General features: G+C 36.6%; 1 protein-coding gene across 1 annotated transcript; it reads left to right on the top strand.

The window, feature by feature from the left end:
* The first annotated feature begins 30712 nt into the window (after positions 1-30712).
* Positions 30713-65663, top strand: CRISPLD1 (cysteine rich secretory protein LCCL domain containing 1). Its single transcript, XM_072328972.1, has 15 exons — positions 30713-30929; positions 31819-32141; positions 48227-48345; positions 48491-48623; positions 50008-50123; positions 50731-50831; positions 51854-52033; positions 52124-52184; positions 52337-52403; positions 53025-53155; positions 56416-56459; positions 56551-56623; positions 58640-58715; positions 62116-62246; positions 64082-65663. The coding sequence occupies exons 2-15, from the start codon at positions 31884-31886 to the stop codon at positions 64131-64133; spliced, it is 1542 nt and encodes a 513-aa protein (XP_072185073.1). The 5' UTR covers positions 30713-30929; positions 31819-31883; the 3' UTR covers positions 64134-65663.
* Positions 65664-72089: the final 6426 nt, after the last annotated feature.

Here is a 72089-nt window from a genome sequence, read left to right as displayed (position 1 = left end):
TATTAAAGAATGAAACAAAACTGTCTCAGTGCTTTTCCAGAGTCGATTTTTTTATCACTGATACTACTGCTGTCAGGAAGAAGATGCTTTAGAAGTGTCACAATACTAATATTTTTTAATATCTGTTTCAGATAAAACATATGCTCAAACATGCTCAAATGTGTGCTAAAACTTGTTAAATATATTTCCCTTTTTACAGCGTGAGAACCTTTTACGTCTATGTCAGTTTTTATCTTCAGACCCGTTTAACTATGTCACAAAAAATGAGAATGGCACAGGACAGGTTCATCTAACATACTCTCCTTTCTCTAACTACTTCTTTCTAGTTCTTTGTCAACTCCCAATCATTTTTAGCTGAAAGGAGATGGTTTTTTAGTACTTCTGTGTTTCCAGCGACATTCGAATTTATTTTTTTTCATGAACTTTTCCTCTTCAGTCTATGCAACTTCTAGTATCTAGATCTGCCTCTAAGGAGGAGTCTGTAGGGAAACTAGTAGCTGAGCTGATGAGCCAGAAATCTGGTATTTCTTTTGTTGTTTTACTCTTGAACTCCCTTAATATATCTACAGCAGTGTCTGCACTCTCATTGCTGCTGTCAAAAAGTTACACTTATTTTGCAGAAAACAATTCTCCCTTCACAATAACAGTAACCCAAGACAGAAACAAAAGTGAGGAAAGAATTCATGCCACAAAGTCAATAATAAAATGAGCAGTAAAATATTGGTGGCTATGCAGCAAACTGTTAGACAACCTCATTGACATTGTGATCACCTGTTCAGGGAATGGCATTCAAAAAATAACACAGAAATAAACATTAACACTGTATATCAACTCCAGGACCCTGTTAATGGCTGCACATGCTAAGGAAATAGTAAGTGGATGGAATGAACAAGAAGGGAGAGAAGGAGAGTATATGGAAGTATCTTCAGAATGTCTTCCAAAGGTCTAGAATCTCTGCCTTGATGACATTTTCTGTATTATTTTTAATGTATCTGTCAGTTTTTTGTATTTAATTCTTCCACATAAGAAGTACCCTGAAGCTTTCTCATCTCAGGTTGAGGACTTATTTAGGGCAAATTTTAGTGTTTGTTTACAGTGACTGCATGTGACTTAAACAGTCGTATAAGAGAATATAACTGAGAAGAAAGTCTTTGTTTCTTTTATTTATCTGACCATGCCTGTTTTGGGTATTGGACGAGAAGGAGAAGAGCTGTTTGGTTTTGGAAGCAAGTATAAATGGCCCAAGGTAGTGTACTAGGGGAAAAAAAAAAAAAAAAAAAAAAAAAAAAAAAAAAAAAAAAAAAAAAAAAAAATTGTGGAAAAACTTTACACTGGAACAAGGGCAGCTACCATAAAGATTTCCTACAACACTGACCACTTATTGGTGAATGGTGCATATGTACTGAGGAATAGGAGCATGAGTGATCAAGACCAACACCACAACACCTGGATCATTGATAGCAGCATGGGACTGACTGGGCTCATGCATAGTTGAAAAGCACGTGTCCTGCTGAGGATCTGACATCAATGATATTTAAGATATGTTCAGAAACAACAACATCAATAAAAGTGATCTGAGATGAAAAGAGGAGGATCTATTACAGATCATGTGAGGAAAACTTGAAGAACAATCCAGAAATCAAGGAAGTCTGGGAAAATTTGATATGGTACAGGAACACAAATAAACTACATAAAAAGTCAAATTGCTATTTATGTAATCTGTGATGGCAACTAATCATTAAGCAAATACAGCTGACAAGTATTTTGATTATTTTTCATGTGGGACATTCAGTGATTTCAGTTACATTTCATTATTTGCTATGAAGAAGCAGTTGAGAAAACTTTGGTTAATTTTCTGCTGTATTTCATGCACATGCTGAAATAGTTTTCTAAAATTGCTATGCATATAAAACAAATTAGGTCCTTGAAGAGGAACCTGTCTATTTTTATTATTTTTATACAGCACTACTTACAGTTTTGATAATAATTGTAGCTTTTTTTTTTTTTTTTTTTTTTTTTTTTTCCCATTTTTCAGAGGAAGTGCCTCTTGAATAGAGCTTGTTTAAACTAGGCAAAGGGAGAATCAGTGCTCTACTGGCAGGAGACATCCACAGTGTTTCTCTTTTAAAGGAAACAGCCTATTATGCCCTTGTCTTTTTCCTGTTCTTTCTTAATAGATAATGACTGTATTTTGTAAATCTGAAAATGGACCATTCCACTTGTATTAGCAAGCAAATGCAACTGTGTTGGTATGTCTTGTACTGTGGTGGCTCTGGACAGTTTCAAAGAAGTTCCAGACTTAAAGCCAACAGGAACTGTGGTTGTGGAGACCGTGCCAGCAAACATTAAAAAACTTGCAAAATCAGGACTGTACCTCTACATGGTGCTTGTTCACAGGTAATGAAAACCCAGGCTGTCCTGGTATTTCTCCATGCTTTCAATGGTGAAAGTGGGGTGGGAGGAAAGGAGCAAGAAAGGAAGGGAGAGAAAGAAGAGGAAAATCAAAAGAAACAGGGAGGGATGTAGGGAATGAGGGAGTGAAGGAAGGGATGGGGGAAGGGAGGAGAGGAAAGGGGGAGGAGAGGAAAGAGGGAGGAGGGAAGGAGAAGAGAAGGGGAGGAGAGGGGAGGGGAAGGGAGAAGAGGGGAGGGAAAGGAAGGGAAAGGAAGGGAAAGGAAGGGAAAGGAAGGGAAGGGAGGAGAGGAAAAGGTGAAGGGGAAGGAGAAGAAGGAAAAAAAAGGAAATGAAAAGGAAAAGGAAAAGGAAAGGAGGAAAATCACCAGGTTTCTTTTACAAACACTTTTACAAATACTGAATGTGTTAATACATCAAAAACATTGTTGGTAGAGATTTCACTGTGTCTGCCAGGTGCTAAATTTTCACTTGAATGTTTTTTGATCATCTTACTTTATAGTGTTCCTTGTCTTAATAGTATTAAGCTATTGCCAGTCTTCTCAGACAACCAGTAGTATCAGTGCTGGTGTGAAATTTCATCACTTCATCTTAAGTGGTATGAACTTCAAAGTCTACCTCTGATCATTTCACTGATAATTGTTTTAAACAACTTCCCCAAAATTAATAACAATCTTGAGATACTGAAATCTAATTATAAAAGACAGCAAGATCTGGTTTTGGTTTTGATTCAGAGGATGCCTGAGAATCAAAGAAAAAAAAAAAAACAACAACAACAACAACTTAAAACTACAGCAACAAAATAAATCTAGGCCCAATTCTTTCACACCAAGCAGATTTAGCTACAAAAAATAAATAAATAAATAAATAAAATAAAAAATAAAAAAATAAAAAAAAAAATCTGAAGTACTCTTGCTTTTAACTTTTAATCTAGTTTTAAAATTCATAAACTTTGATTCATTCTTCAAGCTTTAGGTATCTAATGGAAATCTTTCTCTTTAGCAAAGCTTTTCCCCTCAGTGCTGAAAGGGACTTGAGACACAAGATGCTCAATATGTTGTTTTTTAAGATAACACATAAAATTTCTGCAGAAGCCCGTGGGACCTGAGTACTCTTAGTTTCTGTCAAAAAGCACTACTATCTTACAGATGTAAATTCCAGATCTGCAATATTGCTCACTTGATTGTTTTCAATAAAGAGGAACTACCAGCTTTCTCCAGGATGCATTGAAAGCAGTATTTGTAGTACAAAAATGGTGTTTTCCTCTCAATAAGAATCTGTCTAATTTTTACTCTTCCATCTTTTGATGTTTACTTTTCATAAGAAGGAGATTTTCACAAAATCATACATTAGGTCTTGATCACAGAATAGTTCTACTGAGCATATTTTTAAAGCGGAGTTCCATTCCTTGTAGTCTACTTCCCAGTATTTGTTTAAACAGAAAACTGCAATATTGTTTGCTTACAGAAATCAGTGTAACAACATAACTACAAGACAAGATTCAATAAGGCATTCAAAAGCCCCATGTTCTGAGAAGCACTTCATTGTTGCTGTGTTTGTTCGCTACTGTTATTTCACTCACATTCATGATTTGCAATATCTTTCTCCTTCAGTGCTCATCTGAGTTCTCCACTGTATCCTCTCCCTCTCAGTTTTCTTTCCTGCTACAGTTTTTGTTGTGTCTGTCTCATGTTTTCTTTCACAGAATCATATAATGGCCTGGGTTGAAAAGGACCAGGTTGAAATCCAAATTCTTATCTGAATCTGAATTGAATAAACACTATCAAAATGGATATTAACCCTCTAAGAATTTGAGGGTTCTTCATTTCTCTTGTTCTTCTTCTTTGCACTAATTGTATTCTCTAAATTCTATTCTTCTTCTAAAGCTAACTTGTGGTACCAGAGGATATTTACTGCTTAACTTCAGCTATATAATGTGAGGGTGGATTAAGGCCGGAGACCATGTGCTTTCCTGGCTCAATCTATTCCTGTCTCAAACCTGTCAAGATTGATCTTGACTTCCAGGCTTTGAAGAAAATGAGACTTTCTGTTTTATTTTGTGCTTTTACTAAGAGTTGTTAACTTTTTTCCCCCATTATTTCATTATTCAAAGGAGATGGTTATTGACTGGAGTGTGCTTGAACTATGGAGGTCTTCTGGGGAACGTTCAACTTGGTGATAGTGAGTCATGCAATTATTGGAGGAAACAATGTCATATTTTCTAACAAACCACAAGATTCCTCCGTGAAATCAAAACTAACAACATAAACTTAGATACTGCCTGGTTCCTCTAAAAAGGTGTAAAAGTGTTGGAGTTTGCATTTGTCAAATTTATTCCAGAAGAACTGAACTTGCATATAACTTACAATTAGCAGATTTGAATTAGGGCCAGAAAATGTTCACACAGGATGTACTCACCTCTTAAGAGCAATAATTTAATACTCCTTCTCTACAAGGAAGACAATTCACAGAAATTTCCTTCTGAACACGGGGGTAAGAAATGTGGTCATCCAGTTCACCTTCAAGTTCTGAATCTTCTGAATCTTCAGTAGAAGATGATTTGAGACAGATATTTATCTTCCGTCCCTTCTTACCTGTGATGCTCAGATCTTCTCACAAGGGCCTGTATGACTCGAGTCTGGCACAACAGACAAACTTGTCACATATACATTCCTTTTCAATGTATATTCTGTCTAAAGCACCCTCTTCCAACTAATCTAAAGGAGAAGGGTGAATGTTTTCTTTTCCTTTTCCCTGTTTGCTAGTGCCTATACCTTTGAGAGGCGCAGGCTTCTTCTGTGTGGTATGTTCAGCTAATAATAAAAAAAGGTTTTATTGACTCTCATAATATTTACTATTTTTATGAAACTTGGAAGGTAGTAAGTTGTTGTAAGATCTCAGCTTTTTATCCACAAAGAAAAAAGGAATCTCTATGCTATGTAGTTCTAAAAGGGCAAAAATGAAATCATGAGTTCGTCTCATAAATTTTTATCATTTTCTGTTTGGATTAATTTCACAGACAAAAAATAGCTAACCTCACTCTCTCAGTATGAAAAGTCTTACGGTAATAATGTCAGTTGCAAGCTTTGGAAAACAAGAAAAGCCCCCTTCAATCAAACCCTCAGGTGTGGTATTAACTTCAAAATTGGCTATAGATTTGGGGGTTTGTCCTCCCAGATTTTGAGCTTTCAAGGCTTTTATTTTTGACATTTTATTCCAGCAGCTTCTAAAGTCTCAAAATGAAGATTTTGTTTCTTGATGGATGCTTGGCTCCATAAACTGTGGCTATATGGGGAAAAAAAAATCAAATATTTTGAGCTTCATAACAAAAATCATGGAGCATTGGCAATACTGAAAATAGTATTTGTGTTCGTTTTGCAACTGATACATTAAGGCATTATTGACTGGGAGATCTGCAGACATAGATACAGGCTTCTGACTAGTTTTCACTCAGAGGTAAAGCTAAGGGAAGCCTCACCGCTGATCAGGAAAAGGGCATAGCAGTCTCTGAGAGCCAAATATGACCTCAGGGTGATTGAGGCAATAGGATGGAGTATACAAGATAGAGGCATCCTGTTAAAGTAATACTTCAGTTTTTTGTAGAGATGGGATTAGCTTCCTGTCTTCTTTCCTGTGGAGGTATGTTTAAAGATCTCGTGTACTTATATCCTTAACAAAACCAACCAAACAAACAACAACAAAAAGCCAGGTTCCATTAGAGCTGGAGAAACAGTTATTTCAACGTATCTGTTTCTATTATGTGTTTAAAGGTGCTGTTTTATGTATTGTAGTTGTTACAATGCCATACCACAGTATAACACAGTACTACAGAATAGATTTTTATGACTCATTTTTGATGTATTAAGTACTCCTGCAATACGCAGATTTTCCAGGAGAGGGAGCAATTTACCTATGGACTCGCATTGTTTCAGCAGCTTGGCTTAATATTTTTAAAAACTTCTTATTTGTACAACCAGAAAAGAAATAGGACTTTTACTTTTAAAAATCGGGCGTTTGATGGTTTCCTTTGTGTCAAAGATCATCAACACAGAAGGAAGAGAAAGAGGAAGTATTTAAGCAGGTAATGAAAACTGTGTGAAGTAATCTTTAGTTACATCCTGAAAAGGAACAGCTTGCTGCAGCTGAAGTCCTGCAGGGCGAGAGGCCTCACGGTGGAAGCTAAAATTACTGGGAGCAGAGTCATCCTGGTGCTTTGCAGGCCATTCTGTAAACATTTTACCATCAAGTTTGAGAAACATACAAACAGGCATCTTGTTTGGGCAAGTACTTGTTACACATCATAGCAGTAGTTTTTACTTGTTTGAGTAGAAACAGTAGAAAAATTGTCATCATACACCAGCATTTTAGTGCTTAAAGACACAAAGAAACAAATGGGCCTTTTAATCTTGTGTTGGTTGTGGGCTTTAAATACAAAAACATTGTGGTTTTTGTTGTTGTCTATCTAATATAGACTCTGCTCTACTTAAGTGAAGATCACTTTTCACTGAAAACAAACAAACAAACAAATAAATAAATAAAATCTTAGTATTATACTGATCTGTTTAAACATATTTGGTCTCCTTTTTAATTTTCTTCATGATATTTAATTTTACTGTTATTTCTTCTTTATATAAAGAGTCTATGACATGTATATGCAAGCACATTGCCTTGAGTGACCCCCTCATCAACTTAATATGCACAACTTTTCCACTTGTATCAAGCAAAATTCTTCCAGCACCAGTCTGAAGGGTTTCATTAAGCTCATTTCTTGGCAGGCTAAATTATTAGTACACTTTAAAAATGTTTGCTTTGCAGCTTTAGGAATATGTATTGATATTTTAACATTTATTTATTGATGGCTTTCCTAATGATGGATGAACTGCAATTCTTACTCATGTGAGTAGCACTCTGGAACTTTTGCTGTTAAATGGCATAATTCATATCAGTAAATGCTGCCTTTTGAAGCCCTAAATGCTTAAGGTCTCAGCCTTGGCAATGTTTACTCAGGAAAACAGTCATTACACAGCATACAGAGTTCTTTGAAAAGTAAGAGCGTTCAGAATTTGATTCTCTTAATTAATCTTAATCAGTGCAGATGAGATAGCAGATACTTTCACAAAATAAGACCTCTTGAGGTGCTGAACTATCTTTTGTAACCAAGGAGCTGGAGGTACTCACTGCCATTCAGAATTAGCTCCTCTTTTGGAAACATTAACTTCTCTGATGAATTAATACTGTTAACCAGTATAGATGTAGTGAAACATGGTTACATGGAAGACCAAGTTAGAAACCAGAAATAAAGATAGAAACCTGAGCCCCTAACAGAAAGACGGTGCAGAGGCAAATAGAGTCAATGAATTTGGAAATGTGCTCTATATGCTCTAGTAGAGAATGATTGAAACTTGAGAAGGCACTACAGAAGGATAAGTAACTTGTCACAGAATTATGTCATATCATAGAATAGCTTGCGTCAGAAGGGACCTTTAAGATCATAGAATCATAGAATTACTCAGGTTGCAAAAGATCTCAAAGATCATCAAGTCCATCTGCAGCCTAACCATAGTACCCTAACTCTAACAACCATCTGCTAAATCATATCTCTGAGCACCACATCCAAATGGCTCTTAAACATATCCAGGGACAGTGACTCAACCACCTCCCTGGGGACCCTATTCCAGTGTTTAACCACCCTTTCTGTAAAGAAGTGCTTCCTAGCATCCAATCTAAACTTACCTTGGTGCAACTTGAGGCCATTTCCCCTTGTTCTGTTACCTGTCACCAGTAAGAATTGATCTGCCCCACTCTCCCTGTAAGCACCTTTCAGATACTGGAAGAGAGCAATAAGGTCTCCCCTCAGCCTCCTTTTCCCCAGATTAAACAGTCCCAGCTCCCCCAGTCTCTCCTCATAGGGCTGATTTTCCAAGCCCTTCATAAGCCTCATTGCCCTTCTTTGGACCTTCTCCAGTATCTCCATGTTCTTTCTGTACTGAGGTGCCCAAAACTGAACACAGTACTTGAGGCCTCACCAATGCCGAGTACAGGAGCAGGATGCCTTCCCTAGTCCTGCTAAGATCATGCAGTTTCAACCCCCTGCTATAGGCGGGGACACCTCCCTTTAGACCAGGTTGCTCAAAGCCCTGTCCAGCCTGACCTTGAATGCTTCCTGGGAGGAGTTATCCACAACCTCACTGGGCAACCTGTTCCAGCTTGTCATCACCCTCACAGTAAATAATTTCTTCCTCCTTCTTCCCTGACAGTGTAATTTAAAGTGATAAATGTTAAAAAGATGAGGTGTCCCTTGTTTCCTGCTCCTCCTTCTCTCCAAACATCTCTTATAATCCAGGAAACACTATCTACATCATTCAAGCTTTTTGTCTAAAAATCTAATCATGATAATGCAGAGAGATGATTACTCCTGCGGCTCTTCCACATCTCTTGGGTGTCAGGTGGTCCCATATATTAATCATCATTGTAGAAAGGCATGTCCCGACTAGGTCAGGAACATGTTGTCAGAAATTATTTACCTTAAAGATCAGAAAGAACTTAAAGATTTGGTGGAATAAGTTAGCCCAGATGAATTAAGGAAATATAAGGAATCTGCAGAATCTCTTTGATCCTGGGCAAGAGGTGTTCGGGCAGACATGGGGAAGAGGCCCTTCTCTGGTGAGAATTACATGCACAAACATTTGGCTCCTTGACTTGAGTGTTGCTATTTGCAATGAACACCTTTACAATCAATCAACTACAACAACATTTGGATACAGCAACAGAAGGCAGGTGAAAATGAAGCTGTTACTGCACTTGTGTAGATAAGATGCTTATTTGTCAGCCCAGTCTGAGTGGAAGTCTATTACTGCCTGTTGCCATCGCAGTTCAGGCAACTGGGACAAAGACTGCATGCAACAAGAATCAGATATACTAAGGGAACACACTGGGTGTTGCTTTTTCTCAGTATGAAGAGCACAAGAGAGATTTTATATACAAATAAAAATTATCAAAGACTTGGAAATAAAAAAGAAAAAAAGTTGTATATTAAAGGTGCATGTGAATCAGGCGTTCTCTCTTGTTTTTCTATTAAGACAAGAAAATAAATAGGTATGCTTTTATTGAGTAAATTGGGTTTCCTGTTTTCCTATGTTTTCTTCTTGGTTCTGTGAGTTATAGGACAGTGGCACATCAATAGAACATGACATTTATGTCTGGGAACCATGGATTAATTATATATTTCAAGTACTCAAGCTGTTCAAACTGATGATGGTGTGTGTGGGAAGTTTTGTGTATGTGCAGGTACATGCATGTGAATTTTCAAAGCTCTCCATACTCTCCTCACTATTATCTATACAAATTCAGGAAGAAAAAATTCTTTAGAATGGCACTCACTATTTACTATAGTCTTGAGGTTGTGGGAAAAGAACAGCAAAGCTCTCTTTTGATAAATACAGAGAGACATAGATGAAGTCTTTCTTCATTGCAATTTTGTGTTAAAAACAAAATAGTAAGGCAGCACCTGGGAAATCTGCACAATGACTTGCTAACTGAACTTTCCCTGTGTCTATTATATTTCCTTCATGGGTTTTAGTCCAACACCATTCACATATACATTGTTCTAAAAGTAAAGGAAAAGCTCAGCTGCTGTAAAGGAAAGATCAGAGATGAAAGAATCATTAAATTTGAAAAAAATCACTAAGATCATCTAGTCCACTCATCAACCTATCACACTAAACCATATCCCTCAGTACCACATCTATGGGTTTCTTGATCACCTCCACAGATGGTGACTTCACCACCTTCCTGGGCAGCCTGTTCCAATGCCTGACCACTCTTCCTGAGAGAAATTTTTTCACAATATCTAACCCCAACCTGCTCTGGCACAATTTGAGGCCATTATCACTCACATCCTATCACCAGTTACCTGGAAGAAGAGGTAAACTCCATGATTTCAAGATACTGTCCATAACAGTACTGTGAGAAATTTACTAAAAGTTAATCCTTCTTTTTAAATCACTGCTATTGTCCTCAGCTCCAAGAGAGTGGATCAAGTAGAAATAACCGATCTGCAGAATTTCCGGAATTCTGGCTGAGTTGCCAGGCTACAAAAAAAATTTAGTTTCTGTAACACTGTATATGGTGAACGATACAAACCGCAACATTCACATTTTTGCTGCCTGACTTAATAACATCATTGAATTTTGGAAATTCTGTTATCATTTCCAATTAATTATGAGATAAATTTTAATTATGTGATAAATTGTGATATTTAATACAGATAAATAAAAACTGCAGAGAATTTATGTATTCCGTACTTGGTGAATGCTCTGCTACGAACTAGTCACACCTCTAGGACAATCTTTCACAATGCAAGAGAAGACTTAAATGCCTGTGCTATAAGACAGATTGGCCATTTCCATTCAGCCCCGAGTACTGAATGATATTCTGTGAAAGACAAGTTGACAACATTGCCTCAAAAGCTAGTACCTTTCCTTGGTGAAAAGAGTAAGAATAAATCAGATGCTAAGTTTATGCTTCTGCCTTTTGCCACACTTTCAGGTCTTTCCAGAGCAGGAAGGATCTAGTGAGGAATCTGACAAAGAAAGGAATGTATATAAAGTCTTTAAAATAAAAACAGAATGGTTATTTCACTTGATCTATGAAATATAACCAGCTATTGCTAGTAAGTATTTGAATTGCTATGCAGTGTTTGTGAAATTACCCATTAATTTTAAAAGTCCACAGTGGAAATCTTTTACTGGTTTGTATTCATGCTGAGTATCTACTTAATATGCTTGTTTTCCATATAATGAGGAAGCAAACCTCCCTCCTGATCGGTGAATTACTTACTGGTCAAAAGGCAAATCACTATCATGAGAAAACAGTAAATAATCTACATTAGCTTTTAGCTAAGGTTTGATCTCAAATAGAGAGTGCCATATGCCTCATTGTTTCATTCTTTGATTCATCAAATGCTTTGCAGAAATTATCATTACAGTATATTTTTATGATACAATTACTTTTTCTCATATATTTTGGATACCTAAACTTTGCTATATAGTATGCAGAACATAAATAACAGTGATACATAACTAACTCATTACTGTTTCTCTTTAAGTAGCCAGCATGGAAGCTTCAGGATTAATACAAGAGAAAGGCAGCCATATAAACAGCTGGTATAATTGAACTTTCAGCAATCTGTTAGTCATGGACTTCCTTATGCATGGGAAAAGATCTTTGAGTTTGATATCTCTTGATGTTTTTTTCTTGTCATCTAAACTGCCACTTGGTTGTGTGCTTCACAACTTAAATATTAATTTTACTAGTAATTTTGCTTGTTTGCTTTTGTTTAAATCTTACTGCAGTGTTAGAAAGCTGCAGACTGCTCAAAGGTTTCATTGAGCTTTCTTGCTGCAGAGAAAATATATGCTTGCTATTTGGAAGGATGAAGAAAAGATGAAAAGCAAAAGGGAAAAGCTTCAGGTCTTATTCAATACCTAAGTTGCCGTACAGAGCAAAGGATTGATCAGGTAGAAATTCCTAGGCTAGGTACTTATGATAGTACTAACAGGACAGTATGTCACTTCTTCTGAGACTGTACAAAGGTTTCTGTTCAGGCTGGCAGGTTCCAAATGTTTACCATGTGACAAGTGATTCAACCAGGACTAACAGGAAGAAGGAAGTGGAAACGAGATCATTCACTTAGCAGGCATACAATCCAGGAATGTGTACAACTACTAAGGCTACATGCTATATCTGTGTTACAGTGTGTAACAGATCCTTACTTTTTTCTGACAATTACCAAAGTACCTCACTATTTATTTGCCTAGGTTCTGCAACCGCTGCTCAGAACTTTGAACTATTTTTTTATTTTTTTTTCATTTCCTCTTTTCCCTTGTTCGGAAGTCCTCTACATGGATGTATATATGAGATAACACAAAAAAAGGCTGTATGGTATGTTTCATGCTTGAGAAAAAAAACAGGTTTAAAATTCACGGCTGTGCTTAAAATTGTGGCTTACATCACATTAATGAAAACCAAAATATACCGTGGTAATGGATAATATCACGAACTACATCAGTTTATAGAGACAGCTTTGACATATTGCAAGCTGCAAGGGGAAAAAAGTTAAAAAAGTCCAGTTGCATGTAAATTGTTTCTGCTTACCAGTATCAGCACAAAGTAACACAAACCTGAAAACAGACAAACTACTGAGTAAAACTACAAAATTCACAAATGTTGCATTAGACAGAAAGAAGATGAGAAGGAGGCTCTTAAATGCAAACTTATCTGAGACATACTTCTTGAATTTTCTCCTTTCAATTTTCATCTTTGATGTTTATATCACTCTGGGCTTTGTACCATGTCAGTAAGAGGCAGCAGTTCTTCTCCTGAGTTCCAGAATACCACATCCTGGTGTCACTGCCAGGCCAGTTCTACCATCTACTGCTAATTCCATCTGAGGGATAGTGTCCTAATACAAGAGATTATGTGGTGCCACACCCTCTGTGGAACTGCACATTGCCAAGGGACTTGGGGCACCCTATGTTCAGCTGATAATTGTACTAATATATTACCTGGACTTATGCACAGGCTCTCTAGGAAACTGAGAGCACTACAACGTCAGTCAAGTGCAGCTACTTCTCTGGGAAACTTTGTTTTCCTCAGATACTATGATTAAATGAAATGTCTTCTCAATATTCACTTTTTGACATCATTTTTTGAGCTAAACCAAATAAGTAATAAATAAATAAATAAACTGTTGTAATGCAGCATTGCAACAGTATTTTTGCCACTGAGATATTACTCTTACCTTCTGTGGAACTCTGGTGAAAATGTGTGTATGCTTATATTTAACACATTTTGCATCTGAAAAGTCTATGTTTTTAAGCGTAGGCAGCTCCTTGTATATAGTTCCTTATTTTATGAATGCTAGTTTTGTGGTTGTGCCACTGTGGGGCTGTGGCTGCAGTGGTGATTACTGTTTGTCTTCAGTGCCCAGTGTGTCTCTTTTACCATTTATACAAGCAGTCTGATGTTGTGGTGGGGACAGAAGCCAAAGGTGAGCATGTAAAGTCCAATATACAGAAGGTAATTCTGTTTGACTCCTTCTTAACATGCTAACCTATAATTAGACAAGAGCCACTAAGCTAAGGAAGAGGAGAAACTTGAAGCAAAGCATTGAGTCAGATGGAAAGGATAATTCATAGTTCAAATAACCTCTGAAAAAGTTCACCTTTGCCTTCATGCAAGTACCAAAATCCTTTATTTTGCAAATTGTTTTCTCATGTCTACCCATTCACTTGCATACTTCAATAACATTCAGCATTTTTTTACTGCTGTTAACTACGTTTTTTACTTCATTTTACAGATGGTATTAGTTTAGACTGGAATTCTAAAGCTGTTGATGGTACTTAAGCTCAGTCTCTGGATGTGAAAACTCTGTGTACATCCTTTCCAGACCTTCAGTTATGTTGCAGTCTCTCTGAGAGTAAGAGATCTCTACTTGCAAACTATTGTATTCATTCCCCTTTCTGATCGGTGTGTAAGCAAGGCATGGTGAACCTAATATCATTAGGAAGTGGAGATTATCTGTGGCTATGTGGCTGCTAGCTAAGCAAACAAACAAACAATTCTTCACCAGTACTCTTTGTCATCAGTGGAAGAAACTATGCTGTATGAATTGCTCGCTGCTTATGGAAAACTATCAGATAAACAGACAGTGTGTGGCATGAGATTCTTCTAGATTTGTGAAATATTTTCTGAAGGAAACTGTGCTTGTTACTGTCCTCCACTATTGTGATGGTAGGATCAAAAATGCTAGAAGTTAGTCCACTGGCAATGCAAAGAAGGTGAGAAACTGAGAAAAATATCTCACAAGCTACAAAAAAAAGCTGGTGTTCTCTTTAAATCATTACTTGATGAATGCAAATTTACAAGAAAAGTAGCTGTCGGGATCAAATATGCATGGAGGTGTGCCAGTGACAGAAGTTCAGACATGTCACCAGGAAACAGCTCTATGGGAATGAAGCTAAAATGAGCTACAGTTAAAGTGTCTTTGTGAATACAATGTTTAATGAGATCTAATTATTTGTAGAAATGTAAAGAAGAGATTATTCACACCACTGAGCTTTAAACACATAAGAAGGAGTTTGAGCTCCTGTATAGTCAGTGCAGGCTTCTTCAGGGGGCTGGCCAAGATGAGGAGGTTAACTTTGATGTTCAAAGTCATTTTCATAATGGAAATATTTGTCATCATTGATTAGATAGTGGAATCATTCTTACTTAGCCACCTATCTCAACTGTTCATAGTTACAAGTTGTGAATATTCTCCATTAGACTCTGTAGCATTAATACTCAGCCCATTTGTTCATGAAGCAAAAGCCAAATTCCAGGTGTGACCAGCTGACCACTATATTAGGGACATGAGTTCTGTGGTTATCATTTCAATTTGCATAACTAAAAAAATAGATTATTTCTTTTATTACTGGGAATGGGTTCTAAATGAGGTTATTGAAATAAATTGACACTGCTTTTATGTGAAGAGAAAATCATGCTTTTCAAATGAAAACATTGATAAGTAGTGAAAGGACAGAATTTAATAGAAAAGATTTAATTAAAAAGTCATACAAAAGAAGGCAGAAATAGAGAATAAAAAGACAGAAAAGTAGCACTAACTAATAAGTGCAAATAACTTGCCTTATTCAGCACTCCAGGAAGGAACACTGAAAACACAAGAGTGTTTTCTTTATTTCGAACCACAAAGAATTACCAAGTCCTGTTATTATTAAGAAACCTTTCATCCTTTATCACTGTTGTTTGGGAGAAACTGGAACCAATTAACTGATCAGAGGAACTGCTAGAGGAACTGGAATGTCTTGCTTGTAAGTGAATGGTATATAAGACATATGTTGAACACAATAAAGAGACGATTCTGATACTGCAAGAAACTAAGAGAGCTCTCTAACTCGACTGAGTTTCTGACAGTCTTTTCCAACCTGGGTAATTCTATGATTCTATGATTCTATGATTACCTTTTGTCAAAGAAGCAAATTATCTTTGATACAGTTACAAATAAATGGTGCACTTGGAACTCAAAGCAATGGAAATGTTGTAAGTATATCAGTTTGTTAATATCCATAGGAGACAGATAACTGAGAATGCTTTCAAACAATGAATAGAAAACACACAGAAAAAGACCTGAGTCAGACTAATTTTTTCATTTCCTTACAGAAATCTGAAATGGTGCTTCCTGTTGTACTACACTGATCTTGTACAGTACACCTAGTATGTCTTATAACACAAAATAAACCAAATGAAAATCAAGCAAATCAGAATCAGAATCCAGATCATATTTTGTAGCAAAGTGAGAGAACAAAGGGATGGGCCTCAATCAAAGTGGCAAAGAGAATCAGTAAAGGGAATATGATCCTGCTTTAGAGAAACTGCTGTATGTCAGTGTCCACACACCCTCAATGCATGATATACAGCTTCTACTTCTGTTTTATTCATTATTTTATAGCAGTGATATCTAATTGCTATTGTATGTCATTACATTTTGAAGGGCAATGATAAAAGCAGACATCAAAAAGAGCCAATACAGGCCTATGCCTTTTAATGAGAGACAGTGAAACAAATGCACACTCTGATCCAAAAATGAAAAGAACAGTGAGTAGAAAGGAAGATAACAGAAGAAATGATGAAGATTATAAAGGGAATGGGAAGCTGTGAGCTGAGAGACTGAGAAAATTCATTCTATCAGGCAACAAATGGCTAAAACAATATTGTAGGGAGTAAATAATGGATAATATTTATTATGTCTAAGTGGAGAAAATTCATTAATTTAATGAAATATGTTTTTAAGTGCACATCATATAGGATGTAGTGTTAAGCACTGCAATAATAATAATAATAAATACACATACACACACATACACACACACACACACATACATATATACATTCCCGTTAAACTTAGTGGTGTGCCTCCATTCAGTATATGATATGCAACAGTTCATATCTTATTTAAATTTGCCTTCTAGAACTATTTCAAAATATATCAGTCCTGTTAAAGCAATTTTTTATACACTGTCAAAAATAGATGGCTGTTCTCCAAATCTGAACCACCAACTGGCCTTCCTGATGACTCTCCTGGACAACTGGATACTTTCAATTTAAATGTGAGACAAGTGCAACTTACCTTGGCTTTTGTTGCCAAATTCACCATTAGGTTAAGGGTGTGTTTGAATCAATGGTCCAAAGGCTGATTTAAATGATGTATGTAGTACAAGAAGGAATAAAGTTTTAGCAGACAGACTTGACAATGGCATCTCGCACAGCAGATAATGTTGGAAGTAGTCATGGTGCTCTCTTAGAACTGACAAAGATACTGCATTGAGAACTGCAACATGGCAAGGTATTGAAGTTGGATAAGTAGTTGGATATCAGAATTATGAGATGCAAAAGAAATTTTTTCACATATTTTCTAGGTCACTCTTCTAGGTATGGAAATAGATACACTGAAGAATGCTTAAAATTAGAAGGACTTTGACCTTTAGCATCCTTGCAATCACTATAGACATTGCTAATGCCAAACCATCTTTCCTACACTTAACTCTCTTGTGCTTTGTCTCTTAAACTATCTTAAATGTTAGAAGAATTTGCTTTCCCAGCATTTTTATAGAAATGTGTTATTTATTATACATCTGGAAATAATGCATTATATAGCTCTCTCAGGGCAATTTTTCTAATGTATATTTTGGTAAACTTAGCAATTCAAGCTATTTTTTATTGCAATTACTTAAGTACAGACGTGGGTCTTGCTGATAATTTTTCAAAACCTTATTATATGTCATTGAATGTGTGGTCCTAATTTCAGGAACTGATTGTGAAGGGGAAAGCTGATTGAGGGAAGAAAGCAAGAAGAGTTAAAAACTGTCCACTTTCAGGTGAGTCACCACATTAATGCTGTGTGCCATTTTATTATGACCACTCCTTGGAGAATGTGATATGTTATTATTTATATGTAGCAATTCAGTTGTAAATCCATGTGATATGAAATATTTGGAAGAAAAGTGCCACAACGAATAAAACAATTGTCATCTGCAAGCTTTCAACAAAACCATTATATAGGCATCACCTTTCCTAATATTCTTCACATAATTTCAACCTCCAAAATTTTTCAAAGAAAAACTTCAGGCATAAGCACCTTTTGATAAAACCTCTCTGCTACATGGCCTGGGAACTTCACATGTAACCAGAGGTGTTTTCCATTTTAATGTTATTGAAAGAGATATTGTGAGATGATAGTTTTTAAAACTAATATACATATATCATAACTATTACAGACTATACTATAATAAAACAAGAAATACTCAAATATTAAAATATTACCTTCCTAATGATAGCTATTTTACAATGATCAGAAATTATGTGCCATTTCATTACAACTCTGGGAAGCAGTAGCACAGAACACGAACACAGATGTTTTCTAACTGCCAATGACATATGGACTATCAGTATTATTTGAGGAATAGCTCCTTTGTTTCCTTCATTATTGAATCATATTGATTTGTGCAGGGGAAACCAGAAGGAATCAAAATCTTCACTTTCCCCTGTGCACTAGCATATGGAGAAGTTACACTTCTAGTTCATTCGTGATAATAGAAGCAGACAGTGATATCTTTCCCATGTGGCGCCAACACAACAGTCCACCAAACCAACCCTACCAAATATATGTCTCATTTGTGCAGTCATACCGTATCATTCACAGGCTCCTTTGCATCCTCTTTGATGTGTGCCAGTAAATTGAGAAAGCCTCCTACCTCTCTGCCCCCAGCAAGATTCAGACCATAAATCTAGCAACTTCACTGTATTCTAGACATTTCACAGCTCCTGTGCATTCACTGTATTTCTTGTGTGTTACAAACTGATTAAAAAGAAACCACATCAGATTTCTTTTTCAAAGGAACAAATTTTGGTTAAACACTATTCCTTTCACTTGGTTGCACTAAATTAAATGTAGGGTTATAAGGTAGAAGTCTCTTACAGTGAGGGCGGTGAGGCACTGGAACAGGTTGCCCAGAGATGTGGTGGATGCCCCATCCCTGGAGACTTTTAAGTTGAGGTTGGATCAGGCTCTGGGCAACCTGTCTAGCTGTGGATGTGCCTGTTAGTTGCAGGAAAGTTGGACTAGACAACCTTTAAATGTCCCAGTTCTAAGGATTCTATGATTCTACTAAATTTTATAGCATCCTCAGGAGAACCAGTTGCAAAAAACTGCATGGCTCATAAAGTTTATCCTCAGACTGGTCAGGTATCGTACTACTGCAAAGATGCCAAAATCCCAAAGCTCTCATCCACATCAGCAGAAATTTGTTCCTTCCCCACTCGCCTTTTTTTTCTTAAAGGCATGGATGGACTGTGGTGTGAATATATTGCAGCCTATACCCTCGGTAACTGTCTTGTTTGCATATATAAATATTGCTTCTTTAAGAAAAACAGGTTCTGGCACCAATGTAAGAATGTATGTTTTAATATTTGTGCGCATACAGATATCAGTCTGTTTAGAGTGAGAAGGCTGGATAACAGGCACACACAGCTGGCACAAAAGGGAAGCTGACCTTTCAGTATTTACCCTGGTGGTGTTTTCAATGGCACTTACCCGGCTGACATTGGCGACACTGCTTTGGAAACTGCCAGTTGACTTTGCAAATCTGAAAGCTCCTTTGCAAGACATTTACTATATGACTTGCTTGAACTTCCTTTTCTGGGGCCCCACATTTTGTAAGCAATTAATTTTGTTCTATAAGCTAAGTATTAAGAGGAAAAGTCAGTGTTTTGATGTGAATAACCTTCACTCTGTTAAAGGTGCTATGCCTTCAAAGCAGCTCAAATCCTCACGTGCCCTCCTGCTGTAGCTCCTTTAGCTGTGTGGCTTTGCAGCTCTCTGCAACAGTTGTGAATGTAAAAGTGGAATTACTGGGTACAAAACATCAAGGTATGGAAGATCAATTAAATGGGATACTAGTAGTTAAAGAGAGTTCTCTAATAAACATCTCTTTATATTTTCCAGACACCTGTATACCCATACCCATGCTGCTGTTAAATATAAGACACTATAATGCATAACTCATACTACACAAGTAAAAAGGTGGTAAATAAATTGTATATCCACTTAGAAAAACATGTCCAGTTATTTTGAGAGATGGAGTAGGAAGTTTGAGAATTGTGAATAGATGGCTACTTAGAAGAGGAATTGGAGTTGCCAATGTGAGGCAGGTATTTACACATCAGCACGGCTGGTGAGGCAGAACCTAATGGGCTGGGTCTTGCTGTGAGGGTGTGGGAGTAGGCCTGGTTGTTAGTGGAAGATCACAGAAGTGTGGAGGAGAAGGGACAGAAGGAAGTGGAGAACAGAATCTGGCAATTGGATGATGTCCTTAAATCAACATTGGACACCGTTAAGTTTAAAGAAGAAATGAAGGAAGAACATTTCTTCCTGCTCTGCCTGCAACAGGCAGGACTGCCAGTCTTACACTTTCATGATTTTCCCTTGATACAACAAAATGTGCTACATGGAACGGTTCCTAAAGCTGTCAGTACCTCCAAAACAGACACTGCGTCACAGACTTTTTCCTGATACTGCAAAATAATTTACCCAGTGTTGGGAATGAGTATTTAGAGGTGCTAACAGTCAAGGCTACACACTGAATTGTAAATGACTGGCAAATAAGCTATTAATTAAAATAGAAATTGATTCCATCTTGTGGGATTTAGGGAGAAATAAGATTCTCACAAGGTCTCTTCTGAGAGTTCTTTTAGTACAGCTAAAGGCAGTATTTTAATTTTCAAATAATCCAACCCTATAATTAAAGTTACATTTTTGCCACAAATTTTAAAATATTAATGAAACTTGAATAAGTCTGGCTGAAGTGCTCCAGGGCAAAATATAGAAATATGCTAACGAGCCCCTTCTTCAAAGATCTGCTTATGAAAGAGCCATATTCCAATGGACAAAGTTCATGGCTTTAGTTGTCCTTTGTAATTCTAATTAAATCTTTCTTTCTTAATCAATTTTTAAACTATTCTTTTCTTTTATGACATGGTGGAATTATATATTTAATTACATTTATCAGGAAATTTAAAGAAAATATAATAACACATAATAATTTTAATTTCTTTGTCTCAATTTTTTCCAAGTAGAATGAGTTGTCATTGAAAACTGAGGTAACATGCTGGATGACATAAATTAATTCTTAATAAATGGATCATAAATGTCCATGCTGGTATAATTTATAAAGACCCTCTTCGTGCACAGCAGGATATGAGCAATTTATTGAGAAGAAGAACAAATTACTAACAACCTATAATAGAAAAATTAGAATGCTCAGTCATGCCAAAATAAAATCAGAATTAAATATTATTACTGATCCTTGACAGTTGTATACTGAGTGTTCAACTCTTACTAATGGGATGTGGGGGAAGGTAATTTCACCTGACATTTAAACAGTGATACTGTGAAACACAAGCACCAAGTCAGAATTGTAATAGCTAAGTAATATGAATTATGCTGAATGACTTAAAACTGTCCCGTGCTCTAAACATACTAGCTGTATCACAGACATATCCTGCTGTCATGGACACCTGCAGTATCTCTCTTTTTCCTTTGTCTTCCTGTGTTCCTGGGCACAGCTGCCTCCTATGATCCTTCCTCTGGGGGAATGACAACTGGGATCAATAGAAATGTGATGCCTTTGCCTAGTTTTGCCCAAATTAAAAAGACATATGATTAAAATGAAGCAAAGCATGGTTATGTATTTCATGACAGGTTCTGATCTTTATTGTTACAGATGTTAGATGTATTGTCTGACTTAGGCAAAAGTGCTGGATTCACAGGGCCTCTAGGAGAAATGTCACTGCCAAGAAGAGTTTGGAAAACTTCTGATTATTCTATATGGACCCGACCAGGTTTTGTAGAAGCACCTCCATAGGTCCTTTTTATGTATATGTTTGATTTAGAAAACACAGAGATTCAAGTATTTCTGTCAGCAGGAAAGTCAAATGTATGCCTTTCACCATTTCTAGCTTTGTGGCCATGACAGTCCTACTTGCTATACCTCTCAACGTCTCAACCAGATATGCATCTCTCCCAGCTCACTAATAAAAGCTCTGGACAAGGAGGATTATAAGAACCTGTGTTGCTATCTAACCAAGGTTCCTCACAGCTCTGGTCATACCAGTACTATGTAAATCACAGCAGTTCTCAGCCCGAAGGGGCCTATGAGTTTGGCATACTGATATTGCTGCTGATTTCATCTGACAGTTCTCCTTGAGATTATGCTCTTTCACAACTTATAGAATCACAGAATGGCTTGGGTTGCAAGGGACACCAAGAATCACCAAGTTCCAACCCCTGCCATAGGTAGGGCCACCAACCTCCAGGTCAGGCACTAGACAAGATTGTCCAGGGATCCATCTAATCTGGTCTTGAACATCTCCAGGGATGGAGCACCCATAGCCTCCCTAGGCAGCCTGTTCCAGCACCTCACCATGGTCTCTGTGAAGAACTTCACCCTGACATCTAATCTAAACCTTCTCCCCTTGAGCTTAAAACCATTCCCCCTTGTCCCATCCTTACCTACCTGAGTAAAAAGTTGATTCCACTAGTAAAAAGTTGATTCCACTAGTAAAAAGTTGTTTCCCCTACTTCCTGCAACAGTGAAGAATAAAGCCGGCAAACTTTTAAAGGACATCAGGTCTTACACAAATGGGTGTCTACATTCCTTCCATTAAGCAAAACGCACATTTCACATACAGTCAAACACCAAAGGCCAGTCTGAAATTTACTGGCAATACACTGTCTGGATCTGGAGTTGGTGGCTTCCAGATACCCATGGTATCTTACTCACCATCACCGTGTCCTTAAGCTTGTTCAGTGGCCAAAAGAGTTTGACACAGATTTCTGTATTATTTTCCCTGCTCAGTGATTATTGACGAATCATTGCAAAACCTCCCCTGTCTTAATTTAAAACCAGTCCCTCTTGTCCTATCACTATTCACCCTCACAAACAGTTGTTTCCAAGTCTCACCGTTTAAATATTTCCTATGATTAAATGTAGATGTTCAGAAAAATAAATGCTTTAAAATACCTAAACTTCATAGCACATCTGTGATTCGGCACCACCCGACTAAAACAAGCAATTTGGATGCTTGGGCAGGTGGAATTTACTCCCAGGATGAAGGTAGAGGAAAAGAACCAAAACAAAAATCATGAGATCTAGATCTCTCAGATAATATTCATTGGAAAGATCTTGGTCCAAGGACATATTTCTCCATACATGCTCAAACATCTTTCTCCCTTTCTACATTCACTGCTTGCTGCAATTCATATGTTGATAAAAGTACTACATTTAACAGTGAACCTCAGAAATAACAATACAATTTATCTGTTAAGCCACAGTAAAATTAAATGCTCTATTCTAATAGGCAAGAATAGATGCAAACTTCAGTTGCTTCCTCAAATATTCTGTTCAAATAATTCATGAAAAGAAATTCATAATTAAACAGTCCACTACATTTTATAAATACATTCAGTTTAGACTAGTTTTTTGTTCAAAACTTCTCAGGATGACATCCACTCATCTTGGAGTAAAAGCTGTTTTGGGGGAAAATGTTCATTTGCTGCCTCTGAAGCAATGCTGTGAGCATAAGAGCAACACTAATTTTGTTAAATTATTCTGTTAAATTATGTGGAAAAGGGCTGGAGACAGTAAAAACCACCAACAAAGTTCCCAGTCCTATTCCAAATCAGTCAGCAACAAAGGACTTGGAACAAAATGTTTCTGAAACTGGACAGCAAACACTGTCCTTAAGGCTTGAATTTGTTGCAATTTTTTGGGTATATCTACTAAACAAAAAAAATAATAATTTAAAAAACAAAACAAACAAAAAGCAATGAGAGAAGCATATGCCTGTAAGCTTGAAAGAGAGGAGAAAATAAAAATAATAATAAAAAAGCTTGTTCCAATTAATACTATATTTCAAATCAGTTAAATGCAGACATGGGTTTTCTGTGTGATTTCAGAAGTGTCTTCATCACTGAGTTACAAAAGCATTAATAGACTGACTCCAAGTATACTTGATTATTTTGTGAAACAGAGGAGACAATTTCATCCTGACACTCTTGTGATACTATGTAAAAGAAAGGGAATATGTGTTTGTCTTTTGCTATATTTTATTAATTACCATATTGCACCAGTGAATATAATTGTTAATATCTAAATAGAGTACTTCTGTGAGTAAGTAACTGCTCTTCATGTCAGCACTTTTTCTGTTTGGTCAACAATATACTTTGTGATCCTTAACAGCCAAGGGGAAAAAATTCACTAGTTTTCTAATTAAAAAAAAGTTCCACAATTAGGACAATTTCCTCTATTATTCTTTTAAGAAATATCTTTAAAGAAACTTAAATAATGAGATTTTATTTATTTATTTATTTTTCTTAATGATATCTTGCCTTCCTCTCATCCCAGCTCTCCAGTGGCTTTTAGTTTTGACGTTAGGAAGCATTTCTTTATTGTGTGGGTAATGGAATACTGGCACAGGTTGCCCAGAGAGGCTGTGCCATCTCTTTCTTGGAGATCTCCAGAAACTGCCTGGACATGGCCCTGGGCAGCCTGCTCTGGGTGTCCCTGCTTGAGCAGAGATTGGGGATAGATGTCTTTAGAGGTCTCTAACAACATCAACCATCCTGTGATCCTGTGGCTCAAAGATTTCTCCATTGGTTGAAGTCTTTTTTGGATTTCATATTAGTTGCAGAATGTTAATGGATGATAAATTTGGTTTATAGCTGACCTCAAACAAAATAAAGCTGAAAAAATAAACTGTACTTAATCTCAATTAGAAGAAAAGTAGAAGCTCCCCTAAGTAGAAATAATTGCTTGCAATCATTGTGAAAAGGCAAGAGGGAATGTTTTTCAAAATAATGCCATGGTACAAGCATATTTCTTTCCTCATGAAATCATTGCAATCAAATTTTAAAATGAAACCTTTTAAACTGGTAACATAAAAGTAAAATGTTCATAAAATTATATTCAAATAGTTATTTTTTTATTTTACATGTCTTTAAAATCCAATTGAAATTTGATTCATTTACTTTCATGGACAACTGTGATTACTTTTGAGTCACTTAGGAGAAATAGCCAATGAAGACAGTACAGAAAAACATTTTTACCAGTTTTGCTTTCCATCATAGTGATGGAGAGAGTACATGATAAAAGCTACGGTTCCTTTTCCTAAAGGCAAATAACAGTGAAATGTTATGAACATTTTTGTTAAGTGCTGATCTTTTAAATGTTCTTCAGGCTCCTTTGGGAGACAGTGGGGAACTGTGATCTTTGTGAATTCTGATGGTGAACTACCGAACAGCGTGTTGCAAAAAGTGTGCTAAAGAGTGCATAGCAATGCTTGTTCATAAAAGGAAATGTTTTGCAATGCCACCTTGTGTGACGGAAGGAACCCAGGCACTTGTGTAATTTCTGATAGATTATGTGGGATGTTTATGCATCTTTTTACCCTGGTAAATCTGGCCATAGGAAAGTTATTCCTGTTGTTTTTTGCTGAGTTCTGCCTCTCAATCACCATTAAAGCTGTCCTCAACAATGGATTTGGTCGAGGCATTTTCAGTAGAAGAAAATATTGCAACATTAGAATAATTTTGTTTTGGGTAAAGGTTTCCCACCACACACAGAACAGTATAATTATCATTATGTATTCTCTCTTTACTTCTTTCACTGTTCTTTCATTTTATGACATATTTTTATACCTGCTCAAGAAAAGAATTCAAAACCAGCAGAGTCACTTTTGGCAAAAGCTAAAAGCCAGGATTTGAGCATGACAAAGAAGCACTGCTCTGCATCAAGCAGTCAATGAAGTTTAAAAATCGGTCTCCTATCTTACAGACTTATCTGCTGAAAAGTCTTCTGCATTGCCATTTTTGTGGGAGTCTGGAGAAAGTTACCACATGATGAGCACAAGTAGGTATCATATCTAAAAAGGCAGGCATGATTTGAAATAGCAGCATTTTTTGTTCACGTGACACCGCAGTGTCAAATAGAAAACTAGAAGGTATATTAGCCAAAGATGTTTAAAATCAAAAGAAAGGTGGTCTGGGTTTTGAGTCTTCCTTCTGTTTTCCACTAAAAGCCCAGCTTTTATAATTTAGAAGATTTGTAAGCATGCATTATATGTAGTAGAGTCTATCTTGCTTTCTTTCTTACTTGGTGGTGCTACTTAATCTAATTATCCATACTTAAGGACCCTGTATATGTTTTCTATTATGAAAACATTGATGATGGAGCAAAATATCTCTCATCCAGTCCTTTGTTTATTTACAGAGACTGCTGGAATTCTTTCTCCTCAAATCCAGAAAGACTCAAAGAGCAGAAGATATCTTTCCCTTCAAAACTGAAAGCATTTTATTCAAAGTTTGTACTAAAAATCTTCCAGGGTTTCTTTTGTGCCATATTCTTATTGCTTACCCAGCATATAGCTGGGGCATGCATGTGCCTTTGGGAAGGGAAGATGGTTAGTTTTAGTTTCAGGAGATGTAAAGGTGCCTAACTGATTATTATAACAATTTTAAATTATAGATGATAGTTATACCCACAATGTCAGAGGTTTAAACCAATCCAGAATAAAACAAAGGGAAAAAATGATCTCCCCCGAGCTAATCAAGACAACAGATTCAGGCAATTGCATTTATATGTGAACAAAATTAGTGGATAGACCCAAATCCCATTTTTCAAAGTCACAACACTTTTATGTGGTCACAAATCATACACCCATAAATCAAATACAAAGGGCATGATCACAGAGTGTAAAGGGTTTATTCACTTACTGATAAATGAACTGAACCAAAAAAAAAAAACAACCTCATCAGTTTCAATGAGAATTTTCTCTTTTAGTATTAGTATTTATTTAATTGATTTAAGAATCTTCTTTATAATATCATGATAAGGTTCTCAGTCTGACAAAGACCAAACATGAACAAGTGCTTTCTAAAAAGTGTGATGAACACTGAGGATACAAGATGTTTGATACATGTTATATAGAAAGTTCAGCAAGTGTCCCGTGCTGGTGATGTCCAAGGACAACTACAGAACTTCCCAGTGACTGAAGGGAACTCCATAAATATTATCATTAACATAAATTAGATTTTTCTTTAGTTTCTTGGATATAATAATATTCATAATCAGCTATAACTCTTAATTTTTTCTGCTGCCTTCTAATGATACACCACTTGTACCTGTATAAAGAATAAATGGCTTGGTAAGAATGACATAGAAGTGAGACAAGGAAATGCAAGGCATATATGGAACTGAATATGCTAAGGGATATGAAAAATAGCAAGAAGGGATTCTATGGGTACATTGGTTAGAAAAGAAAGGTCAAGGAGTGTGTACTCCCCCTGATACATAAGATGGGAGAACTGGAAACATACATGGAGAAGGCTGAGGTACTCAACAAGTTCTTTGCCTAAGACTTCACTGGCAGTCAGTCCCATGTCTCTCAAGTACCTGAACTTCTAGTTGGAAGATGAGGGAGAAAATCCGTCCCACTGTAAGCAAAGAGCAAGTCTGAGACCACCTGTTAAGACTACATGTGTACAAGTCTATAGGGTCCATTGACATGCATCCCAAGCTCCTGAAGTTGCTGGCTGATGAAGTTGCCAAGTTGTGGCTGCCAAGTGAAGTCCTTGGAAACAGGAAGAAAGGGAAACATCATTCTTATTTTTAAGAAAGGTGGAAAAGAAGACCTGGGGAGTTACAGGCCACTGAGCCTCATGTCTGTGCCTGGGAAGATCATGGAACAGATACTCCTGGAAGACATGTTAAGACACAAGCAAAGCATGGAGGTGATTCAACAAAGACAACACAACTTCACCAAGGGCAGATCATGCCTGAACAACCAGGTGGCTTTCTGCAAGGGAGTGACAGCATCAGTAGACAAAAGAATCATGTTATCATAGTATCATATCATATCATAGTATCATAGTATTGTGCGAGTTGGAAGGGACCTTAGAGATCATCGAGTCCAACTCCCGGGATTCGAGCCCTCTGTGTAGCAGAGCGGCACTTCTACCCCCTGCTCCACAGGAGGGGATTCGAACCCGGGCCCCCTGGTGTTGCAAACGGGAATTCTACCTGGACTTCTGAAAGGCCTTCTGATAAGGTCCCACACCACATTCTAAATTGGAGATATAAGAATTTGAAGGCTGGACTGTTTGATGGAAAAAGGAATTGGATGGATAGTCAGACAGGGAGTTACAATCAATGGCTATATATCCAATTGGATGCTAATGATGAGTGGTATCCCCCAGGGGTCTGTCTTGTGACTAATGCTCTTCAAAATCTTTATCAACAACCTAGAGAGCAGGGTTGAGTGCACTGTCAGCAAGTTTGCTGATGACACTAAACCACATGGTATTGTTGAAACAACTGAAGGAAGAGATGCCATCCAAAGGGATTTTGGCAGTGTGGAAAAATGAGACCATGTGAATCTAATGAGATTCAATGAGTCTAAGTGCAAAGTGTTGCACTTGGGTTGGGACAATCCCAGAAATGTGCATAGACTTAAAGAAGAGCAGCCCTGCAAGGAAGGATTTGGGAATTGTAGTGGATAAAAAGCTTGCCATAGGCCTGCAGGTGCAGCAGACAGCCAAAAAGATGATCAGAGGACTGGAGTATCTCTCCTGTGATGAAAAGTTGAGGGACCTGGGCTTGAGCAGTCTGGAGAAGTGAATGTTCCAGGGATACCTCATTGTGGCTATCCAGTATTTAATAGAAGCTTATGTACAAAATGGAGACTGGCTTTTTACATGATCTGATAGCAATAGGACAGGGGTGAAAAGTTTTAAAATAAAGGAGGGGAGATGTAGATGTTAGGAAGAGATTCTGTACTGAGCAAATGATGAGGCACTGGAACAGGTTGCCCAGAGAACCTGTGAAAGCTCTATCCCTGGAGGTGTACAAGGCCAGGTTGGATGGGGTTCTGGGCAACCTGATCTAGTGGTTGGTAGCCCTGCCACAGCAGGAGTGTTGGAACATGATCATAGAATCATAGAATCCTTAGAGTTGGAAGGGACCTATAAAGGTCATCTAGTCCAACTCCCCTGCAATGAACAGGGACAAGAATAAATCAGGTTAGCCAGGGCTTGATCCAGCCTTGCCTTGAAAGCCTCCACGGATGGGACATCAACCTCAACTCTAAGCAACCTGTTCCAGTGGCTTACTATCCTAACTGTATGACTTTTTTCTTATATCCAACCTAAATCCACCCTCTTTGAGCATGAAGCCATTTCTGCATGTTCCATCACCCCAGACCCTGCTACAGAGTCTTTCCTGTATTTCCCTGTTAGATATTAAGAGGCATCACATAGTAGAGGGGCAGGAATACTTTCTTTGACCTGCTGGCCATGCTTCTTTAGATTAGATGATATTTAAGGTCTCTTCCAACACAAGTCTTGTTTCTGGACATCTTTGTAACTACATCAGATGAGATGAATAGGATGTGACTACAATAAAATTTCCAGATCTGATCCGCATACACTATCAAGTTCTAATTTTTTGTTTCCTTCCCCTTTCTTCATACTTGTTTGTATGAACAGACTACTAGTAATGCTTGTTCTGAAAAAATAATGATAGATGTTCATAGAATAATAGAATTATGGCATATCCTAAGTTGGAAGAAACCCACAAGGGTCATTGAGTCCAACTCCTGGCTCTACACTGGACCACCCAAAATCTGAGAACATGTCCAAAGTCTGAGAGCATTGTCTAAGTGCTCCTTGAACTCTAGCAGGCTTGGTGCCATGACCACTGCCCTGCAGAGTCTGTTCTAGTACCAGACAGAAAGGTGAAGTACCTTTTCCTATACCAGTCTGATCCTCTCCGTATGCAGCTCAGTACTGTTCCCTGAGGTCCTCCTGCTGTCACCAGACCCCTTGTGAGGAAGCTGTGGGCCCTCTGTCTCATCTTGCCGGCTGAACAAACTCAGTGACCTCACAAATACATCCTGACATCTTGCATTCTAGACACTTCATCATCTTTGTAGCCTTCATTTGGATGCTCTCTCATAGTTATATAGCCTTCTTATACTGTGGAACACAAAACTGCACACAGTGTTCAAGGTAAGGCTACATCACTGTAGAGTAGTGGGACAATCCCAGCCCTTGATTGGTTGGCAGTGCTAAGGCATCCTGGGGCATAAACCTTGAAAAAATCTTACATGTAGTCTATGTATCTAATGCACAATGAGATTTTAACTGAAACAGCACTGCTAGAAAAATGATTTATTTCTGATACTTGGGTGCAGAAGTCCATATCTCAGCTCTAAAAAAAATAGATATCATAAAGAGCAACCATAGATCATCATAATATTACATATTGTAGTACATAAGTAGCAGAGTACCCATGGAAGCTTGTAAAACCGGTTACATTCAAAGTTTTTAAGGAAATTCTAACTAAAAGTGAGGAAGAGAGGGTACAGTAAGAAGCAGTGTGTTCCTTGCACATCATTGTTTCTCTTGGGCCCAAGAAATCTGGAAGCATTTATGGAGCCACTCTGAAGCCAGCTGGATTCTGATGAATTTTAACCTCAGCCTCTCAATAGCTGAAAACGAAAATACAGAAAAACTTTGCAAGCTGGTACAGCAGTCCTGTGAAGACTGGAAGCTGGTCAATCCCACTGTTAGCTCAGGGCACCAAATTATACTTAATAAGTGAAACATTGTCTCTACTGGTTTGGATAAAAAATAATAACCAAGCTATAGGACCTCTGATATCTAGTTTTGCTGGAAAATGTGGTTGTTATAAGCTTTTCCATTCTACTTTGTGAAGCAAAGCCTCATGCAGCTGGTCTGAATCCACAATTCAAAATTCCTGCCCTGATACCTCTTGCTGCATTTACACAGTCTGGGCTTTTGGAAGCTGAACACCCAGCATTTTGGCTTTGCTGAAGCCAATCAACTGCTCAGCATCCTCTTAGCTGTCCACGGATGGAGGTGGCAGGGGAGCAGGGCCCCCTCTCGACCTTTTCTGGGCCGCAACTTTGTCAGGAGCAAGGCCAGCTTCTGGCGGGCGGCAGAACTCGAGGCCGTCCAGGTGAGGACGGGAGGTGCGGCGAGCGGGGGGCGGCCGCGGGGCTCTGAGCCCGGAGCCCGGAGTCCGGATCGCGGCCCGCCCCGCGGGGTGCCGGGAGGGGTGGCCGCCTCACGTCACCGCCGCCCGCGATAAATGCCCGGCGAGGCGGGAGTCGGGAAGAAGAAGCGTGGAGTTCCCAGGGGCGGCAGCGAGCTCGGCGACAGACCCCCTCGCCGGCACGACTCGATCGCAACCCGGCAACTACTGCTGGGGCGAGGCCGTCCCCGGGCCCCCTCACCAGTCCCCCGAGCCCGGCGCGGGCCTGGCGAGGCGGTGGGCGGCGGAGCGAAGCTGGCTGCGGAGAGAGGAGGCAGCCGCCGCCGGAGGGTAAGGGCAGCATCCAGCCCGGGGGCGGAGGCACCATCCGGGAGGGGGCCGCTCCCCGCGGGCCGCAGGGCAGGGCCGGGACGCTGCTCCGTGGCGGCCGCTCAGCGCCGGGGGTGCCCCGCGCTGCTCCTCCGCCTCTTTTTGTTGTGCTACCAGCGGCGGGTCCGGCTCGAGCAGTGGCGGGATTCACTCTGTTTTTCCCCAGAGGGAGGGAGGCACAGTGGCTTTCCTCCTCGCATCCTCAGTCACGTAACAGGCGGCGTTGGCATGTTGCGTTCTTGATGCAGTAGTACTTTTTCAAGTGTTGTCCGTACTTTCTTTTTTGTTGTTGTTCGATGAGTAGGATGACCCCCATCTCCCATTTTCTTGCCAGAGCTGAGTAACTTTAGCTCTATTAGGTATATGGAAATGTTAAAATAAAAGATTTAATCGCAGTCATGTTTCGAAATGCATCAAGAGGGGATATTTTATATCAACTTCACTGTGTTTCTCATTTCACATTTGGAAATTGAGTTTGAGGGGGGGCGGGTTTGTTTATAAATTCCAATACTAGGAGACTTATCTACAGCTAATCTTCATTGATGTCTGGCTTCTGTTAAGGAGCTGCAGAGAGCATGCTTTCTTGTATGGAGACACTGAAATGTGCATGCCAGCGTGCTGTACAAAAGCACTTGAGCAACTGAAGTTCATAATGTTGAAGATAAGCGATCTTTCCAAACAGCAGCTTGTATTTATTAGTGTAAATAACACACAGCATTCTGGCTTCTCCCTCTAAATCAACAGTGGCCGACTTTGTACACACTACAGTTTGCCTTTTTTTGCTTAATGAATTCATGCAGACCAGTGCTTCAACCTCCAAATTACTTTACTCTCTCTTATGCGTTTGCAGCCAACAGACCTGGAAAAAAGACTTTGTCTTGGAGCTAACCCCTGAGCATTCTGAGATCGTTCATCATGAAGTATGTAGTGCAGGAATGGCTCAGAATAACTACCTTGCTATTCATAGCTCAAGCAGTTTCTGCAATGGTTCTTCCCAATGCCACGCTCTTAGACGAACTTTTGGAAAAATACATGGATGAAGATGGTGAGTGGTGGATCGCCAAGCAGAGAGGGAAAAGGGCTATCACAGACAGTGATATGCAAAGTATCTTGGATCTTCATAATAAATTACGGGGTCAGGTGTATCCACCAGCTTCCAATATGGAATATATGGTAAGGAAAAACTGATAGCCACATTCAGAAAGAAATGTTCTTTAGAGTAGTTACTGTCACTTTATAAAACAGCATACTTTCAGTCATAGTTTGCCTGATTTCTTCTAAAGAGTGCTTGTTTTTGTCTATTTTTTAAAATTATTATTATTTTTTACTTTGTACAGGAATGAACTTTGAGATAAAAATGCTTGTATATGGATCATTCTGTATTTTATTGATTTTAATAGGTTTAATCTCTCATAGCTCTCCTAAATATAAGAGGCAATTCCTTCAGATAAGATTCCAAAATTGCATTACTCAATATCGCTGATTGTGGCCTATGAAGTTACCATCTGAGAACAGCACTGAACTATGAAGCTTCAAAATAACATGGATTCTCTCCCATGCTTCTAGGTTGGATGCAATTTCTAAGCAGAAAGAGGCTCCTGTAAAGTCTTCTGTTTGAATTGACATGTGCTGGAATTCTGTATGTTTCTATGTTCAACAGATTAATAATGTAATACATAATTTCTGTATTTTAATCTGTCTTCTGTAAAGTAGACAGACACATATATGCAAATATACACAATATACAAAATATACAATACACATATAAACAAAATATACAAGTCTGTATATTTTTGTTTGTAGATTTAAATCTCTCACGGTTTTGAACTTCAATTTCATTCTGTTGTTCAACACTATTTATTTCTCTCCTTGTCAATTAGCTCAAACTAGGTTATTACAGCTTCTGACAAGAATGGATGCATTTTCTTCTATAGTCTTGTTCTTGCAGAAATGCCCAAATCTTATTCCTATATCTACAGTGTATACTATTCATCTGATCCTTCATCAGAGGAACTGTTACTATAGAGTGAGTTGTTAAAACCAAGTATTACACCAAGTATACCACTTTTCATTGTGAGTTTATGACAGAGGACCATGTTAGCACATCTCAGGACTTAAATATCTTTCCCAGCTTGGAGTGATGTCTGTCTTAGCTTAGAAATGTGATTGAACTGAGAATGTATGTGTCATAGAGAAACCATGTTTGCTTAAGTCATTATTAAAGGTAGTTTAACTTGAAGATACTATATGAATTTTAATATATTAGGCTAAGAACATTCAAAGAATTAGTTACTACATTCTGTCTCCAAACAAAAAGAGTATCTCGAACCTCTTTAATCCTTTCAGTTACAATTGTCTACATATATCCTTAAACTTTATTGTGGCCTTTTTTTCTAGCTTTTCAATGTGTGTTATGTTTTTTTTTTTTTTCTGGGAGAAAGCTTTCCAGACTTCTTTCTGTAAAATGACACTAGACAAGACTATTAAATTAGAGAAGATAAAAGGTCTGTAACTGGTTGAACAAAGGATAGGAGATGTCTTCAGAGGCAGGACGCTATGAGAAGGGCCTGGAAGTAGGCTGCGAGTCTGGCTGGGGAGATATTGAGGGATTGGTAGTATGGAGGGAAAGAGAATTTAGAAGAGCTGGGCCTCAGGGTGGAGAAAAAGTGGGAAATCAGAGTTTAGAGGAGGATGTTTAGAGATTGCTAAGAGTCTGCTTGAAAAGTCTGGGCCTGGGGTTGTTTGGGAGGGAGGGAGGTTGTAGCTGGAGGAGACAAAAGTGGTGAACCAAGAGGATAGTATAGGAAAGAACAGATCTACTGCTTGAGAAGAAAAAGGTAGGGACTGAATTTGTGAATGCTGGATGAATTTGTGAACGCTGGAAGACACATTTTGTGGTACAGTTTGTGACTGAGTGATCGTCTACCTTCTTTTCTGTTTAAGATGTCACACAGGTTGTTCTGTTTCTTAATAGCTCAAAAACTTGAGTACAAAATTGCAAATGAGATGGGTAACCCCAGATTGAGCTGTGAAGTAGCAGCAACCATGGTAGTTCATCAAGGAAACTTGTTTTGTCATTTAAGTTGACAAAAAAACCCCAAAATCTTGGAAAACCAGTCATTATTACAGAGCATATATACAAGAGATAAAGCGCAAAGGCGGTCTATTCTGTCATAACTTCTGATGGATATTGTAGCTGCACAATTATTAGTGCGTTTCTCTTGTCCACAATTGAATGTAGACTGCTAGATGTTGTTACACGTAAATAGGCACTTTACTATTCTAGACACATACTAAGGTATGTACCAATGCGGCCTTTCCAGACAAAGAGATAAGCACTCTTAGATCTGGTTTCACAAGGTTTTTTGATCTCTGGGTCAGTTCTGTGAATCACAGAAAGTTGAAAGAGCCAAGTATAGATGCAATTATAACTGTATTTGGCTACTTTGAGGCCTTGGAATGTGTCCATAGAAGGGCAACAAAACTGGGTTTTGGAGCACAAGACTTATGAGGAGTGGCTGAGGAAGCTGGGATTGTTCAGTCTGGAGAAGAGGAGGTTCAGGGGAGACCTCACTGCACTCTACAACTTCCTAAAGGGAGGCTGTGAGGAGGAGGGGTTTGGGCTCTTCTCCCAGGCAACAAACAGGTCCCAAGGAAATGGCCACAAGTACAGAACCAGAGGAGGTTTAGATTAGATATAAGAAAAAACTTTTTCTCTCAAGCGCTGGAATGGCTGCCCAGGGAGGTGGTGGAGTCACTGTCCCTGGCAGTGTTCAAGAGGCATCTGGATGAGGAGCTACGAGATATGATCTTAGTGGCTTGTGGTAGCAGTGGTAATGGGAGGATGGTTGGACTAGATGATCTTGTAGTAGGTAGTAGGTTCCTTCCAAACTTGTGATTCTCTAATTCTACTCTTTTTTTTTTTTTTTTTTTTTTTTTTTTTTAAAATTATTATTATTATTATTTTATTTAAATAAAGGATGGATGTTGTTGAGGATCTTAAAAAAATAATCTAAAAAATTTCTTTGCAGTGTGATTAAGATATGTGAGGCCTTACAAAGGCAAGTTCAAAGATCTTTCTAATTGTTTTCCTGATATTTAGGGAGCTAGAGAAGTACAGCTGAAATATTTTTGTCTACTTTTGGAATGCTTTATTAGTATAGAACTTCTGGCAAAAGCCTTCCTGCTACGGGCACAGCCATGTCTGTATGAGCAGCCCTTTGTACTAGTACAGTCCTTCTTTGAAAACAGAGCTGGCTCTACTGGTGAAAATGACGTTTTAACAGTGTACAGAGTCTGAGAGGAGGTGATGAAGGTTCAAGAGCGTCACTCATATGCCTGTTTCTCTATAAGTCTGTTATAGAGCTTAAAATCTTCAAGTGTGTTTGGAGTTGGGGAAAAAGAATGTGGGGGCTGTCTTCTCTCATTGCACAATTCATATTTTTCAACTACGCTAAACTAACATGCAGCTTTAACTGAAAATGCCTCTGTCCTGCTCCTGCCACTGATATGTATCTGAGTTGATGGGATTGGTTTAACTAATAAAAGAATTAAAACATCTCTCTGTATTCAGCAGGTAGTTGATACAGCTTGAAGACCGAAAAGAATAAACTGTGACATGCAGCACATTGCAGTTTTGATTTAGCCTTGGTGGCAAATACATGTAGTGGTACAAAATAGCATGTGTATGGTGCTATTCTAGTACAGACCTCTGTAGCTCTTCAGCATGCCTTTGACTTCCCTTGTATCTGGGGATGGACTTCAGCATGTAATATCTAGATTTCATTAAGAAAGAAAAAGGGTTGAATTACTGGTTCTCTGTACAGCTGTAAACTTTACCCTTTTGCCTTGTAAAAAAAAAAAAAAAAAAAAGGTCATGAGATTATCACAGTTCAGTGACCTAAAGTTACTAACTGCAGCAAAGTTTAGTGGCTATGCGTAATAAACAGAACATTCTCATGGATGTCTGGCTGAACTAACCAGATGAAAAGTTCATCTTCCCAAGTAATTGGCTCTGGTGGTGAGCAGTAGGGGGATTCCAAGGGTAAGAGGATAAGAGTAGAGCATGGAAACAGAAACTTCTGCAATGAAAACTCCCAGCTTTGAGCAAACAGCAGTTTAGGGACTTTCTAAATTGTCATTTTTGTATTATTTTTCTCCCAGTGGTTCCAGAAGGAACTCTTTTCTATGAAGCTAAATGCTGGAGTCCATATATATCTTTGTGATAAAAAGTTGCAGAGCTCTCTACATAATTGTATGCTACATGAGCTCTTAATAGGGCCATTTTGGAAGAGAATTTGTCTACTGCACAGTAATTCAGAAAATATTTAACATTTGATAGTGTTAAAATTAGCAATTTCCTTTTCTTTTTTTCTTTTCCCTGTTTAATTCTGATGTAGGTGCACCTTCTGTTTCTTTCTCTGTATAGAAAGTTTCTGGTGTGTGGATCAGCCTGAGCTCCTTTGTATGGAACAGCAGCCTGACACATTCAGTTACCTCCCCTGCAGTGGCCACAGATGATCTTATGACTGCATGTTAGATCATTCTTTCCTAGAGCTCTTCCTTCAGCACTGAGACCTTTTGAATTGTCAACATTGCAGCTTGATAGTTGGAAAAAAAAAAGTCTTTTTTGAGGTAATGATGAACAGCTTGATATGAAGACATATAGTGAGTCCATACTGTATGGATGTTCATCCTTTTGTGTACAGTAAACAAGTGCTTCCTAATACAGAAAGGAGTAAAGACCTTTTTTCTTCATGATGTGTGCAAGGAATAACAGCGCTGCTAAGGGAACAGTGAGAGATGACGTTTCCCTGCTAATGTTCCAAGGCACCCGAGCTGAAATTAGATGATGCTTTCAGTATTTCCAGTCCTGAGCCATTGACCCAGTGTGGCCTTCTCATCAGTCACTTGGGGTAACTGTGGAAAAGATGTCTGTAGTAGTACAGAGGGAACTGAAGCAAACTTCTGATGGCAGTCGGGTGTCTGACCAGAGCAGTGTCCTAACGAGGCTTTTCTACTCTGAAGTTGGTCTGTGCTTTGCTGTCTGTTACTGCCCAGCATCCCTTGGCACAGACTTGCTGTTTAATACAAAAATGGAAAATGCCATGATTTCTCATACACTTGCCAGTGTATGCAGAAGCCTTGGAATATATAAGGCAACACATTTTTTTTTCTGTCCTTATTCAGTAAATTGACTTTAGACAGACTTCTGCACTCTCCTGTCACCACTATTTTACAAGAGACTGTTAGCCAATCAGGAAATCAGTGTACTGGTTTGTCCTTTGAAACTGGATTGTCATGAAGAGCCTTATTCTACCTTCAATTAGTTGGACAGGCTTTTATTGTGTTATTGTGTTTAAGTGTCTTTTTTGTATTAAGTGTGTCTCACAGTAAATTGAAATTATCCAAAAATACTATTTTTATTAGTGTCAGCGTTGTAACTTAATACAGTTGAACATATCCATGAAAGCTGAGATCAGCATTTTAGAAATAGTCATTGTAAGATGGAAAAGGGATGCTGTTAGTTCCTTTAGATTCTGGACAGCTACACCCTGCAACCGGGACACACCATGAGTAAAATGTACAAAATAAATTTTGAGTACTGAATTTGTAATGCATTCTGTTTTAAAACTTTCTTTTATTCAGTTATTATTCAGTTATTGATTTTATATAAATATATATATTTTCCCAAATGAATAAGTTGAACAGCTCATGTGACACCTTCATTTCTTGTTTGTTTCTTTTCTGTACTGAAAAGTTTTCAGCTTCTTAGGTTGATAGACAGTGAAATGTTTCAACCTGATGTTTTTTGACACCTTGCCACACACTGCAGTTTGTAATTAAAATAATTAGGAATATGAGTGTTTTCTAGACAAGGAAGTCTTATTTAATTATTTTTAGTCTTCTCTTGTCCACATCCTGCCATTACTTGTTAGGGATCTTCACAAAGCCCCTGCCTTGCTTCTCAGATTTTTATTGTTACTTATTTATTTTTTCCCTGCAAACTTTGTGAAGGAAATAAAACTCTTGTAGGAGTACTTTTTTCAAAAGTTCAGATTAGCATATTTATTTGGTATAGCTTCATAATTTCTGGGGACAATCATGTATGTGCACTTGACAGTGATACTGCGTCCATATTTTGCACAGGGGAAAACCAGAAATATACTTAGTTTGTTGTATTTCTTCAGTAGGTCTTAGCTTTCTGAACGCTATGATAGTGTTGTGTTGCAAATGCTGATACAGTATCTTTCGTTTCAAAACTGTCTTCTGGATGAGTATTGACTTCCACCAATCCTCATTCTGGGTGTCTTGAGAACTTGCAACTTGATTTCACTAACTTCATGAAGACTTCAGAAGGAGAAAAAGAGGACTATAAGTAATTTGGATTTTTCTTCATCTTCCTCAAGCAAATTCCTACCATTTTAAAATACAGATGATTAGACTTTGGATCAGATGAACCCATAGAGCTCTTGCATCGATAACAGAACATTCTTCATGTCATCACAATGGCTGATTTCAATCCCTATTCTAATAGAGACTGAAATAATTTCAGCAATTTTATACTACTTCATATAATGATATAATGTGTGTCTGGATTTAGCAGGTTTCTGCACACGTCTGTCAGTTTTCAGCTGGGATTTTCAATCTATCACCGACAGAACTGAAATCTGCTCAGAAGTCAATCTCAGTGCTTCAGTGTGTGGAGAACTGAAACAGCACTAGGAAACTTAGAGACCTTGCAGTATGTGTGCTGGATGACAATCTTTTGTTGAAATTCCTAGACTCTACTGATAAAACTCTTACATGTCTCTATTTAGACTGTCTAGTCCATTTTGCAGAAAGTCTGGGTAGCTTGGCTAAAAACCATTCCTGTTCCCTTTGAGCAGAAAACCTTGGTTTGTGGAATCCCTTAGATGGACAGAGAGCAGTATAGTTGCCAAAAAGAGAGCAGCCTTTTTCAGAGTGAACCTGTCTGCTTTCTCTCTGGTTTTCCACTTTCCTGCTCCACTTCAAAGGCTGGTGGAATTGCTTCAGCTATTTTGCCTGTGCTCAGAGCTTACTGACAGTGCTTCAAAGAGCTCAGTGACGACTTACCCTCTTATTCTCTCTGGCTGTTTTAGCAAAGGATTGTGCAATGTGAAGTGGCCAAGAAAGCGAGTGGATAAGTCCGTGTTATGACTTTTATTGATAGAATGCCAACAGCAACTAAGCAACTCCAAGTAAAGAAACTGAAAGTGGAAAGTAGCAGAAAGGCTTACTGTGAGCCTTCCCATAATGAAAATAATTAGCAACATAGAACAGATATTGTTCATCCTTTATTTTGCTATCAGAGATCTCCTTCACTACCCTCCCAAACAGAAAAAAACATATTGATCAGTAGTAATGGAATCAGAGCTTAAATATCAAATAGACTAAACAGAGTAAAAGTCAATGATACTTGTGAAAGAAACTTCATGTAGTCTTTCATTTTTATGACACCTTCTTTAATTTAACTTTTTTTTTTTTAATTTGAGGAAAATAAAGAATATATTTATTTGTTAAATAACATCATTGAAAATCTAGATACGTCTTCATCCTTTTTTCTATAAAAATACTCTTCAACCTTAGATTTGGCATGAAGTAGAGTGACTATAATAGTCAAAAAAGCATAATTCATTAAGAAGACTATCTTGTGTCTGGACAATTTTTACTTTATTATGAAGGAAGATTGTATTAAACCAGAATTTTGTCAGTGTTTCAAGAAAGTTTCAAGAAAGTATGATACCTCCTGCATATTGCAGTGTATACATTCTCAGTGCCTTGTTGGCTGCCTGACTGGTCAAGTACTCTTTAAAACATATTTTCCAATTCCCTTCATTTTAATTTTATTTAAACATTTCTGTCAGTAGGGTCATGCCACATATGATCACTGGGATCTCTTACAGTACGTTCAATTCACTTCTGCTGTACTAATATCAAATTACGGTGGTCACCTTTTAAAAGTGAACATTCATTGTGACACGTATGTGAGATACTGTGGCTAATTCCTGTTCAAAGTCCAGGAAATTCTGTAGCATCTGTTAAACTGCTGCATGAAAGCAATCAGTTACAGCTGTTTTATGGTAGTAATGAGTACTACTAGGATTTGAGGTAAGGAGCTGTGCTGTGGTCAGTTTATAATTAGCTATGCATATTTATGAATACTATTTGTAATGAATGTGTGATTCATACTTTGGCAGTACACAAAATGCAGAAATCAAGATCAGTTTGCACATCTGTGATCACTGTTGTTTCTCTTCCATTCATGTCAGAATATAGAAGCAAATAGGTGATTTTTTAGTCATCTTCTAATAGCAAGTCTTTATGCACTACTTTTAAAAAGTAGCAAAATAAATGTACTGTTTCAGAACACCTTGGAAACCTGACTATTCCAGCAAGGGTTTTTTTAACACTCTTAGAGTACACACAGAATTAAATGCGATTAGTCATGTCTACTCATTCCTATTCCTGGTTTTTTACTTTTTGAACACATAAGCTCAAACTCATGAAACTGTAATAGAGAGATACTTCTAAATATTGGTGCAATTTATTCAGTGTTTGGGAACAATATTTTTGGCCTCATCTTGCTTTCCTGTTTCCAAGCAAAAGCCACAGTTTTCCTGCTTTTCACTCTCTTCCAAAAGAGTAGCTGAAACCTCAAGGTCTATTCAGGGTTCTCTGCCCAGCTTAATGCTCTATAAACTCTAGTCTACCACGTGGTAGCATGTAAGGTTCTTACCTTTTTACGTTTAGACAAGCTCTCTTCCTCCAGCAGAAAATGGATGCCTAATTTTCCTGCTACTAAAAAGTTTAATGATTTTACCTGTGCTTTCTCTGTGTATTAGGAGTATATCAGTACTTGTTAGAATGGTTATTTTTGTATTTTCAAAGACAGTTGTCTGGTGCTTCAGTACTCTTGGGGTTTTGTGTTCACTCTGCTATACACTATGCAAGTCGCCTCAGGCTAGCACAGAATTTGATATTTTTGGACTCAGTGACTGAAGGTAACTCTCTCAGTTGCAAGCTAGTAAGTGACTTTTCAGAGGTGCTAATTATCATTAGTTTTTATGGACTTCCCTCAGAAGGCTACGTATGGGTGAAGATGCCTTACCTCACCATAAGTGAAAGTGAAGCCAATGAAAACTGCCAATATCTCTCAAGAAGAGATCGTATCAATTCGATCTTTTTTACTTTTTTGACCCGGTAGTTAACTATTGTAGTGTACTGGTAGAAGTAGTAGGTGTTTCATTTTTGACTCTGGAAAGATTTTAACACTCTCCACCCAACACAAGTTAAAGGTGACAGAAGCTTGGTGTTAAACAGGCAGAGGGTCAAAAATGTTGATACTGTCAGAGCAACTCCCTTTTCAGTTAAGCATGTAACTTATGACTTAGATGAGCAAGGAATGCACTTAGAAACTGGAGAATACAGTAACATAGATTGGGATTGTTTTAGGATTGTTTAAAAATTATCAGAACTTGACAAGTGGAGGAAATTTCCTGGAATTAATGTGATGAAATAAAGTAAATTTAACTGTAAGATGTAGAGTAAGTAGGGTATCAAGTAGGCGGAACACAAGGAGTAAATAGTAAGTAGGAGTAACACTACCCAGTCCCTAAGTTACACTGAGTTAGAAAATAATGACTCAACAGTATGTGAAAGGAAGTGACTTTTTTGTGTGAAACTGGTGAGACCTTGTTTGAAATGCAGTGTCCAGCTTTGGCCATGTTTTAGGAATTGTCTATCCATTTCATAGTGAATGAAATAGATTAATGGGATTGATTATAAACACAGAGTGTGTGATTTATGAGGAGGACTGGATGAGAGAAACAGCTGAGTTTCTTTAATCTGAGAAATAAATAAAGGTTATTACAGGAATGAGTCATTTCTTGGTTGTTGGTTTTTTTCTGTTATAAAACAACAGCAAATAAAATACTACTACAACAATAAAAACAAACAAACCAAAAAACCCAACAACCATCAGCTACCATTGTAGGGCAGGAGCTTTAGGTTGCCTACCAAGAAAATACTCTTTACTCCTACAGTCATAAAAAGACAATAAATATTATTCAGAAGCTACCATTATTAGTTTTAATTGCTAAAAAGTGGACAACAATTTGATTTGTATCAGTAAAAGAGGCTAAAATGTAGTTGAGATATATTTCTTGAAGTTGTTTTCAGCTGTATCTGCCATGCTGTGCTGATACCACGTAGCTGATTTCTGGTTCTGAAGTGTATTTCCGGCTCATATGCTCATGGTATTTCTTAATCAATGTATCATCTACAATTTTTTTTTTTTTTTCTTCTTAGTATCATTAGTCTTAAAGAATACAGTAAATAAATACTCATACTGTACTGTGGTATTTACTTTACTACTTGCTCCCTATATTTAGAACATATACAGCAATGAAGTATTTATACTATGCCATGGTAAATGTTTACTTTCAGTGGTGCCCACTGTACTTACTTTTCCATCTTTACTGAGCCTAAATTTTAGCTCACTTTTTTTTCTTTCCATACAGTTGCTTTCCATACAGTTTTTTTCTTTATTCCTTCTCACATGAGAATCTCTCCAATTAAAATGTTATCACTGTGTTTTTGAACTATTGGGCTTCTCAGTTCTGATGCAACACCTGTTGTTGTAATTGGTGGACTTACTTATTCTGGTCTGCCTTTGGTGGAGAATTTCCTCCTGATTTGAAAGTCATATAATATAAGTAGTGAGATTCATCTCACCAAGCTTTTGATGTCCGGTGTAGATGTCTTCATTTGAGCCAATCTCTTTTATAATTAGTGGAGAGAAATGAGAATTTCCAGCACACAGTTCCTCTCAGTTGAAAAAAGGTAGCTAAAATTATCTCCTTCTGTTGATGCTAATTTGTCTATGTAACTACAAAGGTAATTTAGATGATTAGCTCAGATGCCTGTATCTACTTTGAGCCCATTTAATTTCCAGGAAGGTTAATCCTATCCCATGTGATTGGTTTGGCTGCTGCTGAGTTGTACTGTAAGCTACAGTATTCTCTCTGAAACAGCTTTTCAATACACAGAGCATTGGCTTCAATATACATGCAACTTGAACCCCATATTGACAGAGGTTAAATACCACAATTTATAGTTCAGTTTGTGAAGTTAATCTGGTTTTAGTTTTGGTTTATTTTTATGTGATTTGTTGTAATCTAGGAATATGTAAAAAAAGATTTGCATTGTATGTGACATCCCTCCTGCAAAGCCTATAAAACTTTCTTGAGGGGAAAAATTGGCAACGGGAGTTAGTAACTGTTCTCACTATTTAGTTTAATCAACCAGCCAGGTGCTAGCTTCAGTTACTCCAGCATAAGGTTTACAAAGCCCTAGAATTTTTATTAGCACACAATTTTAGCAAAATATTGAGATGGGCAGTGCTTGTGTCAGCAAATGTTGTGTTGCAACAGCAGGTTTTTTAGAGCAAAAAAATTGGTGCCAAGGGCCTGACATTCATACTCTCTACAGGGATTTCTATTTTGATCTGGGTCTTATCTGTTGGTGTGGACTGAAAGCCTGTTAACAACTGTAAAACACTAGATGTGCTCTTAGAACACAAGTCCTGGCATTTTGTCTGGAAGGAATCTGGTTTGTACCCCAAGAGTGCTCTGTGATGTACACTAAGTGGGGATGATCAGGAGTTTCATTTCAAAATCACATTCCAGATATAAATTAAAATCCTGCCATTGAGAAATCCTAATTTGGTCTGACTTTTGTCATGGAATATATAATTGTGTTACAGCCTCAAAAAATAAGCATTGTTTCCTTCATGGATGACAATGTTTTAGTACATAAGTGTGGATAATGCAGAAATGTTGTAAATAATCATGGTACTTGGATGATATGCAAGTTATTTTCCAAGTCTAAAAGAAGACAGTAAAATAAACAACCCAACTGAGACTATAAGGTTGAAGTATGTAGAGCTGAATGTTTTTTCCTCTTACTGCTTGCAGAGTCTGGTAGTTCAGCCAATACCCATGATATGCACCACAGCTCACACACAAGTTTGGAGATAGCAGTTTTACTCTAAGCATACTTGTTTGGATAGCAGAATCATCTAACAATGTCATTTTGTCAATGGTAAACTATTCAGAATAGATAATGAAGTCTGGAGCATCATTAAACCTTCAGCTAAGGGTTTTGTTTATGTAGGAACATGTTTCACAGCAGTGCTGCATGAAAAGTTCATAGGTGTTCTGCCACATATGAGGATACAAAAGTAAAAAGGAAATCCTTATGCTGGTAACTTTCTACAGAGAAATGTATGTTCTCTTGAATGGCAAAGAAACTTATTTCCAGGATTTGAGATCTCCTGTTTTGAGTGTGCATATTTTATTAGAAGAAATGTTTGCTTGTCATAAGAAGGCAGATTGCTTATGAAATTAGTTATGTCTGTATGTCCCAAGGGGTTATAGGAAAAGTAATTTGGCAAGGTTAAAAGCTAAGAGGTAGTATCTTGACTAAGTATGAAAAAAAATGCTTGCTTGAGGGAGTCAGCCTTGCAGGATGCTGATCTTGAGTAGCAGCAAATTCGGTATTACCTATGACTGTTTTGTTGTTTTTCTTTTCATATTTCTGAATTTTGCAATTTTTATGTCAACTACTGAAGCACAGTGAGCATCTCTAAAATTATGATCAGTTACTGCTAAAACCTATGCCAAGTATTTCTGTTCATTCAATGAAACACAAATCTCTAGAGATTTTTGTAGAGCTGGACTCACAAATCTGTTCATCACATGGAATCAGACCAGTAGGAAGAAATTTCCTGTCCATGATGGAAGGCAGAATGAGGGAAGAACATCATCCTTTATCTTCATGAGAACCTACCTGTCTGATGTTGGTTGTACATGCAGTTCTCAGGAATATGTGGGTACTGAGTCTTCTAGCCATCTGCTATCAGGCACAGCATGAAATGTAAGAGATCAGTATCTCTCTAGTTGAGGTTAGGTCCATGAACTGGGTAAACTGGTACATGTCTTGTAAAAGCCATGGACAATGTACGTGACTTAGTAGAGTTGATAAAGTTTAGATCTGCAGCACTGTGATAAGTTAATTTGTTCGATACCCATAGTTTTCTATGAAAGCTAGAATTAAGAAGGATTCAATACCTATGTATAATACAAGAAAGAGGTAAGAAAATAAGATCTATGTAGGTCACTCTGAAAGTAATGCCTCCTGTTTTTATCTATTGTAGCTTCTATGGAAATAAAGAGCATAATAAAACTACTTGTTAGAGCAAATTCTCTGCTACAAAACACTATTTTTAGCACAGTCATCAACATTAGCAAGGCATTTTCAACAGTGATGAATAAGAGTTTACATGCCATTAGCAAAAAAATCTGCATCAGCTTACTGGTGCACTGCTGAAGTGCACCACTTACAACCTCACTGTGCTCACATCCACTATTTGGTTTCCATAAATATTCATCAAGTGTAATGAATATCAATGGGTGCCATTTTATTTATTTATTTATTTATTTTTCTGTATGGAGGATGATGGTGATGTTCCTTTGCTTCATGAGTAATCCCATGTCAGACATTATTTTGTCTGCCTACTCCTCGGCTGCCACCTGCCACATGACAACAAAATGTAATGGGTTATTGGTAGGAAGATTCAGCCTCTACTGCCATACCACCATTGTCCACCTCTGACTTCATGCACCAACATAATTAAGTAGGAAGATTTACTTTCAGATTAGCCCTTGTATGTATTCAGATTCTACTTGGTGTACCTCCATATGATGAACCATAATTTGGCATTGAGATACTTGAGCTAGCTATGAAATATCTGTCTCCATTAACAACATTAGTAATTATTGTATATTTGAACTCAAATGTAGTCTTGATGAAGAAGAAGCTATGTTAAATTGTGCTGTAGTTAAATATTTTTTCATGATCTCCTTATCAAAGAAAAAAAAAACAAACACAACAACAACCAAAAAACAGTCACAGATCTAATTTATATTTTCTGGAAAGATAATAGGCAGCACTTTCTGACAATAAACGATGCTAGCTATATATGCATTGTGTCCATGCCAGGTAGTTTTTATGTCTGGCCTTAGAAATAAGGGATTTAAGTGTTAAAGGTTGAGAAACAAATGAATGGGTCCTTTCTTCTCTGGCACACACACAGAGAATTTCCTGAACAGCTGACTGTTCTGAAGTGACTTCATTGTGTAGTACACACATCAGAGAGAAAATAGGACTTGTGGAATTGTTTGTTGCTTTTTGATACATGATTTATTTCAGTGTCTCACAGTATTTTGAAGGTGGAGTTCTTTGATAATTGATCATCATGCCATGTGTTTGAGTATGCCGTACAACTGAGAAATCAATCCTTATGTCGTGCCAACTATTTGCTACCAGATTTCTGATGATTTTCTCATTAAAAAAAATAAAAAATAAAAATCTTATGTTCCAGGAACCAATTTGATTGCTGTTGCTCTGCTGTGTTGTCCTTCCAACAGATACTGGGTTGATTAAAGTCCCCCTTAAGAACCATGTTTTATGAACACAAAGCTGCTCCCATCTCTTTATAGATCCACTCAGTCTTGGGCAGTATGTAGCAGACCCCCACTATGATTTGTCCTTCCCCTGCTTTCCCTTTAACTGTAACCTATAATCTCACTGTCAGCTCCTTATGAACTTGTTGGAGGATGCTTTACAAGAGAATGCGTTTTGGTGTTCTTAGGTTCATAATAGTTGTGAGAAAATTTACCTGGCTTTGGAGACAGGAATTTCCAAGAGTGTGAACGAAGACTGAATGGATGAGACTGATTTTTTATTAGAACTATGGTTTATGACATTTTAATACCAACCCAGTCAGACAAATAGAAAATTCCTACTGTATCCTAGAGCTGGTGAGTTTTGTATATGTATGTAGGGTAAGAGCATTATTATGTAATTATTATGCATTGTTATGTTTGAGAATTCTGTCAAAATATATGCTGCATTTTGAGAATCAAAATGTATCTTCTAATTTTTTTACTAAATTTTTTAATAACAGCAAAAGGAAATGCAGTAGCACTGGAGACTTCTGAGGAGAACAAAAAATTGATAAACTTGGATTCAATTGACTTATGGTAGTCTTTCCATAATCATCTTCTTGCATAATCAAAAGCATATCTTTTGTTAATGAGTAATCTACTTAGGTGAAAACTGCATATCAAAAGTAATAAAAAAAAATAAATTATTGCTCATGGACTTATTTCTGTATTCCTTGGCTGTATTAAGAGTTCTTTACCTTGAGTCTCTGCCAAAATTTAGTAGACATGACCTACATGTCATTGGATCTTGGGTTTGGAAATACTGAATTATTGTTACTTAGTTAACACAGTCTGATGGAAAGAAATAAAGTCTGAACATATGATGAAATAATTGTGTTTTTATAAACAATTTTCTTCCTTCCTGGATATATTTCAGTTTCCTAACCTAGCTATTATTATCAGTGAGTCAGATATCTAGAAACTTCTGTAATTATCAATAAATTTAAAAGGCCAATCAGCAGTAGAAACTTACACTTGCCTTTAAGCTACAAAACTGTTCTTCTGTATCTCTTAAAGAATAGAAAAGGATAAACAGTTGTGATACTTTTTATTTAACTTGTCCTAAGTATGCTTCTTACTAAGATGAATGCCTCCTATTTTTACCAAGCTAGCCATAACTCAATGACTGACAGTGTTGCTCTGGTTTCCATGTTTTCTGTTTGCACTGTGTATTATTTCAATGAAAGCTGATTATTGAAGAGAGAGAGAAAATCACTTCCATTTCAAATAAACTACTGGTTTAGAGGAAATAAAGCCTTATGTTGAAAGTGTGTTAGATAATACTCTTTTGGCTAAGAAAAGTGCCTGTTACTAAAAAGAAATCTCACAAGACAGAAAATGCACTTAATTTAGCTTGGAAAGTTGAACTAAGCCTTTCAGTTTCATGTTTGTCTTTTATTCACTGCAGAGTGCCTGCAAAGGCTTTCTAAAAGCGAAATCTGGGAAGGGATTAAAACTTTTTTTTTTTTTTTCCTCTTTGTGAAAACATTTCTATTTCTTATATAATAGGCACACAATTGTACTGTCACTTTTTTTCTCAGTAACAGAAGCTTTAAAAATGAACAATCTTCCCAGCTTTCTTTTGGTTTGCCTTTCTGTTTTAAAGTGTATGAGGTACCCTTCAGGTATTTCTGAGAAGGTGTCAATTTCTTTTATTTCGAATTTCAGACGTGGGATACAGAGTTGGAGAGATCTGCAGAATCGTGGGCTGAAACGTGTCTATGGGAGCATGGGCCTGCAAGCCTCCTTCCGTCTATTGGACAGAACTTGGGAGCACACTGGGGAAGGTATCTAAAACATTGTTAAATATTTCATTATCATTTTTTGAAATCTAAAAGTTGTTGCTTATTACTTTAAGGAGTTGATAGAATCTATCAATGACAGAACTTACAGCTGCTTAGTTATCTAATAGACTACCGCTGACTTTAATAGGTACAGACCTCCAACATTTCATGTCCAAGCATGGTATGATGAAGTGAGAGATTTCACATATCCACATCCTCATGAATGCAACCCATACTGTCCTTTCAAATGCTCTGGTCCTGTTTGCACACATTATACACAGGTACGTCGGTTTGTGTTTTGTCAGCTATGTAAGGAAATGAGCAGTCCTAACATCCAGTTAGGTCACTGTGTGACAAGTAGAACATATTACTCTTACTATGTATATGGTGGTACTGAAGCAGGAAAGTAGCTTTTTACTAGACTCTGTATAAGCATTGGGCACTGGTGATGTTGATTAGGGCTGTCATGCAGATCTTTAGATTTCTTCCTCACAAATATCACCTCCTTAACAGGGTTAAGGAAAAAGCTCACAATACCCGGTACTGAGTGTGGCTGCTCAGTGCACTTTGCATAATCTTGTTTCTGTGCCAGCTGGCGTGCTGGTACTCCTTTCTGGAATATGCATGCTTAAATGAAAAAAGCTTTCTTAGATGAATTCCTCAGGTCAAATAACAGTTAAGTACAGTTTATAACACATTTCTTTAACTTCAGCAAGATTTTGAAATTGCATAAGAACTAATTTATTAGTCTAAGTATGTAACTCCATTTTTTTTTTCTGAGGGGAGCCAGTCATGCTTTCACCAAATGGGAAATGCGCGTTCTTTAGATTATATTAAAATCTACATACATTTTTTATATGTTATTAAAAAAAACTGCAAAATGCTCAGTTTTAAAAAGTTTATTTTCTCATTGGTTACTATCAAAATTTGTGATTGTATCTATTATTTAAAGAGAATTATTCCCATATTTTTGTTTACAATTTCTTCAAAAGTAACTATAATTACACTTCTCTGTCACATGCAGGATCTATAATACGTATATATACTTCCTTGTGTTGCTAGTTTCTTCACTGTACTTATCCTTTTCAACTCCCAAAGTCCTGAAGGAACTATATAGTTGACTTCCTTTAAATTAATACAAGATTAGCACCTGTTGTTTTTCTCTGCTTTGAATATACCCAACTTTGTCTCTCAGGTTACTTTGAATAAAAGTGTTTCAGTAAAAGTGTTTCAGTAGATGTATAAAGGAGCACAGACACCATATACTGCAATATTCAGTATTCAGTCAATCCGGATCCTTCTGCATTCCTAGTTTGTGCTGAGAACTACAAGGCACAGGAACCTGAGTAGAAAACACTGAGTTACAATAAGTCATCTTAGTTTCAAGAATCAGTTCTCCAGGCAATGTGCTGTAAGCATTTGCTGCAGATTCAAATACATGCTTAGAACATTTATTCAAAATAAACACTATATATGTTCTTTCAATGTAAATCTTTTCTTTCTCATGAAGAAGGCCATGAGAAGCCTTTTATCAGTTTTAGCGGGGTTGCTTCAGCATCGCTTGTGATTTGAGTTCTATATTTTGAAGTTGTGTTTTCATGAGCTTTGATTTCCACGTCTTTCTCTCTCTCTTTTTTTTTTTTTTTTTTTTTTTTTTTTTCATAGGTTGTTTGGGCTACAAGTAGCAGAATAGGTTGTGCAATTAATTTGTGTCATAACATGAACATCTGGGGACAGATTTGGCCAAAAGCAGTCTATCTTGTATGCAATTATTCTCCTAAGTAAGTTGTCTGACACACAAAAATATCTTGAATGGGGGGAAATACTTTGTAGTAATCCAGGAAATAATCCAAAAGGAAATCAGTCTGTTTTTTTTCTGTTTTTTTTTTGTACTGTTACAAAGTAGAGCATTGTTCCCAATGCAGCCTTGGCTGCACAAATACTATTGTGATTTTGTCAAACTTTAGTTTTCTGGCCTTCAATGTAGCTTGACTTTTTATTTATTTATTTATTATGTGAAATAAATAGATTTCCCCATTCTGACCTTGAAGAATGTGTAATGTGAAGTTGATGTTTAAGATCACATCCTATAGGTTATTCCATTTAGGGGAGCGGAGTCTGTTCTCATGTAGTTGAAGGATTTAGATTTACATTGCTATGCTGATATAACACACACGCACATATTAGAACAGCTAATGGCACTACTTCTGATATTTTGGGGGACTTCTAAGTGACTTATAGGATGTTCAATTTATTGAAGCAATGTATGGTCTATGTTAATGTTGGATTTCATTACATATTTGTCAACATATGGAATGATGCTTATCATTAATATTTTAATTTATTATGGCACATCTTACTAACTTTTTTGTTTTATTTTGTTTGAAGAGGTAACTGGTGGGGTCATGCTCCTTATAAGCCTGGCCGTCCTTGTTCTGCGTGTCCCCCTAGTTTTGGAGGAGGTTGCAGAGAAAATCTTTGTTATAGAGGTATGTAGGATTTTGACAGTACAACTGTAACTGGGCAGAGAAATCATATATGTAACCTTTTGCTTTATTTTCTTATTATGCTTTAACTTAGTGGAATAGAATATATTATGCATTTAGTCAAAGACATGGTAGGGTTCCGCTTTACTGTAATGAATGAGATCATGTACTATGTATGATAGATATGTGAGGCTGAGCATCACAAGAAAGTGCAGAGTGTACTGCTGATTTAAGTGTTGTTTGAGAGCTTTTCGTACACAGAAATTTAGACTTTTTCTGTGTGGTATTTATAGATGCTTTTGTAAATTGTAGTGAAGTCTATGCAGTGATTTGTTTAAAGGGAAACATACATTAGCTCAGTGACATAGCAATATGCATTACTATAAGAGAAGAACAAAGCAAGAGTGAATTAATAAATAAATTGTCAGCTAGTGTGATTATTCCTTTTTAGAATTGTCATAATCTTGTATATATTGCATTTAATTATAGTATATAATGAAACAAGTTTTTCTTTTTTTGGAAACTATTATGTATTCATATGGACCATAAAAGCCTCAGAGTCCAAACACCTTCCTTATGGTTCTTGTTTAAGGAAGTAATGAGTATTTCAAAATTATTTACCTTATATGTCATATTTTCAGGTGCAAATTTTTATAAAATCAGATTGCAAACTATTTTTTAATTTGGATTTTTTTTTTTCACCATCTATTTCAATTATTTCCTTTGACCTATTTGTTTTCTGATGGCATTAAGAAGATAGTCCAAAAAAACATTAGAGTCATTTTCTTACCTCATTTGTGCTGCTTTTACTAGAAAAATTCTACCTTTTGTCAGCATACCAAGGATAACTGAGATATATATGAACTTTTCTTCCTGTGAAACAGTGGAAAGTTTTCCTTGCTTTTTTGCTTATACTCTATAACTATTTTATGAAAACAAAATCATGTTATGAAAACATGTCAAGGGTTTTATGTTCCAAATGCATTTTGTCTGAGAAATCTTTTCTCACTTGCTTTCTGAAATAGAAGATTCAGAAAGGCCTTATTCTCCTCATGAGCCAGAAGAGGAAACCAATGAGATTGAACGGCAACGATCCAAAGCCCAAGATGCAACAGCACAAAGCCGACCAAGATCTCATTCACCTTCAAGCTCCACAGGCATTGAGGATAGTGAGAAAAATGAAGTAATAAGCACACAGCAAATGTGTAAGGAATTTAACTGTTTTCAAATGGTCAACAAATTTGAATTACATGGTATCAAATTATTTAGGTGAAATTGCTCTTTTCTTGTTTTAGCTCAGATTGTTTCATGTGAAGTAAGGTTAAGAGATCAGTGCAAAGGAACAACTTGCAATAGGTATGGTCAATTTTACAATTGTCATTACATTACAGTTGTGTTACAGACCGTTATTATTCTAAAAGGCTATTATTCTAAATGTATGTGAACTGAAATACTTTCCCTTTATGTAATCTCAAGTTCTAAGACCAAGTTATATTTTATTTTCTTAGGTATGAATGTCCTGCTGGCTGTTTGGATAGCAAAGCCAAAGTTATTGGAAGTGTACATTATGAAATGGTAAACATTTTAAAATAATTTTTTTTTTTTACAAATAGAATGTTTAATGAAATGTATCTTTTCTTCTGGAATACTAGTTAAAATTGTATTAAGAATGGATTTTGAAGAAAACAGTTTTCAGCCTAAATAAAAGCCTACATCAAATATTTTAAATAGTACCAAACTATGTTTTCATCAGCTATCGTGCATTTACTATCTATGTGTACTTCCTCTTGCACACAAACAGAATGAAAATTTGCATGCCCAAATGTTGGGGTGCAAATTTGTGAAGATGCAAATTCAGGACAAATAGGACAGTCTGTGGGCACAAATTGCTTCGGTAAAACAGATCTACTTATGTAAACTTAATATCTTGCTGCGTAATTTATCAAGTATAACTGGAGAATAGTATAGGAAAAAAAGAGCAATGGTGAACAAATATATTGTATACGAGTATATTTTATCTCTGAATAAGGCAAAGTGATTTTTTTCTTCATTTGAAATAGTACCTACATAGACCGCTTCAAAATTGATAGACTATCTACCAAGTTTTTAATGACGTAATTAAAAGCTGAATTAAATTGCAGTAGAAAACAGTGTTTTTGTCTGACATGGAATTCCTCCTCACACTCTGTTTTTCAGCAATCCAGTATTTGCAAAGCTGCCATACATTATGGAATCCTAGACAATGAAGGTGGTTGGGTTGATGTCACTAGGCAAGGAAGAAAAAATTACTTTATCAAATCTTACAGAAATGGCATTCAATCAATTGGGTAAGCTTCCTTAAAATTAAAATCTGTGGAATAGTTTTAATTTGGTTTTGTTGTATTTTGCCGTTATTCCATACAAACTGTGTAACAATAGTAGTATTTTGCATACTTCTTTTATCATTAAAAAAAGTGAAACTACTGTAAAAGTTTATGTGGATATACAGGTATTGTATCCATTTTGAAACTTTAGCACTTTAGCCAGTGTTTAATGGTGTACAGAGAAGTGATGGAATGATTAACTCATTTGTAACTGCATAGAATTACTGTAGAAAAATAGTGCATACTGACGCTAACATAGATTGCGTTAAATGTTTTGGACAAAGCTGTCAATTCATCCAGTGTTGGTCCATTTACACAGAAATGTATAATAGCTAATAAGGCAAAAATTGTCCAAGCTCGTGTTTAGAAGTGATCCTCTTGTACTGTGCATAGAAGCAATATGAACCAAGCAAAGATGCATCTCTTCTTGTCTTTCTGATAGTTTCATTACAGTTCAGTGACAATTTGCACAATTACTTTGCTCAATATCTGCATTGGCCAGTGATGGGATAGTAATGTGTGCCATGGAAACTTCATTTGGATATGAACTACAGTGTTCAGGTGCTTGTCCTGAGACTTATAGATGACAATAAATCCACATACTCCCTGACATGCTAAAAGTAAAATGAGAAAAGTAGTATATAAAACTGGAGTATATCATGCATAATTTTCTACTGGTAGAGCAGCGCTTACTTATTAGTATATTAGCATGTTGGAATATCAGATACTAATAGTATCTGGAATCTACACTATTCTATGTAGGGAACTCTACAATACCATGTGTAGTTAATATATATGTAATAATACTGTGCATGTAAGAATGTATAAGTAATACCAAACTGAATGAATGCAGTATTTTGCCGAATTATGTATTTGGTTTGTGTATGAACCTAGTGTAACCATTAGAAGCTGTGCTCTGTCTATGTGCTGTGCTAGCCAATTGCACATGCTGTAAAATCTAATGTAATTTGTCTCTTCAACAGATTTACATAATCTAGAATACAGAGAAACACTGGCCAGGTAGACTAAGTTCAGTGTGCCTTAGAACTGGGGCTACCTAGGTAGCACTTCAGGCATTGACATTTATCTGCTTCTTTGGTCATCAAACGATCTGACTGAGGTTTAAATTACACCTCCTTGAAAAGAAGATTCAGATAATTATTTCTTCATTAAATGTTTTGAGACATAAACAGATCATGGGATCACAGACTGGCTTGGATTGGAAGGTAAATTAAAGACCATCTAGTTCCAACCCCCAGAACTGTATTACTTTTGGACTCAGCTGTCCTACAAATGGTAGTGGTAATTAAATTTCAGAAAATTTTCAAAGTGGAAGGAATAGATTTCCTATCACTTTACATGTCTGTGTTTCTGTGCCATTTGAGACAAAACCATAAGAATGTTGTCTATAGAATGTGTTTGGCTCTTATCCTCTAAGAATCAGGACACAGAAATGAGGTATTATTTCTCAGTTTTCTTTTCTATGGGCACATATAAGTTGTATCACATCTGAACATTAAAACCTAATCTGTTTTTGATTTTTGATTCACATTTTAGAAAAATTGTATTAGAGTCCTTATGGATTAAATACTTGTAAACGACCAATACTATACCTTCCTCTCTACAAGTATATGTCACAAAATTTCTGCTGCACAGATGACATAATTCTTCATTGATGTCCTGCATGTTTATGACTTCACATTTTAGAGTGAATTTATAAAATACTATGATCCAGCATTACCCTAGTAAGTCAGTCCCTAAATTGTAGTGTTTGGGATAAATAAAAAAGATTTACCAAAGTTTCACATCTAGTAAATGTCCCTTTTGCAAGGCTATGATAGAAATTATGTATTAGTTGAATTCTTAGTTTTGTAAGGTAGCTATTTACAATAAGAGGACAGTACTACCTGACCAGGATTTCTCTAGTGTTAATGGGTGAAACCTTCAAACAAAAAGACTAGGAAGACCTTGCAGCTGTCTCACCAACGTCTCTGGGTGAATTCTTACATAAGCTACACATAAATATGATGAATATATTATAAAGTGAAGGCAATTTCACTCATAGTGTATGTTCCAAAACTTAGAAAAAGAAATTTCAGCATAACATACCACAGTCTTCCCAGTTTTCTTCAGTGTTTTATATTCAGGATTGCTAATACAGTTGTTTTTTATCCAGTTGTTCTATTATCGGAGCATAGGCTAACGTTTTAAACCATATGTCTACTAGTTAATCAACAATAGAATACAGTCAACTGTTCCTATATCAGTGTTTGGCAAAACTAGGGCAACCAAAGTACGCGGTAACTTAGTGAAAACAAATTGAAAGGCTGTAAAGGAACAAATATGGAATTGGTAGGCCATGCAATGACATGAACCATCCCAAGCAAACAGTTTCCAAATAGCACTTGCAGTGGTATAGGTCACACAGGAGGAACTTGCTTCTAAGGAGACTAGGGAATCATTCCCTAATTATTTTATATTTTAGTAAATAATTTTATAGGTGCTAAAAAGATTATCAGCTTTTTTATTACACTTGGAAAATATTAGAATCATAGCAACTGGGCTAACTAAAAGAGATGTGAAGCAGAACTGTTCAGCAATCATAATATAGCAGCAGAATGTATATACCTGAGTTTATGTAACACCGGGAAATTGATACATCTGGGAGTACTGAAAAAAAAAACAACTTTTTTGTAGTAAACTGAGTTCATAGTTTCACTGATGATAATTGAATATAGATTCAAGATCCACAGGTAAAATTTATTGATATTTTTCAAAAAGGTTGTCTGGAGAAATGTTTTTCAGGCTTGGAGCTTTTGGTAGGAATGAATCTTTGGGGGGAAGTGAATGATCCCTTCTGTTAGATGAATGTTTCTGAGAAATTCTCAGCTGTAGTTTTTGTTTACTATATTTTGAGGGACAAGGAGTTTGCCTAATTTGGTGCTAGCACACATAGGCTATTAGCAAACTAAATTACTGAAAGAGGTTAGCATGCATTCCTGGTTTCCAATTAGATTTACTGAGAGTAGAAACTAAATGTGCCTCTCTAACAAATAGATTCACATTTGTGTAGGGTGGGTTTAATGAGTAAAAATTGACTAAAGACAATGTCTTAAGTTTATTTTTAGATTTACGAATGAAAGTTCTCCTAACTAAAAAGACATAGAAGACTGGAAACATTAAGATATGTTATTTACTGACTATTTCTGTTATATCTTCATCAGAAAATACCAATCTGCTAATTCCTTCACAGTCTCCAAAGTAACAGGTTAGCATTTATTTTTTTATGAACTCATTTATTTTAAACTGCGATTTTCTAAATAGCATAAACTCACTGGTTTCTATACTACTTTTTGCAGTTCAAGCTATCACCTGTGAAACTACAGTGGAACAATTGTGCCCATTTCAAAAACCAGCCTCACACTGTCCAAGGTAAAGTTCTTTGAATCTTTTATTAATACAAAATGCTGCATATTTTCTTTCAGATACTATTTAACTACAGTTGACTTTAACAAGGGTGACAGCAGTAGCTGTAAATGTGAAGGCAGAAATATCTTTCTGTTGTTAATAAATGGCTGGGTAGGTGAAGATGGTCTGTCAGCTGTTTTCATAAGGAAAATTTCACTTTCTTTTGCCTGTTGAGATCTTTCTTTCATCTCTTTGCCAAATCTTAGTATCATATCATAGTATGATAGTATCGTGCGAGTTGGAAGGGACCTTAGAGATCATCGAGTCCAACTCCCGGGATTCAAGCCCTCTGTGTAGCAGAGCGGCACTTCTACCACTTGCGCCACAGGGGGGGATTCAAACCCAGGCCTCCGGTGTTGCAAGTGGCAGTTCTACCACCGTGCGCCACTGGGAGCACACAAAGTAAATCCTTTGTTAGACTGAAGACTGGGAAGGAAATTCTATTTTTTTTTACATTGTTCATTATTAAATCTACACACCTTGAGCAAAACATACTTTATTTCAGTGCATTTGCTTGTAAGACAGATAAATTAAAAGGAACTGATGCAGATACTTATCATAGAGTTAATCAATGTTTTTTGAGTCTTGTAAGATTCAGTGAACAAATATATTTGCAAAAAGATTGACATGTAACTTTTTAAGGTAAGGTGTGGTCTGTAGGTCAGTTAGCACTTTTCAGTCAAATATACGCTTTTCTTCTTTGAAGCCTATGTTTTTGCTCACCAGCAGAAGCTGGTGCCTCAATATTTTGAGGAAGGAAATCGGTAACAGTTCTTAAAACCATAGATGAGTCAAAGGTAAATACACTGTTGCATGATTTACCGCAAGCTAAGCCGGAGATATCCACAGGAGTACTTTCATAGCAGGCCTACCGCCAGTACAGGAAGCAAGTACAAAGCCAGAACTGCTAGGAAAACATCCCTTCATGTAGCACTTGGGTTCATGGACTTGTTTGGTGTTTGGCTATGAGTTCTGGCTTTTTCACTGAACGATGTGGAGAAGTAAGCAAAGGAGTGGAATGCAGGAATGGACAGATACTTCTACCATTATTATTTTTTTCATAATCAAAAACTTAAATGACCTTAATTAAGAAAAATAGCATGTCTTAAAAAAAAAAAAAAAAAAAAAAAAAAAAAAAAAGGAAAAGAAAGAAAGAAAGAAAGGAAAATAACATGAGAACAACTAATTAATTCTGAAGTACCAACTTAAGAAGCATCTCAGCAGCAGTGATATGCTCTGGAATCTGTATATGGACATAACATAATTCTGAAAATGTGACTGTCAGTGGCATTGATTGCACAACCTTGTTTTTCCCTCATGGCCTACCCATAAATCAGGAAGTCTTCAAGGGTTTCTTTGACATCTTACTTCCTTTAGACAAAATCTCTCTCATAGCTGCATCAGCATACTTTGGTGACTGTCTGATAATATTGATAATAGCATGCCCAAAGGCTGTGGCATGTCAGATATCAACAAGGGCATGATAGCAACAGATTGCCTGTAATTTGCTAGGAATCTCATTACCTTCCTGAATTTTCTATTTTATCCAAAAATTGTATCCAAAAATGTTGACACTCATTATAAGTTGCTAATTTCTCATGGCATTAACACTATAGGAGGCCTTCATTCAAATATTCAAATATGAGAAGATATTCAGCTGTACAGTTTAGATAGGATACTGTAGAAGCAAATAATAATACACAGGCTTTATAACTCGACTCAAATGTGTAAAATGAAAATATCATAAACTTATCCAAAGAGAAGAAGACCAGAGCTTTGAAGTATGTTTTCAAGCACTTTATTGTGAACAAGTTACTTTAGGGATATTTTCAGTCAGTATTATCAAAAGCTCAAAACTGTAAGCCTTTTAGCATTGGTGTGGACCTTTGTGTATAATACTCACTAATGCTGATATTGAATATGTTATAGTAGTACTCTTTTATCATTCTTCCTAATTGTGCTATATTTTCAATATTTCAGAGTGTATTGTCCTTCTAACTGTATGCAAGCAAATCCACACTACGCTCGAGTCATTGGAACACGAATTTATTCTGATGTAAGTTCTGTGATTTACATTGCATTATGTAATGAAATGTAAAGTTCTTTGTAAAGCTATTGTTGCCGTGTGCTTCCATGGTTCAACCCCCCCCCTTGCCCCAGGTTTTAGCATTACCCCCGCTAGGGCCAAAAAAGCCACTGTGACTCAGAAGATGGCTAAAATGGAGTTTTTTGGAGTAAATGGAGTAATTAACACCTTATACACTTTGATCACTTCGTCTACTCCCCCTAGAGTGTACGTTTGAAATGCGTGCCCAAGATACATCACAAGGTAGGGGACAGAAGAGGGGAGGTACTATCACGTCACATCCCAAATCCTTGTTAATGCCTACAACATCTCCCCCTCCCCAAATACATCAAGGTTCTGCCTCATTAACGCCTACAACAAGCTATAATGTAAAAGTAATGTTATTAGATAAATATTCGGTTTTCTTCCACATGCTAATTTTTTACACTTCATATCATAAAAAAGATGACTTAATAGTCTTTTCAGCAGTTCTTTGTCTTTAAATACTCAGACAATTCAATGGAAATTTAATTAAAAACTCAGTGTAGACTTCAGTAGTTTCTGGACCCATGTTCTTAGTTTTTGATCTAAATTCCCATTGATTTGTTCAATATTGACAATATATATTCACTTAAATCCTTGCCCTTTAGTCCCTAAGGCAACCATATTTCTTGACTGACTAACCTAAATTACTCTGAAAATAAATGCCCACACTATTATTGTTTTGCATATTTCTTATCTTCTTAGGTAGCTAAATATTCATAGAATGACTCTGATATATTTGTATAAATTATCTCATGTTGTATTATTTTAAGAAACTAATGCTGAATTTTCTGTCATTCTGTTTCCTAGTCAACTTTTATTGTTGCCATGTCTTCTGTATATCATATTTAGTTTCCAAGTGAATAGCCAGAACTAAATGAATATAAAGGAGGAATGCACCTCCTTCGTCATCACACTATGGAGAAACCAGGATGTAGTGGCAGAGAGAGCAGTTCACTTTGTTATCACTTTGCTGTATGTTGTAACTGTCTTCTAGCTGTTGTAAAGAGTAGTATGGCAGCCAGCTAGGTTACTTGTGTAACTTGAGTCCCAATCCTGAAAACACTTTTGTACTTGCTGACAAAAGTGCTACCTGTTTGAAAAGCCCTTCCTGTTTAGTAAATAACATTGATTTATGCACATGCAACCTGACCTTTAATGTGCTTAAGAGGGAAGCAAATATAGATTCATTGATGGTTCATTTTGTGGAAGACAACTTTTAGTTTTGAGGTTGCAGTCAAAGGTTACAGCCAAATTTTCCTAGTGAGATAGATGAGGCTTTGTTGTGAGAGAAGGAAGACATGTTTCTGTTTCACTTATACTAGAGGACATCTTATAGCATATGTTTATTTTGTCTGGAAAAATCCTAGATGGATTTTGTTAGAATTATGGAATTATGCTTTAAAGATATTGGACGTACTTTCTCATTATTCATCTCCACTGTATAGAAATGTGTGCTGCCATACTGCTTTTAGGAAAAAATTGACATAAAAACAGGTAAAAAGTCAGTGATGGGAGTCTTTTTGCCAACTTCAGGTGTTGCTAGAGTAGATATAATCACTGAAACTTCTCCTCTAGGTTATTTTTACAGCAGTTTGCAGTAGTAGTGGTAAAGGAGATAAATGGACAACTGCAGTGGAGAATTCATTTGACCTTTTCTGAGTGTCTATTTCTGTGTGAGATGAATAGCCAAGCAGAGATGTCCATTCCTCTCCATTTCCTACAGAAGGTTAAGGTTCCTAAGGCACTCATCTCAGATGTAGACAGATGCATCCTACCTATATTTGTGCAGATGTTTCTTTTGATAGTGTTGTCACTATAAGATTTTCTGCAGGTTTTTGTTGTTGTTGTTTCTATCATATAAAGTATTTTAAAGCTAAGAGGCTTTTAATTGAAATTTTCTCTATCTAATGTGATTGTGTATTTTGTACACCATAATTTATGACTGAACTAGTTTCATGTTAAGTATTTATAGAGAACATCTAACAAGTGTGTCCTCTTTTTCAGATTATCATGTATTCATAAATTTGTCCATAGATACAGGGAATTCATTTATCTACATATCATAGCAAATGTATTTCTAATTGCAGTCAAAGATCTTCTTTGCTAATTCCAGAAAATCAATTTTTTTCTTATGATGTTCCTGCAAATTCTTTTTTTTCTCCCCACATATCTGAATGTATGTATTAATTCATATATGTATATGGCTGTTTTCACTAGTGCTTAGGCCACTTGCACTGAGTAGAAGAATTTGATTGCATAAATGTTCATTAAAGACAAGTAATTAACAGATGTCACTTCAAAAATATGCATTTAGAAAATAATTTTGGTAGTATCAATGGGAAACTATTTAATCATTTCCTTTTCTATCTTCAGTTTGATCACATATTCATTCTTAAATTCCCAGTGTTTCGCAGCTACTCCTATTTGTCCTGCTCCTGAAAGGAATTGTTCTCTGATTTGTCAGTAGCACCACAGAACTTTTATTCTTTTATTCTCCATCTTTTATAGCTTTGACATTGCAATAACTATCTCTAATATAACTAAAGGAAAACCATCCATTATTTCATCCTCTGTTCATCTAGTCTGCCAACTATTGTCTCTTTTTCTGTGACAGATGAATTATAACTGCAGTTGATACAGTCAATGTCTATAAACTTGTTTGTGGATGGAGTCACCTAATACTAATACTTTTTTGTTCTATACCCTCTACTTTTCATACCTTGCATTTGTTTCTGCTGTCTTGAGGTAGATTGCAAGCTCTTTAGAACAAAAGTATTTCTTACTCTGTGTCCATGGCACAGTAAGATTCTCTTCTGAAAAGAGCTGTTACGGTATATATAAAAACTGGAGTATGTTTCGTTCTCCAAAAACAGAAGAACAAATTACTCATTCTTCACATGGCTCAAACACATTGTCATCTTTGTGCCTGGTGAGGTCCTCCTGCTATGAATTTCTGTATGGCAACATCCAGCTGCAGTGTGCCTTTACTACTGTGCTGTACCACTGTTTGGCTGTGACTGGGGACTAAACAGAATCTCCTGATTTATAATAATTCATGGGACATGGGTATGCTTTTCACTATCTCTCTGCTATGGAAATGAAAGCACATACAACATTTCACTATGAAAAGCTCAAGAATTTAAACGTTTCTGATTCTTGAAACAAAATAGGCTGAAATAAATGATTTGGGGATTGTGCTGTGAAACCTTGCTGAAGAGACAGTGGCTGTACTCCTGTAAATTGGTTTAATCCATATGTATAAAAATAAAAAAAAAAATAAAATAAAAAAGAAAAATAAAAAAATAAAAAATGAAATCTAACCTTCTCCTCATTCTTTCTTTCTTAGATATCCAGTATCTGTCGGGCAGCCGTACATGCTGGCGTAGTCCGCAACGAGGGCGGTTATGTTGATGTTATGCCAGTAGACAAAAGAAAGGTGTACATTGCTTCCTTCCAAAATGGCATATTTTCAGAAAGGTACAGAGCCCATTTTCTAGCATTACTGTTTACCCTTCACCTTGATAAGATTATAAAGTCTTGCATTATGTCTGTTTGTACCTGGGGCACAGCTAGTAACCAATGAGGCCAACACGGGTGATTTACAGAGGTTGTGTAACAGCTGCAGTGACTTTGGAGAAGCTGTGGTACCAGAGCTGCCTGCCTCCTCTAAGCCCATAAATCATTATTCTAAAAAGCAGCTTATGAAAAGAAAAATATAATAATCCTCTTGTTTATTTTTCTGGTTATGTTGCAATAGAATATTTAATTAAAAATATCACTGGTTTCTTTGGGATTTTTTAAAAATAATAACAGTGATCTATTCTTTCTGAGTTAGAGGATCTGTGATAGGCTGATACTGGTAGCTGGTTGCTGGTTTGTTCGTTCACTCTGAAATGGTCTTTACAGGATTATATAGTATCAAACCGATAAGCAGTGTCCATGAATGATGCACAGAAATCTTTAAAAGTTGTTTTAGTTTCTATTTTGTAATGGTTTTGCTGTTTTTAAAAATTTTTCTGAAAGACACAGATGTGTTGTGGAAGTCCCTTTATTAATTCAGTATAGTAGCGAGTTCCATGATGATAACACATGGCTGCACATTGCAAATCGAATTTAATTCCTGAAAGAGCTCTCCAGGTTCTGCAGGAAGAAAAACATATAACCTTAATAAAAACTTTCTCAGTCCTGTAAAGCTACGAATGATTTTTACCTCTGTAAAATCTCAGAAAGTTTCTTTAAAAAACTTGGAAGTAAGAGAAAGATATTTTTCTTATATGTATATTTTTTCTATTAGTTGACAGGCAGTTCTGCCCCTTTCTTTCATAAACCTCTGAGCAAACCAAGAAACTTGTAAAATATGTATTTCATTTCCTTCGTGAATAATTTCATTTACATATTCATTGGCCTTTTCCTGATTATTGTCCAGTTCCAGCAGAAAGGATGCTTCCTTATTATTTCTTTTGTTCTCCTTATAAAGTCCTTCACTGAGAAGAAAAGTAGTTAGAAAAAGTGTTGCATATTTCATCATTATTTGTACTTTGCCGTCTTGGTCAATGTTTTGGAGACCATTGTCATGATATATTTTTTTTAGTGAAACTGAAGAACTGTAATGAAGATTGCAGTGCCAGTGGAGACAACGTATTTAATTACTCCCTTTTTTATGTTCACTCCATTTCCCCTTCTTTCTCAGGTGTGCCTCAAATAATATTTGCAAAAGGGAAAAGCATTAGACCATTAAATATGACAAGTTATTTCAGTTCTCATTACAAAAATATTTATTCCGACAAAATGTAATTGTTTTCGTTGTTGTTTCTTTTGAAGCCCGTATTTAATCTGTTCAGAAGGCTATCGGTACTTTATATTTCCTTTGCTTTTGTAAAATATGAATTCTGTTTAGCAGTCCATCCTTTAGAGTATAAACAATCAACGAGGAAAATGCTCCCTTGGATCTGCGAGTTATATCTGAGTGTAGATCTTTAAATAATCAACGTATGGTGTATGCTTTTGCTGGTTTCCATAAACTGTTCTTTAGCATTTTGCTTCACTAGAGCTTTATTCTTTAAATCAGAATCCCTCCTTACAAAGGAAATTTGAGAGTTACTTGAAATTCGTACATTATGATTTTTTCCTAATAAACTTATTAGAAGGAAAAAAAAAAAAAAAAAAAAAAAGATATTAAAAGTTATGAGTGGTCATAGTTGCAGATATCCAGAACTGTATTTAACAATTCAAAATAGTTGTCATCATAGAAAAAGTGCCATGATCATAAAAATAACAGTAGCATTTTTGTTTGTTTGTTTTTGATGTCTCAGTTTACAGAATCCTCCGGGAAGCAAGGCATTCAGAGTATTTGCTGTCGTTTGAATCAAGCAAGTAGACTATAAAGCAGGCAAGTGAAACCACAGCACTTGGAGGAGAATACTGAAGACCATTTCTTATCATCGCTAAAATTTGTATAAAGCTGTAACATTCTTGTACAGAAGATATACACTGCTTCCCACCAAAAAACTTACGTATAAATTTTAATGAAAAAATCTTTAAACATGGGAGAACTATCCATTTGAAAATCTATATTGAAAAATAACAGTATTTTGAATCCTGTGTTAAATATTGCTATATTTTCTTAGCAGATACTCCTAGACAGCTAATTCAATGCTCATAAATGTTCTGTTTTCTTCGTCCGAATATATTATTGTATGGTGCTTTATATATGCCACTAACAGTAACCTTAAAAATAGGGAGGCCTGAGTTTTTATTTCTAATGTATATAAAAGAAGCCATCCCAATAATTCAGTATAACAAATCATGCCTTAAAGTAAAATAAAAATATATATAACTTGTTGATGATTTGCAATAGCATTAGCCATGCAAGCATAAATGAAGAGCTAGAATGTTTTTCAGTTTTCACACAAATCATGACAAGCTCAAATACAATTTTTAAATGAAATAGAAAATACAGTGAAGTACTTTAGAGAAAACATATTAGTATGTTTTCCTCTAAACAAACATTTCTACAAGAGAGGGCCATTCGTATTTGCAATTTCTTAAATACATTTATAAATACAGTGTTTATTGAATGCTGCTAAGCTCTTTAGTTCAAGGTACTGATTCACTATGGCCCAATCCTTCCCTTACCTTATAATGGCAGATAGAGTGAGATGTACAAAACCTTGAAGGATCTTAGTCTGAAAGTAAATTTTCATATTCAGAAGTGGAGTAACCATAAATTAAGCCACAAACCATCAGATCTGCAGTGCAGTTCTGCATACATACACTTTACTTTTAGCACATGACTCATTCCATTTACCTAAATTGGGTTTCAGAAAAAAAAAAAACAAAAAAAAAAACCACCATAGAATTGTACACGTTCATAGTTATTTGCAAGCTTGATGGCTTAAGCTGTACATGGTATCCGTACACTATATAACATCATGAGGGTAAATTTTAAGAAAATAGCAACCTTATTCCTCATGACCTGGCAAATATTCCTGCAGGCCAGGAAGTGTAGTGATGCAGAGCCCTGTGGCAATGGCCATTTGTTGCTTCACCAATTTCTTGAAATTCATTACTGGTGAACAGCCTTGTGCGTTAATTTTACCATATTATGGTATATGAAGAACATGTAATGGTGATACTATGTTTCTTTCTATGAAAAGTGTATTGTGCTTTAAGACTGAAAAGCTGTTAAAGTATATTTTTGGTATTTTTTTTTTTTGTTTGTTTGTTTCTGTTGTTGAATTTATTTCCTTTCAACTTGTAAACTGATTCATATTCTTCATACTTCAGAATATTCTGGCTTCTGTTTTGCTACATGTACTACCTCATGTAGTTAGACGAGCTTTGTTAGGTTGGTTTTGTTTTTTAATCTGTTTTGAATAAAAATTATTTACTTAGAATTCATTGGATGGCCTTTATTGTTCAACTGTTTCCCCTGCCTTGAAGAAGAAAAATCAGCAGCCACACAAAGGTTCCTTCTTTTGCTCGATGAATTATTGCAAGTTATACAACCAAGCAGTAGACACAGCCTGAAATTTCGAAAGCTGGGGAGGCAACATAGGTACGCAGCTTCTATTAATTACATTGGGAATTCTCTGAGCAAGTCTTGCAGTCATTTTTCAAGTTTAGCCAGGGTATTTGGGAGCCAATTGTTTTGATATTGTAAAGGGGAACTGCATCAGAAAGCCAACGTTATAAAAATAAATAAGCAAACAAAAAAAACCTGCCACCTTTTTCTACCTCAATCCAGCCCTTTGCTCTTCTGGTAAATGCTTCTGGTGAGAAATGTTCCTAGTAATTTCTAATTGAGAAATCTGTTTAACTGATGAGGGAGACAAAATGTGGTGTTGGCAGGGGAGGATGCACTGGAAGAAGCTTTATGTAGATTGTGCAGTAATGTCACTAATCAATGATCAGAAATGAAACCATAGTGCAAGTAGACTTTGACTGCGAAGGGGCACCAAGTCACTCAAAGGCCTGGGACAGTTTCGCACCACCATTCTTTAAATAACAACAACAGTTAAGGTTATCAGAACACAAAATGGAATATGGTGATTGCTGAAATTAAGAAGAAGACCTGTTACTATTTTCCCACTACACTGTGGGAAGGAAAACAGGGTTCCCTAACAGACAGAAGACTTTCCTGGAGCTGGGCTTTACAGTCCAGCAGCTAACTTGTTGACATGAGCTACCAGTGCTGCAGAGGCTTGGTGGTGAACCAGCTCCCTGCTCTTTGACCAAGCACATAGCATTCCTCTCTTTGGACAGAGCAGAGCCCAGGATAGAGGGAAGGATACCCCAGTCAAACCTTCAGTCATAACCACACTTTCCTTTCTTCCTTTCACTACTTGTGTGAAGGGGGTTCTAGATGGAAATGCAGCTACCACGCCAAATTTCTTTTTCCTATACTTGTTTTCCTGAACTCTCTTTTTTTCTTTTCTGTTTGTGATGTCTTTTTGTGTTCTGCAAGTCTGCTTTCTGTCCTCTCTCTCCCCTTTGAAGTCCAATCTATCTTTTCTGGGTGTTCCTGTGCAAGGGATGGATCCATGGCAATGTAACAACAAAGAGAATGTTTTGCGGGGAAAAAAAAATTGGGGACAACCTCTGGTGTATTTAGAGTTACTGGGAGCAGCTCTCAACACTGTTGAAAGAAGGGGAAGTAACTCTCCTCACACCTGTTGAACAAATTTGGGAGCCTGGTTGCTTTTCCACAGGCACTGACTCTAACCTATTAAAGTAGAGATCCCCTGTCAAAAATGAGAGAAGTATCAGTTTGCCAAGGGTTGTAAGAGTTGCAACAAAGCAACTACATGCCAGATGGCTACGACTCATTTAAATGAGTAACCAGCCTATTTGAGAGCATGTTACGGCATAATCAAAAAATATAGAAGAAAGTAAGCTTTCAAATTCTGAAGAACTGCTTGGTTAATCAGAAAGTTATAAAATGATGGTATGAAATTTAAAACAATAAAAAGCATAAACAAGAAGAGAGCTGAATTCATGCTGTTCATAAATTGTAGCTTCCTCACAGAAAACATCAGCAGATAGCTAACAAATGTAATTAACACTGAACCTTAACAATCCTCTTCCAAAATAAATAAACCACTCTCCACCTAAAAACCCAACCTGTTACAGTACACTGATATCTGCTCTTTATGAATTTGAAAGGGTTAAAATAATAAGAAATGTAAAACCAATAAATGCAGTAGACCCTTAAAAGCGTATCTGAAGCAAGGAAGACTACTGTGAAACTCATTCCACAATCCTGCAGTACGTCTTATTACAACTTGCAATCTTTTCAAAAGAAAACCATATGAATCACTTGGAGAGGGATCAAGCATTCATCAAGTATAGTTTGCCTGCCTAATGAAGCAGTGTGCATCAACCGTGGTCTCTCTGCTATGCTGCATTGATTACAGATGTAGTGGCTAATTTTATGACTAAACAGCAGTTAGAATGATAGCAAAGTCATCAGACACAAGTCATTCAAGTCTCACCATTCCGATAAGTGTTTGGGAATATTTTAGTTTTAGGGAACTTGGGACCCATATTCATGCCAGCAGACTGCTCACAGTACTAGGCAGATATAAACTATGGATGGGGAGAAGTAGTTCTTAAACTTCATGAATACTGAAATATACACAAGACTTTACAGACTTCTCTGTGTCTCATTTCCATGTAGGGGACAGTATGATCTAAAAATTATGCAAAAGGCATTTTTGGAACTAAACCTGAAACACGGGTTAGGATAATTTGTATGTCAGTAAGTTTGTGGGTTTTTAACTGATGAAATACCCAGTTTTTTATTTTATGTAAATACCCAACTGTCAGCTTTGTATGGATTATCAGGAGACAATAAGTAATAACAATGATAAAAGAAGAATAATACCTACTTTTTTTTTTTTTTTTTTTTTTTTTTTTTTTTTTTTTTTTTTTTTTCTTGTATTGATGCTTATTCTTAGAAAAAATGCATGGCACTTCATTCCATATAGCAGAGATATAACCAAGTTACTCACATATACAGTATCTTTTATGTAGCAGTTGCTTTTGAAGTATGTTTTGAATTTGGCTCAAAGCTCAGATAAGCCAGCTTCCTGTGAATACACAACGGAAGGTTTATTTCCTACAATTTCTGTAGTAATACAAAGAGTCAGATTTAGAAATGTAAATATTTTGAAGTGACGAAAATTATTCATACGGTTCAATATTCTGTTTGGAAATTTATATAAATACTGTATGAAATGCTGTACTGCCACACTTTCTATTTTAAGGCCTTTTATAGCATCTGTGAAACTCTAGGGAATAAAACAAGGAATGAAGAGCCTGGAGAGTTTTGTTTCACTCACTGTTTAAGATGCATCTTACAGGGCTTTAGATGAACAGATGAGAGCACACTTTAGTATTCAGAAAATTGCGTATGATTTTATAAAGACATAAATTGTGCTTATGGGAACAGTAACCATGCTGTCAGCCTCAGCTCTTGCCTGTCTTTACTCTCACAAATAAATGATTAAACTGATCTTTTAAATATGGTCCCTATTGATATTATTGATATTACTCTTATTAAATCAGGGGTCCTTGCCATGTACTGCGACAATACAATCCAATGTGATTCCTGCTCCAACTTAACACAGGATGATAATGCGACACCTGAAATTTGCCATCAGCTGTTGAATGATCCATCTTAAATGTCTTGTTCATCTTAGCCTGGTTGCTGGGAGACAGATGTCCAAATCATAAAATCATAACAGTTTTTTGCACAAAGTGCTAGCAATAAGCCTTAAACGTTCAGAAGCTAGCAGCACCTGAAAACCCGTGTTAGACCAGCTGTTATAATAAGGTACACCTAAAATATGAGAGACCAAGGGAAGAAAGTCAAGAACAAGAGAACAAAGTAGCCAGTCATGATGCTCCATATCTAACAAGTCACACTGATTTCTGCAGTAATTACCCAAGTTACTCAATTCAGTATCTGCCCCTGGTGATTTATCAAATATTAGTTTTGTCTTCTCTAACAATGGTGTGAATGTCTGAAGGCTAGCAGCGAAATTGTTGGTTAAGAACTGAGACACACTGGTCAAACAACTACAACAAATTTGCGGTACTCCATTTCTTTACAGGCCAAATACTTTAATCTTCAATGCCAAAAACACTTGGGCTTTAAAATCCAATGATTTAATTTAAAGCGTAGACATTATAAGGAAGTAAAAATGTCAGTGTCTACTGAGTGTTTAGTAAGATGTTCAGAAAGCCATCACAGCTGAACAGAAATTGCTGTGTCAAACACCAGCAATATTAAAATTAATTCTGAAATTTTGTTGCACATAAGGCATGCGCTGGCTTTTTGATGACTTTTAACAAACTTCGTTTGGTATGTCTGCAGATAATTCTGTGTGAATGTTGTTTATGAAGACAGTATTCATCCTAGGAGTATCAGCTTAGAATAAATGCAAGAACTCGTATTAGATTTCCTCCTGCATCTATATGCAATTTCTTCCAAAGTCTGAGAGACTCCACAGGGTTTGTAGTAATGTAAATTATTTTTATTTTTATTATTTATTTTATTATTATTATTCATTTGTTTATTATTATTTATTTTTATTATTGTTTTTTATTTTTATTATTCTCAGGAAAAAAAAAAAAAAAGTGCTAAGAGGTACCAAATCTCTGAAACTTAACCCCATGTTTGAAAAACAAGTACTTCAGTTGCTTAATTATTCACTTAGGCTTCTTTATATGCAATGTACATAGCAAGTTTGGCTTTGACTTGTCATAAATTACTGCTACTGTACATCCCAAACACAAATTGGAAACAGTTGCTAAGTAAATCTCCCTCTAGTCAGTCCAATCTCCATTCCTTATTTATCTGTTAAAATCCATCTGTTTCTTGTTGGTGGTGGGTGGTTTTCTTTATTCATATTGAAAGATCATGTCTTCTGAATAAGCAATTCTTTTGTTGTGTCAGAACGACCTTTGGGCTGCAGGCTGTGCTAAGCACAGAAACAGAGCAATCGTTTTATGCAAAAGGACTTAGTCTCAGATTTTGGATTTATCCCAGTTCCATACACAAAGAAGTACATTGTATGAGTTGATTTAGTGCTTGCTATAGCGGAGGTGATAGTCCTACTCTGGCATGGCTATAACTGAGATGAAGAATAGATTTGTGAAAAGCTCTGAGCTCCACTCTCTTTTATTTCTCTTATTCTTATAGAAGAATTCAAAGAATAAATCATAATAAAGATTCATTTCAGTATTTTAAAACTGTGTGGTTACTATCCTAAATCAAATAACCTTCGGATAAGGCCACATTCTACAGAAAACAGAACAACATGTTGAGTAAGGAGAAAACGGGATGGAAGGTATGTTCCATGGTACTGTCATAGAAAGCTTCCCAAACTGCTTAATTTGTTTGTATTTATGAAGTGTTCTAAAATGAACATTGATCAAGTTTCTCTTAACTTCTAGGATGAATCTTTACTTAAGATTGAAGATATGAAGTTGCCAACCAATCATTTTATTTTGAGTGAATTGGAAAGAATTTAAAAATGAACTTAGTTTCTTATAGTCTGTTTAGCTCAAAGCTCTTCCCTTTGCTTGATTTCCACCAGTTCATTGATCAATAAAACCACACAATACTCTCCAGACAAATAAATTCCTAGACACCAGTGTGTTAGGAGTGAAAATTCAGAGCATTAGACAATGGTAAACAGTTAGAAAGGATGTAATAATATGAGGATTAGTCTCACAGTGCAAGGAAGATAATCTGCACATGGAGAATAAAGTCTGTGTCTCTTAAAAGCCGATGTAAGGGATATAGATACTTTCCTTTAAGTTACTGACAAAATGGTATGTGTTAGCTGGAATACTTGTTATGCAGTACAACTTCTGGTTCTGACCCTGAAGTTACTTAAAGTATCTGCACAGTTGAAGTTGCGACCCAACTCTCACTCTCACGACTCATACCTAGTGACAGAAGTGACTGTAAAACAGAAGTCGCATCTCTCCTCCCACCTAACCTACCTTCTTTGAGCCTCAGCAAGGCATAAATTCTTCCTTTCCTTCCTAGTAAAAAGTAGGAGTTATAAAGAAAGAGAAAATCTTGAGAGGATATCTGTGGTGATACTGTACTGCACTGCACAGCAGGGTGAAAGGGATGGCAGACTCCTTGCAGGGCTCTGTCTCTGGAAATGTTCATGTGAAATCAGAGAGGAGAGAGAGGGAGGGAGGGAGGAACATGAGCATGTATGAGGAAGTATGGTAACAAAGGCGTCTTCAGCACAGGGGCAAGACTGACAACAGAGAGTTTTTGTTCTCTATACAGTTTAGCAAACCATATTATGCAGCAGTCAAGCTGTTTATTGTTAGAAAAAAAATGCTCAAAATTTGATAAATGAAAGGTTGGATTATCTTCTCAGTCAAACTGTTGTAAATCAGTGAACAGAATAATCTCATAATTACCTGTAATGCTCCTCAAAAACTGGAATATAAAGAGCTCTGCTTTTCTAAGCTATAAGAATATTTCTGAAAGAACTGATGTATTCATCAGATGACTAGAGCTTCATAAAATTTTACCTATGCCAGTATTTCAAATGTTTTTGTCAAAGAAAGATCAGCAAGACCTATTCTGAATGTCTTATCTCAGTACCAGATGTCTTAATGAGATAACTTTATAAAAAGGTAGCTAATCCATTTCACTGGGACATTCAAGTCATAGATAATCACAGAATTATGCAGTGGTTAAAGTTGGAAAGGACTTCTGGAGGTCATCTGGTCCAACAGCTGCTCAGGGAGGGACACAGAGCAGGGTTCCCAGGCCCATATTCA

Source organism: Excalfactoria chinensis, chromosome 2 (genome assembly GCF_039878825.1).
Source record: "Excalfactoria chinensis isolate bCotChi1 chromosome 2, bCotChi1.hap2, whole genome shotgun sequence".
Classification (NCBI taxonomy): domain Eukaryota; kingdom Metazoa; phylum Chordata; class Aves; order Galliformes; family Phasianidae; genus Excalfactoria; species Excalfactoria chinensis.
The sequence above is the reverse complement of the archived record's forward strand: the minus strand, read 5'-3'. Positions and strand labels throughout refer to the sequence as shown.

Coding starts and splice junctions, on each gene's coding strand:
- CRISPLD1 (XM_072328972.1), top strand. CDS start 31,884: ATGAAGTATGTAGTGCAGGAATGGCTCAGAATAACTACCTTGCTATTC. Junction 50,832..51,853: donor AGAAAATCTTTGTTATAGAG/GTATGTAGGATT, acceptor TTTCTGAAATAG/AAGATTCAGAAAGGCCTTAT. Junction 56,460..56,550: donor CACAGTCTCCAAAGTAACAG/GTTAGCATTTAT, acceptor TACTTTTTGCAG/TTCAAGCTATCACCTGTGAA.